The sequence below is a fragment of the Trichosurus vulpecula genome, chromosome 2 (assembly GCF_011100635.1).
Source record: "Trichosurus vulpecula isolate mTriVul1 chromosome 2, mTriVul1.pri, whole genome shotgun sequence".
Lineage (NCBI taxonomy): Eukaryota > Metazoa > Chordata > Mammalia > Diprotodontia > Phalangeridae > Trichosurus > Trichosurus vulpecula.
Window position 1 is genome coordinate 26,890,297 of NC_050574.1, and position 72,089 is coordinate 26,962,385.

Genomic DNA, 72,089 nt, shown 5'->3' on the forward strand with positions numbered 1-72,089 from the left:
TTCCTTTAGAAAAGCAGATCAAAGAACCTGTTCTAGCAGCCCTCCTGTGTACTGGTACTATTGGCCTTACACCTCCACAGTAGCTGCAAGAAACATTGTTGTTACATCATTGTACAATTTTTTTAAGCCTGAAATGAACATCACATCTACTGACTGAAAACTGCATTATAGGAAACTGAGCCAGGATTTTTGTCTACTGCTTTGGATGTAAACATACTGCATGATGGACTGATCTTGTTGGTGCTTGTGTGGTTTCTTTAAAAAATTAAATAAAAAATAAACTTTGATAGGGTGTAGAGAAAAGGGAAGGGGACCAATGTCAAGGTCCTGAGGAAAATTCCCATGATAACAAGAATAAAAACAGTGTGGGTGGAGCCAAGATGGTGACTGGAAAGCAGGGTCTTGCTTAAGCTCTCCCCCAGATCCCTCCAAACACCTGTAAAAAATGACTCTGAACAAATTCTAGAGCTACAGAACCCACAAAATAGCAGAGGGAAGCAGGGCTCCAGCCCAGGAGAGCCTGGATGATCACTGGGAAGGGTCTATTGCACAGAGCTGGGAGGGGAGTGGAGCACAGCCCAGCATGGGCCGTACCAGGACCAACCAGATCAGGAGCCAGAGAGCCAGGCAGAACAGGCAGTAGGGCCCTGAATCATTGAGCTGTGGCAGTTAAGAGACTTCTCAGCCCACAAATGCCAAAGACAACACAGCAGGTTAGTGGTGAAAATTGCTGGCTCTGCTGGATTGAAAGCAGTGTGTGGTGTATTGGCAATCAAGATGGGCTCTTAGCACTTGTTCAACCAAGTGCTCTTGAAGAGTTTGGCTTTTGTTTACTTGAATAAATTAGGAGTCCTTGATGACCTCCTTGCCTCAAGGGAAAGCCTAGCTTACATGGGTTTGAGCAACATGTTTGTGACATCAGAGGTTTTTAGACCACGTGGGTTTAAGTCGCATTTTTGTGACGATTTTAGGTCATGTGGGTGAGTTGCATGTGTGACTCACCTTTGATCCTGAACAAGATATATAAACCCAGAGACTCGCTTTCTCTTTTGGAGCTCTGAGCCACAGCATGAGTGGTGTGTGACTCTAGGCCAGCTGTTGTTATGAGCTCCCAGGCTTTGATGTTGATGCTTCTCTGGTAACTATATATTGTGATTTTGTCAGACAGAAATCTGTCTGTTGATTCATGTTTATTTGCTCTGTCTGTATTTGCTCTGAAGCTCAGGGTGCTGGCTTTCTCCCTGAGCTGAGTGAATGATATGTGTATGTTGGACTACAGTAAGATTGTTAACCCCTTAACATTGCTTTCCTTAGTAAAGCAGATCAAAAGAACCTGGGCTTGCAGCATTCTTCTTGTTGGGCTTGTGTTGGTTTTTCACCCCCACAACAGCTGCTGGCTGAATTGTTGCAACACATGGTCTGCCACAGCCCCAGAGGCACAGAAGTGGTGCAGCTCTGGAGCTGCTTCCAGAGTTCCAGCTGCAGTTGCATCTGGCTCCAGGACCATCCAGTGGGAGAAATTAAGCAGCAGATCAGAGCAGGAGTGCAGAGCCTGCTTGGAGCTGGGTTGCTGTGCAGATTGGCACTTCTTGGGGGAGGAAGAGTGCTGGTGTGGCAGAGCTTGCTGTGTAGAAGTAGCCCTGAAAACAGCAACAAAAGGCCCCTAAAGCTTGGGGAAAAGCACTCTCTACTCTACAAGCAGTCATACCCTGACAAAAAGGTCAAGAGTCAAAGAGCTGACTGGGAACATGAACAGGAAGTGAAAAGGGACTCAGATTCAGACTCAGACCTTGGAATCTTTTTTTGGTGACAAAGAAGATCAAAACATACAGACAGAAGAAGTCAACAAAGTCAAAGAGCCTACACCAAAAGCCTCCAAGAAAAATATGAATTGGTCTCAGGCCATGGAAGAGCTCAAAAAGGATTTGGAAAAGCAAGTAAGAGAAGTAGAGGAAAAATTAGGAAGAGAAATGAGAGTGATGCTAGAAAATCATGAAAAACAAGTCAATGACTTGCTAAAGGAGACTCCAAAAAAATACTGAAGAAAATAACACCTTAAAAAATAGACTAACTCAAATGGCAAAAGAGCTCCAAAAAGCCAAGGAGGAGAAGAATGCCTTCAAAGGCAGAATTAGCCAAATGGAAAAGAAGGTCCAAAAGACCACTGAAGAAAATACCACCTTAAACATTAGAATGGAGCATGTGGAAGCTAGTGACTTTATGAGAAATCAAGATATTATAAAACAGAACCAAAGGAATGAAAAAATGGAAGACAATGTGAAATATCCCGTTGGAAAAAAAAAACACTGACCTGGAAAATAGATCCAGGAGAGATAATTTAAAAATTATTGGACTACCTGAAAGCCATGATCAAAAACAGAGCCTAGATATCATCTTTCAAGAAATTACCAAGGAAAATTTCCCTGATATTCTAGAGCCAAAGGGCAAAACAGAAATTGAAAGAATCTACTGATTGCCTCTTGAAAAAGATCCCAAAAAGAAAACTCCTAGGAATATTGTCACCAAATTCCATAGTTGCCAGGTCAAGGAGAAAATAATGCAAGCAGCCAGAAACAATTTGAGTATTGTGGAAACACAATTAAGATGATACAAGATCTAGCAGCTTTCACCATAAGGGATCAAAGGGCTTGGAATATGATATTCCAGAGGTCCAAGAAGCTAGGATTAAAACCAAGAATCACCTACCCAGCAAAACTGAGTATAATGCTCCAAGGCAAAATATGGATTTTCAATAAAATAGAGGACTTTCAAGCTTTCTCAGTGAAAAGTCTAGAGCTGAATAGAAAATTAGATTTTCAAACACAAGAATCAAGACAAGCATGAAAAGGTAAACAAGAAAGAGAAATCATAAGGCACTTACTAAAGTTGAACTGTTTTGTTTACATTCCTGCATAGAAAGATATGTGTAATTCATGAGACCTTTCTCAGTATTAAGGTAGCTGAAGGGAATATAGGTATATATAGGCAGAGGGCACAGGGTGAATTGAATATGAAGGGATGATATCTTAAAAAATTAAATTAAATTAAAGGATGAGAGAGGAATATATTGAGAGATGGAGAAAGGGAGAGATAGAATGGGGTAAATTTTCTCGCATAAAAGTGGCAAGTAAAAGCAGTTCTTTTGGAAGGGAAGAGAGGGCATGTGAGGGGGAATGAGTGAATCTTGCTGTCATTGGATTTGACTTGAGGAGGGAATAACATACATACTCAATTGGGTATCTTACCCCACATGAAAGCAAGGGGAAGGGGATAAAAAAGGGGTACGATAGAAGGGAGGGCAGATAGGGGGAAGAAGTAATCAAAAGCAAACCCTTTTGAAAAGGGACAGGATCAAGGGAGAAAACTGAATAAAGGGGGACAGGATAGGATAGAGGGAAATATAGTTAGTCTTTCACAACATGACTATTGATGGGAGTGCTTTGCATAATGATACATGTGTGGTCTATGTTGAATTGTTTGCCTTCTCAGAGAGAGTGGGTGGGGAGGGAAGGGGGGAGAAAATTTAGAACTCAAAGTTTTAAAATCAGATGCTCAAAAAAAGTTGTTTTTTCATGCAACTGGGAAATAAGATATACAGGCAATGGGGCATAGAAATCTATCTTGCCCTACAAGAAAGTAAGGGGGAAAGGGATGGGGGAGAGGGGAAGTGGGTGACAGAATGGAGGGCTGACTGGGGAATGGGGCAATCAGAATTTATGCTATCTTGGAGTGGGGGGAGGGTAGGAATGGGAGAAAAACTGTAACTCAAAATCTTGTGGAAATCAATGCTGAAAACTAAAAGTTATTAAATAATAAAGTATGGAATTCAAAAAAAATTTTAAAAAGAATGAAAACAGTGAAAAACCCCAGTGAAGAAAGGCAGTGGTCAGAGAGGAAGAAAACAAAGGGAGTGATGGGTTTCTGTAACCAAAGCAAGAGGGTATTTTGTAGCCAGAAGTGGTAAATTGTGTCCAAAACTACAAAGACATCAAGAAAGATTAGGTTGGAAAAGACTTCGTGGATTTGCTGATTAAGAAGTCGTTAATTATTGGTCATTAGCATGGTTAGAGTGTGAGCCAGTTTGCAAGGAGCTGAGCAGACAATGGATAGCAAAAAAGTAGATTTTGCTTCAAAAATTTTTTTCAAGAAGTTTAGCAGTAAGAGGAGGTAAGATGGAATAAAGTATAAGGATTAAGAGAAGGCTCTTTCAGTATTAGGGAAACATGAGCAGGCTTGTGTCACCTGAGTGATAACTAGAATTACTTCTTAATGGGTTTGGATTCATAATGGGGAAGGGGTGATATCTCTGCATGACTTGAGCCTCTCATTTCCTTGTAAAGTAGAAAACTTCTAAAGTCAATTTGGGTCTAGATGCTCAGGTTTTATCAAACTAACAGGAACTCGGGGGGAAATAGCATAGAATGAAGGCAAACATTTAATTGAAAAAGAAAAGGGAACAAAGAAAACATTAGCAACACTCAGAATCAGTTTCTCCCATGAGTTCATCTATGCTCTCCTCTTCCTCATTATGGATGAGGAAGGGAAAAGCTTCCACCACCCTCCCCTTCCCCCACCATTCCCACCCATTAATAAAAACAGAACAAAGTGTTGGCAGCAATAAAATTAAAGGAAACACCAGTGACTTCTTCTATTCTTCTGGGATAATTGTGTTTGGGTGACCTTACGAAAATATCTGATAGTCTCTGGCATGACTAGACCATAATCATATACCTTCAATCAAATACTTCTACAGGAATGATCTTTGGTCTTACCATATCTGCATAGAACTGGAATCACCATTATGGAAATCTAAAAACATTATTTACTCTTGGGCTCCTGGATAGTGCCATCATAGTCTCCTTCAAATGGCTCCCATAATTCTGAAGTCCATAAGTTTCTGTTGTCTCCCCAAAGGAATCATCTCTACATGTCCCCCTCCCCCATTCTTGTTTCTTCTCATGCCATAAGTACCCAGTACCACAATCACATGTCTGAAAAATGGAGTGTGGACACTTTGCACAGGACGTTGGAATGAGGCCTTGCTCTCTTCCAACCACTTGTTACAAACATAGGAAGAAGGGTAGGACCAAATGGAGAGGAGAATATTAAAGATACATGAGGGGCAGGATATAAATGTAAGCTACTACTTTATCACATAGTTTAAGGTTTGCCATGTGCTCCAATTCTTCTGATCTCTTAAAAACCAGCTCTTAGTACTATGTTAAAACAGCCAGGCTCTAGCATTTCTTACCTGGCTCATGACTACCACAACACTGCAGTATTTGGTTCGACAGGAACACAGACAATACCTACTACCATCTTAAAATGCTCAAGAGATCAAGGACAGATTGCCTTTGATAAAACATTTTCAGTTCAAAATCCAAACTTGATCCTAACCTACTTCACAGGCTCCTTTTAAATTTAGTCTGTCAGGACATACAAGAAAGGGAAAGGTGCTGAAACATGCAATCTGTTAGAAGAGGAAGCAAGGAATGCAACAGGTTGAAAGTCAGATGGTTTCATTTACATCCCCTCCTCTCCCCACATGAATTGTTAGCTATTATGTTTTGTGTTTTGTGTATTCTTTAAACTGATAAGTCAAGGGGAGTGGTAGGGCTTCTGGGGGATAACAATTTTATTTTTTACCCACCAAACAAACCCATTTTTAAAATAATAAAAGAATCAAACATCTACAGGAAGCTGATGAAGAGTTCAGTCTGAGCACCTATTTTCCTACTCAAGTCACTAAAATAAACTCACTGTTCTAAATTCAAGTGTAGAGAAGATTGCCTAATTAATGGGATGCTAAACTGATTAAGCATGCTTTGTAAATGTCTCTCCCATTGTTTCTACTGATTCGTAGTGCAGACAGACTAGGAAGAACTACTCAAAAGGGCTAGAGGACTACGGAGGATATTCTGCCCTGCACTGGGTAGGACCCTCTTGGCCTTGTCTCATTCGCCCTTGAAAGTAGATTCCCAAGGCCTCTAAGAGCATGGTATAGTAACCAGAGCACTGTGCCTGGAGTCAGGAAGTCCTGGGTTTAAATCTTGCCCCTCACACAGAATGGCTTTCTGACAATGGAAAAGTCATTTAATTACTCTGGGCCTCAGTTTCTTCATCAGTAAAATATGCATAATGGTACAATGCATCCCAATATTGAGGTATAATTTTATGAACTGGATTTAGACTTTTGGGATAGCCTCTATTTGTAGTACCTACCTTATATGGATATTGTGAGACTCACATAAAGTAATGTACACAAAAATGCTTTTCAAACTTTAAATCACCATATAATTATCATTATCATTACTATTATATCACATTATTACTGTTTCTTAGTTAGCCCAAGCCTAAAACTCAATGGTTATTTAGCCTGAAGAAGAAAAGACTGGGGTCTGGGGGTAGAGGAGAGGTTGCAATAAAAGCATTGCTATGGCAGAAAGAGCATTAGATTTGGAGTCTGAGGATCTGGGATCAAACTGAGGCTCTTATATTTGCTATCTGTGCAGTCATGGGCAATCACTTCATCTCTCTAATCAGTAGTTTCTTCATCTATAAAATAAATACGTCAGACCAGGTAAACCTTAATGGTACCCTTAGCTCTAAATCTTTGACCCTACCATCCTGACACTTAAAGGAGAATCCAAATGACACTTAGCTTGGCATTTCAGTAATGTCCTGCATGACTGAGATTCAGTCTACCCAAGCTCTGTTGCCCAATCGTGCCCTGTGATTTCTTAGCTAGAACCTTTCCAGCCTAGCAGTGAAGGTCAAGTTATATGACTAGCTTTTCCCTGAAATCCCTGTTCCATCTTCTGTTTGAGCATCTTTGGATTGGTCCCTTCTCTCCCGTACCTCTTGGAATCTCTAAGCTTCCTGCCAAGATCAACTACTGTACTACCTCTAATGAGAAACTATTTCTGATCCTCCAAGTTGTTAGCATTCTTTTGGTTCTCAAAATTCATTGCAGTTATTCCATGTGTACACAACCTCCCCCACTGTTATGCACAGTAAAATATAAATTTCACTGAATATTTTGTACATGATATGTGTTTTATTGATTTAAATTGAATTGAAAGTAGGCTGACCTCCCAAACTAGAGTGGCCAGTTGGGCAACACTGTGCTAAATTCTGGGGAAAAGAAAGAAGGCAAAATATAGTCCTGCACTCAAAGAGTTCATATCTAATGAGGGAAGACAACACATAAAAAAGAATCTGAAAAGGAGGAGGAGAGAAAGAAGAGTATCTGGTAGGGGCATGATGAATTCTTGTAGACAAGTGGGAGACAATGAGATGGCTGCCCTGAGTAACCCCCTTATATGGATTACCTGGAAGGAGCTATCCATTGTCACCCTTCATCCTCTCCGAGGGAGAGAGTAACCCCAGGTGTAGATGGTATTGAGGAGGTGTGAGTTTCGGAAGAGGTGTGTTCTTGTAGGATGTTGATTTTTCTGGAAATCATGAAGTCCAGGAGATCCATAATGAAGTCTGAGGTGGGAAATGAGATTCAAAATTATTGGTCCATGCCTTTGAAGTAGTCTGGTCTAACTTGTGGGAAGATTTAGACATATAACTAGATAGTGCAGTAGATAGAGCACCAAGCCTGGAGTCAGAAAGAACTGAGTTCAAATCCAGCCTCAGGTAATTCCTAGCTGCATGACCCCTGGGTAAGTCACTTAACCCTTTTTGCTTCAGTTTCCTCATCTGCAAACTGAGCTGGAGAAGGAAATGTCAAAGTACTCCAGTATCTTTGCCCAGAAAACCCCAAATGGTGTAGTAAAGTGTTGGACATGACTGAAAATGACTGAATAACTAGAAATAGTAAAGTAGAAAGTATTTCAATATAATAATTAATATCAGAATTTCAGATTTAGAAAAAGGCCTCAAGGGTCATCTGGTCCAGTTCCACTTTATAGCCCCATCTTTATAATGGGGATTTTGACACACTCAAGAAGTCATTCAACCTTTTTGTCTGATACAATACATCCCTGTACCTTACAGGCTGGCCCATTCCAGTTAGGGATGGATCCTGAGGCCTACATTGGTCTCTTTCAACTTTGGCCCATTGCTCCTGGTTTTGTTCTTCCAAGCAAGAAAAGACAAGTCTAAGAACCATTCCTGACAGAAATTCTTTCAAATTCTTGCAAGTGGTTATACCTTCTCTCTATGTCTTCACTGAAGTAACCTAAATATCTCCACTTCCTTCAACCAATGTACACATGACACAGACTTAAGGCTTTTCGCCATCTTGGGTGTCCTCCAATGGATACTATCCAGTTGAAGGCAGAAATACTCTCTGCTTCTTGAGGGCAGAGGCTGTCTCACTTTATTGTTGTATTCTCAGTCCCTAGTTTAGTGTAGCTGCTGTAGAAAATGCTCCAGATGTGTTCTGACCCAGAAAAGATGTTCCAGATGTCTTATGACCTGGAAAAAATGCTCCAAATGTGTTCTGTCTAGGGCAGGGTACCTCCTTGTTTCTCGAAGCTATGTCTCCCAAATCATCCCAAGAATCTTATTTTTTTTTTAATTTTTGAAAGAGATGAGTGAGCATCAAATAGATAAAATAGATACAATAGATAAGATAGATGTATATGATGGATAGATAGATATAGGTAGATAGATAAATAGACAGATAGATAGATAGATAGAAGATGGATGGATGAATGGATGGATAGACAGAGAGAGAGAGAGAGAGAGAGAGAGAGAGAGAGAGAGAGAGAGAGAGAGATAGATAGATAGATATAGATAGATTTAGGGATAAGTTTATGAATAAACTTATAAATAAATAAATAATTAAACAAATGGATAAATTAATGGATGAACAAGGTTTTATTATCTTTTATCTATCCTGTATGTATCTTTAAGTATCTATTTATTTGCACCCCCCATTAAAATATAAGCTTATTGAAAATGGGCATTGTTCGAGTTTTACATCCTCCACACTTGGCATAGAGCATGGAACCTAGTAAGCACTTAATCAATATTTGTCGATTTATTAATTAATTACATGCTTACTATAGGGTAGGCACTATGGATATAAACAATATGCCCTAGCAAAACAAAACAAAAACAACAATAATGATTGCAAAGACAATTCCAACTTCCTGTCAGATTCAGCCAAACAAGGAGTTTCATGGAAGAGGTGAGTATTTATGAAAAAAACATAGGATTGAATTAGCTTTATCTGATCTGACCCTTGTGGCAGAAATTATAGACATTAACTTGATGGTGAATAAAGAAAAGGTCATGGAGTAACAGTGTAAAGAAAAGGAATAAGTATAAACGAAGTGGAAATGTGCTGGCAACCCAAAAGGGAATAAAGGAAGGCTAATTATTCAGGAAAGAGGGTAGACATCACAATGAACAATTTTTGCTTTTAACAAAAACAATTATTGTTATTATTATTATTTACTTATATATGCACTAATTAGTTAGTAATATTTATATATTAGTATATTTATGGAGAGCTTTAAGTTTTGCAAAGCATTTTACTTGTCCACCCACTTTGTTCTCACAACAATACTGCCAGGTACGGATGAGAACAGTGAGGCACAGAAACTTTAAGTGATTTGCCCAACGTTACACAACTAGTAAGTGTGTGATTTGAACTCAGATCTTTCTGATTTCAAGTCCAGTACTACCATCTACTTGCTTTTTGAGGGCAAGTAGTAGAATGAATGAATCCATGAATGAATGCACGAATGAATGAATGAATGAAAATGTATTAAGTGCTTACTATATAGCAAATGCTTTGTTTAGCACTCAAGATACAAACAGAAAGATAGTCCCTATCCTTAAGGAACTTAATGAGGTGGTACAGTGGATAGAACACTAGGCCTGGAGTCACTAAGACCTGAGTTCAAATGCTGCCTCAGATACTTACTGTGTGACCTGGGGTAGGTCACTTGATTGCTGTCTAACTCCGTTTCCTTATCTGTGAAATGGGGATGATAATTGCATGTTATTTCCCAGGGTCGTTGTGAGGATCACACAGGGTAGTGAAGTACTGGACATGACTAACCAATGTAGGTCTCAGGATGAACTTGTTACCTATTAGACCCATCCCAAAACTGGAATGGATCAGCTTAAAAAGTACAGGGTTTCATCGTATCAAACATTTTAAGAAAAGGTTGAATGACTTCTTGAGTATGTCAAAAATCCCCATTATGAAGATTTTTTCGGGGTGGAGGCCTTGAGGCCTTTTCTCAAATCTTAAATTCTGATATTCAGATAATGAAATAATATTCGTAAAGTGCCTTGAAAACCTTAAAATGCTGTGTAGACACTAGTTATTATTGTTATATTCTTAGGTTACATGGACAGCAAAGGGTGACAAAGTAAGAAATGGCTGGAGTGTAATGTGAGGCAGGACTGGATACTCACTCATCAGGACAGCAGGGCCCCAGTGGAGGAGTTCCAGAGCTGAAAGAGTTAAGCCCTCTAGGATATGGTCTCTGGACCAAAGGTGCAGTTGGAGGGCAGCTGGTGAAAAGGTGATCAGGACGCACAAAATACACAGGTACAAGTGTCAAAGAATTGGATTTCAATTTAACTTTTGGAAATCAATTCCATCTAGGGGATAGGCCCCAGGATGCTCCCTACAATGAAAGCAGACACCCCAGGATACTTTGAGGCCAAAGTGGAGGAAGGAAGGAGTCCATCTGGTAGTTTATTTTTAACGTATTGCCATTGTTAATTCGGTGCTAAGATCAGCTGTTGTCGGGCTGAAAAACAGCAAGTGATACCAATGCCCTCTAAATGGTGTTACCCTGGGAGAAAGCATCAGTTGCCCTTCTTAGTTATGGTTTTCAGAGGCAGCTTCATAGAATGGTTAGAGCTTTGTGACTTCAATAGGAGGTCAAAGGGAAGTGTGGTAGACTGGAAAGAGCATTGCATTGGGAGTTGGGGAAGAGCTCAGAATTCCTGAGTAACTGAGTAACCTTGGAAAGGTTTCCTTCCCCACTCCATCCAGCTTCAATTTCTGAATCCACAGAAAAAGGAACGGGACGAGGTGATCATGGAGGTCCCTTCCGTCTTTAATCCTATGATCCTATAAATAATAATAATTCATTTGTATCGGCTTTTCTCTGGGTTTACTAAAGAGTAAAGGAAGAAGGATTTCTCAACGAATGTGGCTAGAGCACAAATCTGCCTTCTAACAGATGCAGACTGGGGGAGAAAATCACAGCTGTCAGGTGCTTTTCCGGGGCATGGGATGAGAAGAGGAGGGGGGATTAATGGCAGCATCTACTGAAGTAACAACTGCCTGGTGACTTTTTTTTCACTTCAATCCACCACATCCTGCCTTGGTATGTTAAAGCACCATTCACCTAATTGTGTAATCTTTGTAAGACAGGACTTTTGCTACTTTAAAAAGAAAAAGATGCATTTGGATGGAAAAAAGCCAACTTTTGCCCCCATTCCTTCAACAATACGTTGTTGCATGTTTGATTCTATAGAGTAAGAAGGAATTACAAGGACTGTGTTCTTAGCGGAGTCGAATACATTCTGGGGGGATGTTTGATACCATTGAAGTTCTGTTTGGCTGCTGCATTTTCTTTCTAAATCACCAAAATATTTCAACGAAATAAAACACTTTACTGACGCACCTGAGCTCAAATCACCGTGAGGAATGATCACCAAATGATTTTTACACAGGCTTTTTGTTTTTCCTCCAGAAATTACCTTGACGTTTGGGTCAGAGATGATTTTGACTATGTACACAGCATGGAGTGGGAGAAAAAGCTCTGAATTTGCAGTCAGAGGACCTGGGTCCAAAATAGAACTCTCCTACTTGCTCCATAGATGACAAATCACAAAAGCAAACTTATACTTGATGTAAAAAGTGAGAGTACCCTTCGTAATTACATAGGCATAGGAACTGGACCTGTGATTTCATTGACATCGAGAATGCCCCAATGAGGAAACTCCTACCAGGGCAGGCCAGCTCCTTCTCTGACACTTAAAGAGTTGTCTAGAAAACTAAGACTTTAAATAACTAACATGAAATCACATAGACAGTATATATGAGGCAGGATTTGAGCCCAGGACTTCTAGGCTTGGTGATGAGATCTGTGGCACAGTAGATAGAACTCTGGACTTGGAGTCAGAAGATCTAAGTTCTCATCTTGCCTCAGATACAAACTTGATAACCAGGCAAGTCACTTAACTTCTGTTTGCCTTGCTTCCTCATGTATAAAACAGGAATGATAATATTTAGTTCATAGGATTCTTACAAGCATTAAATTGGACAATATTTGCAAAGTCTTTGTAAAGCCGCAAGTATTATGTGAATACTGTTGTTGTCATTATTAATTTTCTCCCCTCTCTACTATGCCAAGATGCTTCCCAACTAGAGATTTCCAAAATGAGAATGGAGTGCCACGAAAGCTAGTAGGTTCTCCCTCCTTGGTAGTCTTCATATAAAGGCTGGATGGTCAATTGTCATAAGTTAAAGGGAATTCTGGTTCAGGTACAGGTTCACTGAGGTGGTCTTCTCCGTGGTGCCTTCCAATCATTTGTGTTGTTTTTGATTGTAGTATGTCATCTTCCCCCTTCTAACTTCTAGTTTCCCTGACTTTCTTCAAGTTTCAACAAAACATTCAATTTCTTCCTTCCCTGATCCCCTTTAATGCTAGTGATTTGGATGATTATCTCCAATTTATCCTGTCTATATCTTGTTTGCACAGAGTTGTTTGCCTCCCTTAAGTCTGTGGGCTCCTTGAGAGAACTGTCTTTGGCCTTTCTTTATATGCCCAGTGCTTAAGACAAAACTCATAGTAGGCATTTAATAAAAGCTATTTGGCAGACTGTCATTTATACTTTGGAGGCCTTTATTCCCATGCTTTCAAAACCGGGGGAAGGGGAGGGTAAAATGACCTCTCAGGTTCAGGGAAGCGCTAAACATGCTAAGTAACTGAGGTGAAGGGACAATTGTCAATAAACTCTTTCCTTTAATATTTATTTATGATAGTCTAGACTTTGAGTGCTTGGCACATAGAGATTAACAAATGTTTTTTTTTAATTCATTCATTCTTTTATTAATTTGATGATTCCTTTTTTAACAGTTAAACATAATCCTTTCAAAAATACTATCTCGTCTTTGTTACCTTTTGTCCATGTCGTTCTGGAAATATATAGGGGCAGCTAGGTGGCTCAGTGAATAGAGCACTGGCCCTAGAGTCAGGAGGACCTGAGTTCAAATCCAGCCTCAGACACTTGACACTAGCTGTGTGACCTTGGGCAAGTCACTTAACCCCAATTGCCTTGCCTTGCCTTCCACTTCCAAAGAAAAAGATAGATAGTAGATATTTCTGTTCAAATTGCATGTCACGGACCTTGAAAGATATCACGATTTAGAGCAGATTGGGAATCTTCGAACTCACTTAGTACAACTTCCTCATGTCATTTTTAAGTAAACTGAGATTCAGAGATGTTAAGTGACTTGTCTAAGTCACAGAGTAAGGAATAGAGTGGGACTCCTAATTTAAGTCTCTAAATTCAGTACTGTCTGTACAGTTCTATGAAGCTGAAGATAGGAAGACATAAGCTATGAAACTCAGCATGAACCTAATTGATCTGCAGTTTCATGTGCAATTATCTTGTTTTATTATATTATATTATGTAAATGCTCATTTTATTCCATAAATTAAAAATAAATAAGTAAAATTTTTTAAAGATAGAACAAAATGAACTGTTTCAAAACAGAATCCTATTTCTCTCAAACAGACATAAATGATCTTCGTGTACCTATCTCAAGCTTTCAATCATTTGATATTTCACTCCATCCCTGATACAAATTTCAACCAGTCCCTTTATGGCTTAGCAGCAAGCATTCAGTAGTTATCTTTGGTCAGGTAGTTCATTATTTTAAGATGATCCTTTTAAAACTGATCTAGGCTGGTCCTGGGACCATAGATATACACAATTTCAGAGTTGGAAAGGACCTCAGTGACCATCTCATACAGCTCATACCCGAATAGGAATTCCCTCCCCAACATACCCAACAAGTAGTCATCCAATATTTGCATAAAGGCCACCAGGAAAAGAATCTGCTACCTTCCAGGTCAGCCCACACTATATATGGACATTTCTAATTGTCAGGAAATCATTTACTTAAAGCAAGCCAAAATCTGCCTCTCTTCACCTTCCACCTGTCAATCCTACTTCTCCTTTCTAGAGCCAAGAAGAACCAATCTCGTCCTTCTCCCAGTCAGGTAAAAAAATTGATAGCAATACTCACCCTACTGTTGGAATCAGCTCCACGCCATCCACACATAAGCCTATACATGTATACAAAACACATGTATGTATATACACATGTATATATGTATGCATAAATATACATGTACAGGGTGTCCCTAAATCTGGACACATAGGCAAAAATGCATATTTTGAAATATTTGGAATATTAACAGACCTTAGTCCCCTTGACTTCTTTTTCTGGGGTATGCTAAAGGAGAAGGTGTACTCAAAGAAAGTCATAGATGCACCACACTTGATTGAATGCATAAAGAGTAAATTGCTAAAATTGACAGCAATGTGGAGTTATTGCATCGAGTTCATGTGAATCTTGCAAAGCGCATCAACCTTTGCGTCATAAATGATGGAAATCATATTGAAGATGTCATTTGTTAATATTCCAATTAAATAAAATGTTGTTGAAAATTTCATTCATTTCATTTCTTGAAAATATGCATTTTTGCCTATGTGTCCAGACTTTAGGAAAGCCTTATAGAACTCTGTATACATATGTATGTTTTGGATGAATGAATATAAATTTAGATATACATACTCACACACACACTAACCCAATCATCATATCACTAAACTCTACATTCAAATCCTTTATAGAGGCAGTTAAGTAGCACCAGGGATAGAGTGCTGGCCCTGAAGTCCGGAAGACCTGAATTCAAATCCAGTCTCAGAGATTTACTAGCTGTGTGACTCTAGACAAGTCACTTAACCTCTCTATGTTTCAATTTCCTCAACTATAAAATGTGGAAATAATAGCACCTACCCCCTAAGGTGGAGGTGGGGAACAAATGAGAAAATATTTGGAAAAACTTTAGCAAAGTACCTGGCACATGGTAGGCTCCATGTAAGTGCTTATTTCCTCCTTCCCTCCCCTTAGTAGAAACACAGAATTTTAGAGTTACAAGAGATCTCCAAGGCCATGAAGCCCAACCCATAGCTAAAAAAAGATTGCTATCCCTCCTCAGTAATATAAATGGTAATCTAACCTTTGTTCACATATTTCCAATGAGTGGGAAGTATCACTCTCCCAGAAAGCCCATTGCCCTCATAAACAACTCTGATTGGGTGTTCAAGAAAGAGTAGAAGCTCTGATGGGAGGGCTCACCAAGCCCTTTCAGGGCTGCTCATCCACCATTGACGTAGACCTCCACCCAACTCTCACCTGTGGCTCCAAGAAGCTGTAGCACACATGGCAGCCACACCCCAGTAAACCATCACAGCAACTCAGCTAAACCAGGGTGAGGGTAACTGACAAGCTTCAACCTGTTGGTGAAGATTTCCGCTGAGAGAATCGACAAGACGAAAAAAAATTCCCAACAGACATGAAGGTGGCTCAAGGAGGTGCTGTGGAGCACTTGGAGCTTGGTCAGACATTGAAGATGCCAAGGTCCCCCACTGCATCGTGGGCCATCACCAGTCATCTTGACTTTTATCTTGCCGCTGGACTTCGATGGCTCTGGAAGAGAGAGTGAGGCTGACGACTTTGTGCAGCTCTGCCTCACTTAGATCCAATTCACATGCAAGTCAAGACATCATTCGAAATGTCATGGGCCTCTTCAAAAACAAAGAATAAACAACAATTATTAGAAAGAATTTGCGTGTGTTTTCTTGAGGTCAAGTCTAAACTTGCCTCTACAGCATCTACCCATTGTTCCTAGTTTGTCCTCTTTGAGGACAAACAAAAGAAATTTAATCCATCTTCCACATGACAGCCTTTCAAATATGGGACAACATCTATCACCTAGCACCCTTTCGATTGTCCCCAAGTCTTCTTTCTCCAGCCTAAACACTCCTAATGCCTTCAACGTAGAACCAGGCCATGTCTTACTCATTGATCAACTCAGTTGATTCATTCATTCAACAAACATGAATTAAGCATCTACTGCATGCAGAGCCCTGGGCTAGGCATTAATAGAGATCTCAAGTTTAGACAAGACTGGCTTCTGGTCCACATGAGACCTAAGCTTGGGTATAGGGAATAAGACATATCCACAAAGAGCTGTAATAAGCAATATCAAGAGCTGAGTCCACACAGAGTGATGGGGAGCTTAATTATTATAGAGCAGGAGATTAATATACAGAATTGGAAATGGGAATTTGTATGCTGCCTTTTGCCCAAACAGCAGCCAGTCTATGCCTGGAACAAGTTCATTTAACATCTCATTACAGAAGGCCGAATCACCATCCCCATCTCTAAAAACAATTTCATTATCACTCTCTACTATATTTTCCCCAGTTACACCCCTCTTTGCTTCAGGATTTGATTCTCATCAGGTCTTTTTCTCAGCTGTTTTCTCTCCCATTTTCTGTTGCTTTGGGTGGGAAGGGGGACTTTAAACTGTGCATGGTCAGCTGCTGATGTCAGCCTTAATTAACAGAAATTAGCAATTCCCCTCTTTCCTTGCAATACTAGGAACCTCCAGCTCTGTCACTTTCCTGCGAGCTAATGAAAAGTAGAGGATATATTTCTTTGGAAGTGTACTAGACTCAAAGAACTCTGAAGAAGACAAGAAGGCAGAAAATGTGGGGGGAAACTACTGAGTCCAAAATTAGGGGCTCTGTGCTTAATGATGTATCTAGATTATTGTCGATATTGTAAAGCCTTAAAATAACCATTTTAAGCTTCTGAAGAGTGTGTTGCTATTGTTCAGTCATTATCAGCAATATCTGATTCTTCATGACCCCCTTTGGGGTTTTCTTGGCAGAGATACTACAGTGGTTTGCCATTTCCTTCTTCAGCACATTTTACAGATGAGGAAACTGAAGCAAACAGGTTAAGTGACAGAGTCACACAGCTAGGAAAGGTCAGAGGCCAGATTTGAACTCAGCAAGCTGAGTCTTCCTGATTTCACTGAGATGAGACTTCCTGACTGGCACTATATCTACTGTACCACCCAGCTGCCCTGCAAGAGTATGTTGCACATCTCTAATCTTTACTACTGGAGGAAGCTAAGGCTGGTACATCACCTAGTTTGAAGGAGCTAGATAACTCTTGCAATCATGCCTGGTAAGACGATTCAATACTTGGGAGTAGAGCATTGGAGTTTCTTTCCCCACCTTATACTCCTGCATCCATTTGGCCTCTAAGAAATGAGCCTTGTTCTTTTCCATCCTAGGTATATGGAGCAGAGTCCCTGATCTCAACTCAAGAGGAAATTCTCCAAAGTATCTGGAAATATGGACAAGCCTGAGGCACTGCTTCCTCTATTTATTGGTGTCTTTCCAATTTTTTTTTTCTCATTCCAAGGGCTTTTTTCTGAATAGTACCTGGAACCACATGTGTCCTTTCTCCAAACAGGAAGCCAGAGGAAGAATCTCTCCTCTACCAATTTCTCGCCTACTCTCATGCAGGCACAGAATGGTGAGTAATCATCCTGTCAATCAATGAGGATAGACTTGTGTAAATGTTCAGGCATGAATCTTATATTATATCTTAGAGAGATGGATAGATAGATAGATAGATAGATAGATAGATAGATAGATAGATAGATAGATAGATAGATGGATGGATGAATGGACTGATAGACAGACGGACAGATGGATGGATGGACAGACAGATAGAGAGACAGACAGATAGATAGATAGATAGATAGATAGATAGATAGATAGATAGATAATACATAGATGGATAGATGGATGGATGGATGGATGGATGGATAGATGGATGGATGAAGAGGTGGATGGATGGATGGAGAGATGGAAAGATAGGTATATAGATAGATAATAGATAGAAATAGATGATAGAGATGGTAGATAGAGACAGAGATGATAGAGATAGCTAGATAGATGATATAGATAGATGATAGGTATAGAGAGGTGATAGAGAGATAGATAGATGGATAGATACATAGATAATATATAGATAGATATTTAGCAAGATAGAAAGATAGATAGATAGATGGATAGATGGATGGACAGACAGGCATATAAATGGATAGATCAATGGATGAAGAGATAGAAAGACAAATAGAACATCTATTTGTGGATAGAATGCTGGATCCAAAGTCATGAAGATTTGAGCTCATGTGGAAATATGTTTAATATGATTGTACATGTATAACTTATATCAGATTGTTGGCCATCTTGGAGAGGGGGAAGAGGAAGGAGAGAAAATAAGTTTGGAACTCAAAATCTTATAAAAGTAAATGTGGAAAACTTTCTTTACATGCAAAAAATTGGAAAAAAATACTATTAAAAATGATTTGAGTTGAAAGCCAACCTCAGACACTTACTAGTTGTATGACCTTGGAAAAGTAACTTAACTTCTCTTTGCTTCAGTTTCCTCATCTGTAAAATGTTGATAATAGCACCTACATCCCAGGATTGTTGTGAGGATTAGATAAGATAATATTTGTAAAGCACTTAGCACAGTGCTTAGCATACATTAAATTATATATAAATGCTACTGATGATGGTGATGATGTTGATCCAAATCTGTGCAAGACAATCTCTGCCCTTAAGGAGCATACATTCTAATAAGAAAAAATAAGAGAAGGGGAGCTGGAAATTGAAAGGTGAAGCTGGTGGCTGGAAAAAAGGAGATGCATGCCTGGTTCTGCGCACGGTAAGGTGAAAGTTCACCTATCAGAAGCTAAGGTCACCCCAGAGGTAGAGTTCAAGTGTTTTGTGGGGAGGAGGTGGGGATGATGGCTGAAACAAAAGTGTAATTTTCTTTTTAGTTTTAAACATGAGGAGAGCTGGATTTCTTTTGAAAATTGTGAAATCCCTCCTAAAAACCAACTTTCCCCCTTAATTTAGAGCTCAACAAGGTGTCACAGAGCATTTAGTCCCACCACCAAATTTTACTGATAAGGAAACTGAGATCTTTTTCAACATCTATATTCTACTGTTGTTGCATGAATACGGGATGTGGAACATGCCATTCTCTGAAGAAACTAATGGAAGTTTCTCCCAACAGGTGATGGAGAGACTCATGGGCTAGGACAAGGGGTGGGGAGGTGATCAAGCTGCCAAACTAATCAAACAAAAAAAATTGTACAGAAGACTTAGAACAAAGAATGTCACCAAAGAAATGCAAAAGCCCAAAAGATGAGAGTGGTCAGGAGTGAAGGATGATCAACCAAGCAGCATATGATGCTCTCCGCTTGTAACCCTGCAGTGTCAAAAGAGAGTACAAAAGTCCAGCTCACTGAGTAGTGCCTCCCTCTCCCAACATTGAAATTCTAGAAGGAAATAGATGGGAGCCAAACAGGATGGGCAGCAGACAAGGAGGGCTCATGATCGGCAGCATTCTGAGGGATGCCCACAGATGAGATCTAGATCTGTTGGAGTGCTTGAGCATCAGGAGAACATAATTATAAGAATCCTTGTATTTCTGTCATCTCAAGAGTCCTTCTCCACCCACTTCTTACTCCAATTCATCATCAGGACTTGAGAGTGACCATGGATTTCCACAGGCTAGGTCAGCTAAACATACTATCTGGCTGAACTTAACAAGGGGGGAAGAAAAGAAACAAGCATTAATTAACCACCTACTATGTGCCAGGTATTGTGCTAAGTGTTTTTACAAATATTATCTCATCTAATCCTCCCAGCAACCCAAGGAGGTAGGTGCGATTATCATCCCCATTTTACAGGTGAGGAAAAAAAGAAGAAAGAGGTAAAATGACTTGCCCAGAGTTACACAGCTAGTGTCTAAGCCAGATTTCAACTTAAGTCTGACTCAAGGTCCAGCACTCTATCCATTGGACTGCCTAATTAAATAAGCTCCATATACTTCCAAATTCAAAGACAAAATTTTCTGTTTGGTGTTCAGAGCCTTTCATAACCTAATTTCCTCCTACCCTGCCAATTTATTGTGCCAATATACTTTTTGACCCAGTGACACTGGCCTCCTTCCTTGCTATTCTATTATCAAGAAACTCCATCTGGGGAGTTAATGACCAGGTGATGAATTCTGTTCTTAGTTATTTTTGTGGTCATAGTAACACTTACAAACTGTCTACTAAGGCATCAAGGGATTGTGTCCACATCAGTGGAGGGAGAGCCTGCCAAGATTAAGTCACTAGTCATTAACATAGCATATGATCTTGTGAAGTCATCAGGGATTAGTTAATTTAGAACTCAATGAAATGATACATATAAAAAATATTTTGCAAAACTATTATCATCCACATTTTGCTGGTTCAGAAATAGAAGCGGAGATTGTCTTCATCTTACTTGACATTCAAGATTTTTTAAAATACCTTCTTAAATGATAAATTTGTTTAAAAAGAAAAAGAAAAAACTGTAAATATATTTAATCAATTTCACTATGATAATTCCTACAAATATTTGTACCTCAGAGTGTTTACCACGTATTTCCTCACCATCTCAGGGAGGGGGAAGGGTAGGGAGGAAAAAAGAGATAGAATTTAAAACGCAAAACTTTAAAACATATTTTAAAAATGTTTTAACATGTAATTGGGGGGAAATAAAATATATATTAAAATATAAAAAATGTAGATACTCAGGTAGAATAATGCAAATATCTCTATTTGCATTAATGACTTCCCCAAAAATTAGATCACAAATAATCTGGCTTTCTATTACTAATTATGTTCCTTGCTTCCATTCTTTTCCGTCTTGAACATATTTTCCACACTTGTGGCAAAATAACCTATCTAAAGCAGACATTTGACCATATAACCACCCTGCTCAGGAAATCTCATGGGCTACTTATTGCCTCTAAAATGTAAAGTCCTCATAAAGTCATTCATCATCTGGCTGCAATCTATTCGTAACCTTATTATTCCTCTTCAAAAGCTTTCAGTTCAATCCTGGTTGTCCTAGTTACTATTCTGAAAAATAGACATTACAATCCCTACCTCCATCCTTTTGTGTGAACTCTCCTCCATACCTGGAATGCGCTCTCTCCTCACCTCCATTCCTTTAAATCAAGAACTTTCTTGCAGATTCAGCTCATTTGCCAACTTCTACAGGAAACCTTTTCTCATTCTCTTAGGTGTTCATTCCTTATTCCTCAAGTTATTTTTGTTTTGTTCAGTTATTTTCAGTCAAATCTGACTCTCCATGATCCCATTTGGGGTTTTCTTTCAAAGATAGTGGAGTGGTTTGCCATTTCCTTCCCCAGATCATTTTACAGATGAGGAAACTGAGGCAAACAAGGTTAAGTGATTTGCACATCTAGTAAGTGTCTGAGGCCAGATCTGAACTCAGGAAGATGACTCTTCCTGACTCCAGCCCCAGAACTCTGTTCACTGCACCCTCCTAGCTCCCCCACTTTCAGATTATTACATATACACTTACTTGTTTACACTCCCTGTCAGGGACTGTCTAGAGAGATGCTCCCACTGTAAAGAAAAGGTGCTGAGATACCAAAGAAAGAGGGGATCCACGTCAGCATGTTAGTAAATAGGTTTTAGTCAGAGGAACTTATTTACAAGTCCTGAACTGGGCGGTGGTAGGGTAGTGGCAGATCTTTGCATCGAGCCCTAGTGAGATGTTATATAGGGAGAGAACAAAGAAGGCATAGTGCCAAAAGCTATTTACAACAACCATAAGGTCCAAGGTCAAGTTCCCACACCCTTGTGCCCACCACACAATATTGCCAATGTGGAATGAAAGCTCTTTGAGAGTAAGAAATATCTTTTGTGTTTGTCATTTTATCTTTGTATCCTAGGACTTAGTGTAATCCCTTGCATACAGCAGTCACTTAATAAATGCCTTTTGGATTGCATTATTGGAATTTGATTTTCTATACTTCCTCCACTTAGATTTATAACTTGTGGGACGTTGGCCAAATCTTTTGACCTCCCTCAGTCTTTGTTTCCTCGTCTGTAAAATAAAGAGTTTGGAATAGATGGGATTTTGTGATCCCTTGGTCCCTGAAATCCTTGTTGCCTCCAGACCTATTCTAGCTTCGGTATTTTATGATTGAAGAGAATAAGGCCTAGAGGTACAGTGAGTTACCCAAGGTCTCACAGTAAGCGAGTTTAGCTACAAGCCCATGTTCTCTGACTCCACACATAGATAGGCAAATTGAACCTGTCTTCATGTTCCTTGACATTCAAGATTCTTTGAGACACTTTTTAAAACGATAATTTCCTTGAAAAAGAAAAAAAAACCTGTAAAAATATTTAGTCAGTTTCACTGTGATAATTCCTACAAATGTTTGTACCTCACACTGTTTACTGTGTAAAAATTTTGGTACTATTGCTTACTGTCTCAGGAAGGGGGAAGGGTAGGGAGGAAAGGAGGATAGAATTGGGAACTCAAAACTTTTAAAAATGTTTTAAAATGATTTTAACATGTAACTGGGGAGATAAAATATATATTAAGATACAAAATGTGGATAGTCAGGTGCAACAACAAAAATATAATTAAGAGGGTTAACTGTGCTGTAGTATATTTCACTAGCAAACACTTAACTTGCTCTTTGCCCATTCGTTAGGCTACAGAAAGCTTCACTCCAGATTTGCCACACAAAGGAGGACTCTGGGATTATGATGCAGAGCTGAAATGAATGAAACAAACAGTTATGTATTTACTATATGAAAAAGCAATATACTAAGCTCTGGAGAAACAGAAAAAACAAGGCAATCCTTGTTCCATTCTAAGAACTCACATTCTAATAATGAGAATATAGGTGGGAAGGGGGCTTGGAGAGCCTCTATTTGCAGAATTACAGAATTTCAGTTTTAGAAAAGATTTCAGTTGTTCAACCCATATCTGAAAAATAAATCCCTCTACAGCATATCTCCTGACTCAGGGGCTTTGTTCTGATTGACTCCCATCCCTACGAAGCTTTTTCTTCTATGTCCTGGAATCTCTTCCTTCTTTCAAGACTCAGTTTCAGTACTACCTTTCCCACAAAGCATTTCTGACCTCCTCCAGCCAACTGCCCATGTTTCTACCCTCCAAAATATCTTTTTTTTTTCATTTTGTATTTTTCCCACATACACTTACCTATGTACATATTGCCTCCCTTGAGAAAACATGATATTGAGGTCTGTTTCATTTTTATTTTTATTTTTAGGGCCTACATAGTACCTAGCATATAGCAAATGCTTAATAAATGCTCACTCATAGATTGTTTAATCAATATCTAGATGGAAGTTCAAAGCCAGAGGGTATGTTTATGGACACATCCACATAAAAAAAACTGGCATATGAACTAGCTGGATGGGATATGACAACATTGCTATTCATTTAGCTTTGTTCTTGCTTGGTTTCATTGGTAAGCCAATCTAATGATCTATGGATCTAATCAAGATCATGGGAGGAAAGTGCGTTTTAAAATCCAGCTTCCACACAGGTAATAAGTGACAAAGCTAAGATTTGGACTCAGGTCTGCTTTCTCCAGTTCCAACACTCTATCCACTATACCAGCATTGGGCCCAACCTATAACGGGCAAGCGAGAAGGAATCAAAAAGAGTCTCATCATTTTATAGAATGAAAGCTGAGGTCCATAAGATGAAAGAGTCTACTGAAGGTCAGACGGGTAGGAAGTAGGAGAGACAGGCCTTGAAGCCAAATACCAGGTCAATATCTCTATGACTGGGTAATAGACTTCTAATGACAGCTCAGAGATAACTACCCATGCCAATCAGAAGGTGTCACCTATCCCACAGTTGAAACATCAGTAGGAATTGATGACAAATCTGGCCAACTCTGTGTGGTCACCAACTAAAGTAAGACATTCTCTTAGCCTCTGAGGAGCTAAAACAGGGCAGGAGAAAGGAAGGATTCAAAGATACCTGAGATATTGCTAGATGTATCTTCTAAACTGGGGTCAGGGCTTCATTCCACCTGAGCAAGGCTCTTGCTCTGAGGAAACATTTGAGCTCGTGTAGAGATGGAACATGGGCAGGCAAGGCGCCAGGGACATTTTTCTCTGAAGAGACCTATAAATCAGAAACTCCATGGGTCTCAGTGACGGCAGCTCCCTTGATGCCAATATATCAATTCAGTTCATCAGGCTCAATTAGGGCCACCAGCCCCTTTTCCAAAGAGGGCACATCCATGCCATTAGAGTGGGATGCCCCCAATCACACAGCTCACTGGCTGACTATCATCCAGAGCTAAACTCAGCCTCAGCTATTCCCTGACCTCTGGTTCATCACCATCCTACAGGCATGGGGACAGCAAGTTCCATTAATAACAGGGAGATTGCCCCCTGTCTACTGGGAATGGAAACCAGAGCATGTAATTCAACACAACTCGAAGCAGGCAGTATGCGCCACTCTGGAGTCGATGGGCACTGATCCATAATGAAGACCTAATTACTACTGTTCCTTGAGTGTAGAGAAGCTTCTCCTAAAGCAGAGCTGAGGTCAGCCCCCTCAAAGGAGGTAAGGTAGCCAGCCTAGCCCAATCTGAGCCATGCTAGGGATAGGAGTTCTTAGAGAACAATTTGGCTATTGTTTGCAGATGTACTCAGCTCCTAGTGACTGACTAATAGAAAAGAGAAAAAACACAGAATGAGAAAGTAACAGCAACCTCAAGAACATAGCAACAGCAATAATAATACAAAATAATGAATCTACATTTTATTGGCTTCATCATTTCAGAACAAGTGAATATCCTTAGCAGTGTATGAGGAATAAGTGAATACCAAAAAGATCCATGATGTGATCAGCTTAGGAAATTCCTATTAGGAGAATGCCTTCTACCTACAGAAATTGCATCTGATCTAGAATCTAGTGGCTAAGTCTTAGGAAACAGTTATCTGAGGTCATAGAAGGTAAATGACTTACCTGAGGTCACACAAGCTGTAAATGTCAGAAGTGAGTTGTTTAATTTTTTGACTTTGTTTTCTTTTTGCAAGACAATCAGGGTTAAGTTACTTGCTCAGGGTCACACAGTTAGTAAGTGTTAAGTATCTGAGGCTGGGTTTGAACTCAGGACCTCCCAACTCCTGAGCTGATGCTCTATCCACTGTGCCATCTAGCTGCTGCAGAAGCTAGATTTTGATTCCAACTTCAGCATTCTATCTATTGTGCCAATTCTACATGATGGAATTTTTTTAACTGGGCCTAGGATTGCTTTGATATGTCTTTGATATTAAGACCTTCTACTGAGGAAATTCTTACAACCAGTACAGATTGGTTACTGCATCATAAGAACATAGATTTAGAATTGGAAATGGCCTACAAACAATGTAGTCCAGTGTTCTCACTTTATAGATAAAGAGACTATGAATCCAAGAGGTAAGGCTATTTCTCCCAGATCACATGGGTAATGCATGGCAGAAGAAGGATTTGGATCCAGATCCTTTGGCTGCAAATGCAGAACACTTTCTATGTTATCATACTGCTTAGAGAATTACTGGGGATGTTGTTTGTCCTTTATTTTCGAAGAGGACCAATGACATCACAGGGTGATGTATTGACTTACATGTGTGAGACAGTTGCACAAAGTCCTCAGACTTACTCTCTCTTCCAGAACCATCAAAGTCCAGTGGCAAACAAGAGTCAGGATGACTGAGGATGGCACAGGATACAGAGGAAGACCTTGGTATCTTCAATGTCTGATTAAGCTCTAAGAGCTCCATAGCCACCTGCTTCAGCTGAATTCGTGAACACTGAAACAAATTGTTCTCATCTGCTCATTCCGCCATATGTTGGGGGTAGACACCCCTCCTATCTGAGCAGCAGGTTGGAGGCCTGTCAGTTACCCTCAACCTGAGTTAGCCCATATACCAAGATGATTTACCCAAGTGTGTCTTCTGGGCATGCTAGAGCTTCTTGGAGCCACAGGTGAGAACTGGGCAAAAGGTGTGCACCAAAGCTGCTTAAGCAGTCCTGAAAATGACCCACCAATCTAATCTTTCTTGAACACCCAAACACCCCTGCTACAGATATAAGACATTAAATGACATGACGCTCAAACAGCCGGTGTGTTTCAGCAGTAGTAGCCATGCCCTTCTGACTCGGAAGCCAGCTTTCTATTCACTGTGCCACTGACCTCTGGAAGCTTTGGATCACACATCCTTAGCGGCTAGAAAAGCTAGAGTGGACTTGACAATAGCGTGTGTATTTAATTGTTTATAAATTACAGACACACAAGTTTGAACTAACAATTGTATACATTACAAAACTGAAAAAGAAACACTTTTCTAAAGTTGAAAATAGTCCCTAGAATCAGCCCTGTGCTTTAGGAAAATCACTTGGGCATCAGTGTAAAGGATATATTAAAGAGGGGAGAGACCTGAGGCAGGAGGTCTGCTTTCACTGTTATTGCTGAGATCATAATAGCATTGAGGGGCAAATGCCCTGATTCAGAAAGGGAGAGCTGGAGAGCTTTCACTGGCGCATTGTGGAGCAGGAGGAGGAGGAGGGAGACAGAGGAGGGGTGCTGAAGGGTAAAGGTAGGTATGATTGTTTTGCAGTGAATTCCTAGGGTTGGCTAACTCCAAATGGTCGATCAAACACCACCACCACCACCACCTCCCCTTGAAGTTAGAGCATCCATCGCCTTTGGGATCGAACCCTGGCTGTCTTTCATAAAAGTGACATCCGTGGGAAACATATGTTTGGAAAAAGTGGTCAGGTCCTGAATCAAGAGAGAAATGAAGTGATAGATAGGCAGACTCCTTGTGTAACTATATTAGGAAGGCGGAATTTATGATTTCAAAGAGAATCTCATATGTACCTAAAAGGTCCGGAACCGCAGGATATAAGGAATTCTCTAGGCAGAAGGCAGGAGAACTAAAGCGTGTATTTACACTCCACAATAACAAGCCCACAAACCAGCGTCCCCATTTTGATATTTTCATCAAAAGCTTCCAGGCCCAATAAGTCCGCCTTACAAGGGTAATCAGAAGGCCACAGAGAAGCGAGATGGTATAAGGCAAAATCGTATACATGCTTCCCCTCTATGGTAAGAAGATTACCCACTAGCCTCTAGTCAGCTCTGCTACCGGCAGCTCAGCTTCGGCTGTAGGTGTCTCTGGCTCCAACCGGAAAAGGAAAGGAGGATCTTCAAGCTGTCCTCTCCCCTCTTATAGAGTTTTTGACATCATCAAGCGCCGCCTGAACGACCAGGGCCGATTGGTTCTTGACTTGGCCCCTCCCCCAGCGTAGACCACGTTAACACACCTCCCCTCAGCCAGCGCCGCGACTCATCACACAGGAAGCTCTGGTCCTGCCCCGGAAGAGCAAGCCCCAGCGTCCAGGGAAGCTCAACGAGGCAAACTGAGTCATTCAAAGAAAACAAAGTCCATTCTGGCTACAGTCACTAGTACTCATGGAATCATAAAACACAGAGAAAGATCTTGAGTGCGATGGGTAGAACCTCTGAGAAGGGGGGTGGCTTATTCAGTCAACCAACAAGTAGTTCTTAAGTACCTATTATGTTCCAGGAATTCAGCTGGAATCTGAAGATACAGGCATGGGGCAGAAGGAGAGGAAGACGGAGGAAAGGAGAGGGGAAAGGAGGGAGGAAGGAAAGGAGGGAGGAAGGAAAGAAGGAAGGAAGGAAGGAAGGAAGGAAGGAAGGAAGGAAGGAAGGAAGGAAGGAAGGAAGGAAGGAAGGAAGGGAGGGAGGGAGGAAGGAAGGAAGGAAGGAAGGAAGGAAGGAAGGAAGGAAGGAAGGGAGGAAGAAAGGAAGGAAAGAAAAAAAGAAGGAAGGAAAGAAGGAAAGAAGGAAGGGAGGGAGGGAGGGAGGGAGGAAGAAAGGATAAAAAGGAAGTAAAAAAGAAGCCCTAATCACAGGGAGTTTACATTCTAAAGGGAGGGGGAGGAGACAAAAAAGACATATAAAATATATAGCATAAATACCAAGTGCATAAATCTAAATATGTAAAAAGTTGTTAAATCCAAGGTAGTTAGGGAATAAGGGCATTGAGGGGTATGGGGTTAAGACTGTGACCATTAGCTCTCAGTACAGGAGATTGTAGATATAGACACAGATGTTGTTAGAGATTGGGCTAATCCCCAAGACACACCTTGGAATTTGTTTGGTTTGGATGGGCTTTATTAAACCCCTGACTTTGGTTTGGTTTGGATGGGCTTTATTAAACCCCTGACTTTGGTTTCTTGTCTTGCATGCACTTTGAGCCACATGATCCTTTCCTTACATTCTCCTCATGTCTCTCCTCCAGGCTGGAGCTCAGGCTGAAGTAAGTGATGATTTGGCTAATCCACTAGAAGATGGACTTGTCAAGCCTCTAGTGTCGGATTGATGATGAGCCTCTGTAAATGGTGTAAATGGCAGAGTGCACAATGATCGATGGGAGCAGACGAGGTCACTCCTGATAGCCAAAATGAAACAGTAACAGGCTCAGGGACAATGCACCTTAGCCAGATGAGAGTTGCTAAACAGAGTTCCCTGTGATTCACAGCTCCCTTCCTTAGACACTTCATTTACTTGGGACTGGAGGAAGCAATCTGTGGTTGAAGTAGCATCCTGGATCACTCTTTCCTTCCCTGAACCCCATCCAATGATGCCCACCTTCCCCAGAAGGTCCATGCTGCTACATGAGAAGAGGACTGATGAACCTAAGATATCAAAGTAAGTATTTAAAAAGTAAATTTATCACTTTGAGTTTCCTCTCTTGCTCCAGAATTGAATTCTAAAAAAGTTTTTTTTGGTGGTTTTGTAATTGATTAATGATCCAACCTAACCTTCCACAGCTTTCCAGCATAAATCCTTTATTCCAATCAACCTGGTTACCTCTCCATCTCTCACAAGTTAGAGACATTCATGGCCCATGCTTGTTCTTATGTTGTTTTCTCAACAAAGAATGTCTGTCACTTTCTCTTTTGCCACTGATCCTTTCAAGAAACTCCAATTTCAATTCTACATAGTTTGACTTTGTCCATGTAGCCTCCCTTGATTACTCCAGCCCTCCTTTATCAGTCCCTTCTGGAAGAGTAGAGGAGGAGGAAGAGGAGGAGGAGGGAGAGGAGGAGCAGCAGCAGCAGCAGTAGCAAAAGAGAAAGTTCTCAATAGTTTTCTTTTAAAGAGTAACAAATCTTCAGTTGAATTCAGAAAGCATCTGTTAATCTCCTATTATGCAAAACACTGGGCTAAGTGCTGGGGACACACAATGAAAAACAAACACTAAGTCCCTGCCCTCAAGGAGGCAGCTGTGTGAGCAGAGCACTGGACTTTTAGTCAGGAAAAACCTGCCTCAGACACCAAATCGAGTTGTGGTCTTGTACAAATCATATAACCTCTGTGAGGCTAGTTTTCCTTATCTATAAAATGAGAGGACTCTATGTCTTTTAAGGTGCCCTCCAACTCTAAATCTATGTATGACCTCATGAGTTTGAATTTTACTGCAGAGATAAAACATATGCACAGATGAGTAAATACAAAGCATCTTGACCTCTGGGAAAGGCTCTGACACTGACCACCATCTCAAGTCCACCTTTTCTCTAGGTTTTCAGTACACCAGTCTCCCTGGTTCACCTGGCAGACCTCTCTGCCTCGGTCTCCTTTTCTGGATCTCCATGCAGGCCACACACTCCAAGCATAGAACCACAGGGTTCTGTTCTGGGACCTCTCCTCTCTTTTCCCTCTATACTACTTCACTTGATGATCTCATCAGTTCCCATGGATTTAATTTCTATGCAGATGATAACCATCTATCCTGGCCTAACCTTTCTGATGACCTCCAGTCTCACATCTCCGACTACCTTTCATACGTTTCTAACTGGATATACAGCAGATATCTTAAACTCAACATCTCCAAAACTGAAGTTATCTTTCCCCCTGAAACCTGCCCTTCCTCCTAACTTCCCTATTACTCTCTAGGGTAACACTATTAACCCAGTCCCTCAGGCACACAACCTAGGAGTCATCCTCCGTTCTTAACTACCTCACACCTTCCACATCCAATCTGTCACCAAAACCTGTAGATTTCCCCTTTGCAAAATCTCTGAAACTCACCTTCTTCTCTCTTCTGATACTGGATCAACCTGGTACAGGCAATCATCACTTCACACCTTAACTAATACAATAGCCTACCTCTAGCTAGTTTCTCCCCACTCTAAGCCATCATTCATTCAGCTACCAAAACAATTTTCCTAAAGTTCAAGTCTGAACATCACACACACACACACACACACACACACACACACACACACACTCAGTACATTCCAATGACTCCGTATAATCTCCAGCACCAAACATAAAATCCTCTGTCTGATAGTGAAGGAGGAAAAGAAGGAGGGATGGAGAGAAAAGAAAAGAAAAATAATACCAGGTAATTTCAAAAAGGAGAGAATATCAATAACTGGAGGTGCCAGGGAAGGCTTCCTATACAAAGTAGCACAGGCTATACTTTGAAAGATGATAGGGATTTTAATGCGGAGGTGGAGAAGTGATGAGGAAGTACCTTCTAAGCACAGGGGACAATCTACAAAAAGCCAGAGATGTACTATCATATAAAGGATATGGAAATGGGTGACACACTATTATATATGATGAACCGCTAGCCAGTCAAATGGATTAAGGAAGGAGGAAAGAAGGAAGGAAGGAAGGAAGGTAGGAAGGAAGGAAGGAAGGAAGAGAGGGAGGGAGGGAGGGAAGGAGGAAGGGAGGGAAGAAGGGAGAGAGAGAGAGAGAGAGAGAGAGAGAGGAAGGAAGGAAGGAAGGAAGAGAGGGAGGGAGGGAGGGAGGGAGGGAAGGAGGAAGGGAGGGAAGAAGGGAGAGAGAGAGAGAGAGAGAGAAAGGAAGGAAGGAAGGAAGGAAGGAAGGAAGGAAGGAAGAGAGAGAAAGGAAGGGAAAGAAGGATAAAAAGAAAGAAAGAGAAAGAGAGAGAGAGAGAGAAAGAAAGAAAGGAAGGAAGGAAGGAAGGAAGGAAAGAAGAAAGGAAGGAAGGAAGGGTTCACAAAGAGGAACAATATAAAATGATTGGAAAGATGAGTGGATGTGAGATTGGGAGGACTCTATATGCCAGGCTGAGTGGCTTGAATTTTATCCTAGAAGCAAGAGAGAGCCACTGAAAAAAATTAAATAGCAAACTGTTATAGTAGGATCTATCCTGTGGGAATAACCATTTGGGAATTGTGTAGAGGATTAATTAGAGAAGGAGACTAGGAGCAGGAAAACTAACAAAGAGCTATTATATCGTGTCTCTTCTCCAGGACCATGAGATCTCTGAAGATGAAGACTGTTTTGTGTGTTTTTGTCTGTAATTTTTTTAACTTCATCAACTTCACCCACAGTATGTACCTCAGTCGGAGCACATGGTATCTCAAAAATCAATAAAATTGAAATGTTATTGTTAGTGCAATCCCAATCTCTCCCCTTGCCCCAGAGCTCCATAGAACCATCAGGTAACTGAGAGAAGAAGGAGATGAGTTTGCAGACTTGAATGCATCAGGAATTTCTAACCTAAAAATAAATGAATGAATAAAAAAGAAATAAAAGTGAGGAAAATACCCCAGCGGGGAGATTCAGGAAAGCTTTCAGAGAAAAGCATAGAAATGCTTCTCCAGTCCCTTCACCTCCTTTTCCCAGACTAAGCAAATAGAGTAATATTTTCATAAAAGACAAAAAGAAAGACGCAGAGAAACATAGAGGCAGAGTAATAATAAGACGGCAGACAGAGATAGTGACAGAGGCAGAAATAAAGAGACATAATTAGATAGAAAGAAACAAGTCACTGACAGCAAGATGCAGAGAGGAGAAAAAGTGACAAAGGTGAGGACCCCAAAGGGAAAAGAGACAAAGATACTGACGTAGAGGGACCCAGTGACAGAAATAGTTATAGAGTGATACAGAGGAAGGAAAGATCAAAACAGAGGCATAGATAGCAAGAGGGGAAGAAAAGGCAGAAAGACACATCGGCAGAGAGAAGAAAGAAACATACAAAGACAGAGACAGAGGCAATCTGAGAAAGAACATAAGGAGAGAGGGAGAGAGAAGCAAGAGAATGAAGTCAGATAGAGAAACCAAGGCACAGAGAGATACAGTGTAAGAGAGAGGGATTGGAGGCAAACAGAATGAGGAAAGGCAGAGAGTGACACAGAGGTAGATTTCAGAAGGAACAGAGAAATGAATATCTAATGGAGAAATATGCTGAATTTGGACTCAGAGTTCTAGGATCTCAGGCAAATTGTTTCTTCCCTAACAATATTACTTCCTTTATCAAATGAAGGAGCTGAACCAAATCTAAAAATCCCTCTGATATTTGAGTCACTCTCTGAGGCTAATGAACATTTAGATAGAAATAATTCCCAAGAGTTTACATTCTCAGTGCCACCAACCATGACAATGCTCTTGTTCTGAAAATAATGAACCTCTAGCAAGAATTCGGTCTTTCTGCTCCCAACCCCACCAACCAGAGCTGTGCTCTCCTCTGCAGGCCCCCACCAAATGAAAATCCAAAGAACAGCCCTCATCATTTTTTACTGTGGAAACCAAGTTGCCAGGTTTCTCTATGTTTTCACTTTCACTGTCACCCAAAGTGAAACTTCCTATTCTTCCCTAAATAAATTCATAGAAATCCAGTCCATTTCTCTGCAGGGAAGTCAGAAACTGTTCCATGAAAACTCCTTGCTGATGGACACTGACTGGCCCTTCAACAAGAAGCCCCTCCTTTTTCCCATCTGAATACTCTTCTTTGTTAATGAGGGTTATTTGTTTAAAGATGAAAATCTCATTTGATGAACACATGCAACCATATCTCTGGCCTTTGTGGCTCTTTGGGGACACAATTGGTGTGTCATTTCCCATTTTATTGGCTTTTATTGGCAGTGGGACTGTTGGGAGGAAAATGAAGCCTATTTATCATGCACAGAGGAAATCTGCCATGAAATCAGTGAATGACTGCAGAGAGCTAGAGGGAAAGTTTCTGGGGAAGAGTCATTTACCTGAAATAAGTCACCTAGGAGAAAGCGGGGAAGGGCAAGGCTCTTGAAGACAGATCTGTGTATGCCCTGCTCCACAATCACTTCGCCAAACACACATGATTAATCTACCCATAACCATTCCATCTATTGGAAAAACATTCACGGAGGAATCATAAACAATTTTAAAAGACCACAGATAAATCCTCCTAAATTGTGTTCAAAGAGAATCTATTCTATTAACTAGAGGTAGTCTCTCATTTATCCCCTAGAACTGACCTGGGGGGACTCAAATGGGACTGCTTCTGAGATCTTTCTTAATAATCAACATCAGTATGGTTCGATAGGAATGATTGCTAGTTTTGATTTGGAATGAACTGAGTTCAAACCCTGACTCAAATACTTACATGATGTGTAAACACGGAGGAATCGGTTTACATCTCAGATCCTCAGTTTCCTTGTCTTGAAAACAAAGATCAGAGATGATAATACCGCATTGCCTGTCTGATAGACGTGTTTGTGAGGCTCAAAAGCAGTAGCATATACATAGTAATTTGCAAAATGTTAAAGGACTATGTTTTCAATTCTTATTTTTATTTAACCTCCCAGAGTTTCAGATTTCTTATGTGCAAAGGGGAGATAGGAACATCTATCGTGCCTTACTCATGGAGTTGTTGTGAGGCTCAGAGGAGAAAATGACTATAAAATATCTTATAAAAATTAAAATATTCTGGTAATTCCAATTATTACCATGGGTAATAGATCATGGGTTGCTGGATGTGTAGATGCATCTCAACATGCTGAGTAATGGTCAATATAGACCTATGATTGTTACTACTTGAACTATTTGATTTGAACTATTGGTATTTATTCATATTAGTGTAGGTATTAATGCTGTTAGTCTCCAAGTTGAGCTCAGAACAGATGGTAGAAATGGAAAAAAAAAACTTTTTAGGTATATAATCAAATAGGGGAAAACAGACAAACAGAGACTAGCCTGTGAATAACTGTACTTATAGAGCTAGGTAGTACACTGCATAGACCACTGGGCATGGAGTTGGGAAGATCCAAGTTCAAATCCTGGTTTGGATACTTACCAGCTGTGTAACCCTGGGCAAGTCACTGGAACTCAGCTTCATTTTCCTTATCTCGGTTTTTGAAATCTTTAGTTCCAAAATGTCTTGAAATGGTAGAGGGAAATGATAATAATAGAAATGACAGCTGACATTTGTATAATATAGACCAAAATCACTCAAATTAAGGAAGACTAGGGGGAAGGTTTCTTGTAGAAATTGGGACTTGAGCTGAGATTTGTAGGAAGCCAGGGAAACTAGGTGGCATAGTGGATAGAGTGTTGGGTATGGGGACAGGAAGACTTATTTTCCTGAGATGAAATCCAGAATGAGACACTTACTAGCTGTATGATGCTGGGCAAGTCGCTGAACACTATTTGCCCTCAGTTTCCTCATCTACAAAATGAGCTGGAGAAGGAAGTGGCAAACCACTCGGGTAACTTCGTCAAGAAAGCCCTAAATGCGATCCCAAAGATTTGGATATAACTAAAAAAACTGAACAACAACCACAGAAACTAAGAGGTGGACATGAGGATGAAGAGTATTCCAGGCATGGGGGTAGACAAGGAAAATATTAGACTAGATGAGTTCTAAGGCCCTGTTCTAAGTCAAAATCAAACCTTTGAAGTATTTTGTAGGGCTGTTGTCATACAGAGGCTAAAACACACTAAAGTTGTAGGATTTAGGTCAAGAAGGGACTTGAGAAGTCACCTTGGACAATGTCCTCATGATACAGGCAAGGAAACTGAGACCAGCAAGGCTTGCTACTCAGCCACTGCAGCATTTCTGAGGAAGTATCACCTCCTACTCTTCTTTCCAGTGCTTGTATGGGAATTATAATTACCCATACTTCTCTAGGGCTTTAAGTTTACAAAACATTTGCTTTATGACAACCCTGAGTCAGTTAGTTAGCCGATCAAATAGCATTGATGTTACTCTTGCTAGCACTGGAAGCCATGTGTATAATTCTCTTTGCTTCCTAAGAATCAAGCACAAAGTATATTCTCTTTTAGTGGATAGAAATCTAGCTCTTTGAACTTTTGACTTGGAGTTACTTGATAGACACCCTCAAGACTGATAATGCCCAAGAAAATTTTCTTCCTCTTGTTAGAAGGCTGGATTCTGGGTTTTCAATTCCTAGAAAATCATTCCTCCTATAACTTGGAGAGAAGAGTTCAGAAATGACATAGCTCAGGATTTCCTTTCGCAGGACAGATTATAGCAGTAAGGCAAGATTCATGACCTTGAGGATGACTATAAACATGCCTGAATGGTTCAGAATTGCAAAGTATAAGGAATTCCCTAAGTAGAAGGCAGAGGTATTATAACATTCATTTAGACATGAGAGAATCCAATCCCAGGACCAGTAATTCCAATTCCATATAACAGCAATAATATTCCAAAGCCAGTAAGCCCACCTCAATGTAGCAACAATGAAATTGTAACAAAGTATCATAGCAAGGAGACAAGCCATCCTTCAACCTCCTCCTACCCCCAGGGCCTTCCTGTAAACAATCACTCATGAATCCTAACTCTCCACTTAGCACTCTCTCCTGCAGCTCTGCCAACTCTGAGTTCCTTGATCTCCACAACTCTCTCTTGTTCTGCACTCTCTGGTCCACAGTCTCTCTTGATGCTGGCTCTCCCTCAGTGTCTGCTGCCTTAATGTCCTCTCAGTGTCTACCTCTGAATCCTGCTGCCCTCAGTTCCCCTGCTCCCAGTTCTGCTGCTTTCAGCTCTGGGCTTTCTTTTTATACAATCCTAGCAGGCTTGTGATTGACTAAAACTCAGTGCACATACCATTGGCTCTGGTCTTAGCAATTCCCTTTAGGACCCTGAGGGCTTCACGCCCACATTGGCTTAACTAGCAAAAGAGTGTGGGCCTGAAGCCTCACATCTAGTTAGTGAAAGGGTGTGGGCCTGCCTCTAATCAGGCCTCCCTTTGTTGGCCCCACCTAAGGCCTATTCAATGGGCTGGAAAGATCTTTCACTTACTGATTAGCCTTACACAGATACATGTCTGTCTCTGCTATGGATTGTCTCAGTATTCCAACACTGCACCAATTACTGCCCCTTCTGAGGCTGAAAAGGTCTGCTCTCAGTTCTCAGTTCTCTGTTCTCTGTTCTCAGAAAAGGGAAAAGATGACAAGGAGTATGGGTCTAAGGCTTCTCCTTTCAGGCCATGTAGACTCAAATATTTAAAGCCTGCGTTTGCTGCTTCCAGAAAGTAGCCATTAGTGGCTTTCATATATGTCTCTGCTGGGAAAGGGAAATCCCATCATCACCATGTACTTCACTTTCAAGATTTCTGTGTGAAAAAGGTAAAAAAAAGGGAAAAGAATCAAAGATGGCCCATCAACTACCATTAATAGGCCATCACAAAAGAATGACTGTCCCTTAGAATTCAAGCCAGCCGTTTCATCTTGAGGGTATTCCCGGACCAAGGAAACACCTTCAAGATGACGTCGAGGAACAGCTCCAAACCAACCAATTCATTTTTGAGGCAGTCCCAGTCATTAAGACTTAATCACAAAACAATTTCTTTAGTCATGTCAACAACGTGCAAACGGGAATGTTTACATCTCTCATGGGGACATGCTTTCAAAAGCCTAAAATAACATTTAACTGGCCAAAAAGCACACAAAGCTCATCCATGAACCCCGTTGTTCAATTACGTAACCCCTGAACGATTTTTAAAAATAATAATGGCTAACACTTATAGAGCATTTTGAAATTCACAAAGCACTTACATACATTATCTTGCTCTATTCTTACAACTATCCTGGGAGGTAGGGGATATTATTATTCCAATTGTACAGATGAGGAAACTGAAGCAGGAAACAGATGGGAGAAATAGGAAAAAAAAATTATTTACGTGAGTTCACACAGTTAATAAGTGTTTGAGGCAGGATTTGAACTCATGTCTTCCTAACTTTGGGACTGATAGTTTCTATTGAAACAGGTGGCAAAAATGACATTGCTATTACACTTCACCTGTCATAACACTTCATGTAGGTAAATATTATTCAATACAGTTTATCTGAGCCAGGGAAGAACTTGGTGTTTTACTTCCAGACAGCACCAGGAGTCCCTTTGTTTGATCAATTATGCTTTTTATCTTGTGGTAATTAGTTAGCCTGAGCTGCTGCAAAAGGAAGATGATCTCCCTGAGAGGGAAAAGACAGCTAACACCTTGCCACACCCCTCTCTTCCAGGAAAGACTACTAGAGAAGGCTTTCAATTTTCTGAAGAGTTGACTACATGAACAGAGGTCTTTTCATCAATATCTTTTTATTCTCCCACCCACCCATCCCGTGCCCTCACTGGGCAGCGTGCAGAAAAGTGCTCAATAAACAAGTCGGAAGATATGGTACCTGACCTCATGGAGATTACAGTCTTATAGGAGGAGTAGATAAAAAAGAAAAGTATTAATAAGTGAACATAATACAAAGCAGAGTGTGAGCGTGCTTGGGGTGGGAGTGGGGAAAGCAGCCGGGGAGAGTGTGATCGAGACCCCATGACTCCATTCAGAATTGGCTCCTTAGCCAGAAGCTCCCATCTCTGATCACCATTTTTTTCTGTTCTCTTATGCCTATCTATCTATCCATCCATCCAATTGGATCATTTATTGTGTCTGCTGCATGCCAAACATTAAGCTATAGCATAGATTCTACAGATACATACAAAGGCAAAAATGAAATGCCCTCTGGGTACATCCAATCTCTTTGGAGAGACATGTGTGAGTTAAGGTATAAGCAAGGCATACACTGAAGAAATAAAAGGGTTTTTTTTGGTGGAGAGAAGGGGTGGGAGGGAGACATTAGCAGCTGAAGGAGATAATATGGAAAGGGAACCTTCAGTGGGCTACAGACCAAGAGCCCTTCCCCCTTCATCCTTATGCTTTAATTATACTATCTGGAACCTACGTTCTATTATTAGCAAAGTATGTCCCAAAAGTCTTAGTGCAGTTTAGGTTTTAGTAGACTAAAATTATTACTCCAATATTTATAGAAGGAAAAAGACCAAGTCTCTGTTCTCAAAGGGCTTATATTCAAATGAAAAGGGGCTGCTTCAGGAGGAAATTAGGTACCCTCTTACTGGAGGTCTTCACACTTAGGTTGAATCACCACTTTCCATTTTAAAGGATTTTCTACCCCATCCCTGCAGTTACAATTTGGATGAACTAAAGGATCATTGAGGCTACTTCTAAGCCTGAGATTCTGTGATTTCTAAAGGGTGATGGGAATTCACAGAAGGGAAGAGATAAAAAGCCAGTTCATGCTAAGTTTACTCAAAAGTGAACTGGGGTCCCTGCCATGTATATTCCAAGATTCTCAAGACTTCTACCCCAAAAAGTCTGTAAAGAGAAGTTCTCACATTCTCCTCTTCAACAAAGGAAAGAGAAAGAATGTCTTATACAGTCTCTCAATCTCACCTTGCAAATGATTCTTAACTCCGGAAACCTCTAAAGACATTCATATACCCATTACCCAAGGGCCAAGACTCATCCATCCTTTCCTTTTGGAACGCATGTTCCCAGCTCTAAACTCAGGAAATGTTCGATCAGGGTGACATACTGACAGCCTCTTCCTCATGGAATTAATGTTTTCCAAATAAGTGTCACTAAGCCTTGAATGAATACTATTTCTATTAATTCATACTGATAGGCCTGGGTTCAAATCCCACCTCTGACATTTATAACATGGGTACCTGTGGCGAAATTGCTTAATCTCTTTGTGCCTCAGTTTCCTCATCTGAAAAGGAGGGAATGAGTATTTAGGGATCCTCCAGGTTTAGAGCTAAATACTGTCCCTGGCTCATGCTGCTGATTTATATTCTTAGTCTTTTAGGCTTTATTTTTTCAGTGTCAGAGGAGAAAATTGAAGGCTTTAGATGAGAAACATTTTCCCAAAGGGAAGATGTTTTGATAAATTCAAAATTCTGTGACCTAACCGAGCTTCCGGGTGCCTTAGAGCAACACCTATCATATTCATCTATCAATTTACTGGATAGTCTTCAAAAAACAGAGGTTGGGGGTGGAAATCCAGAGCGTTTCCTAACATTAGCACAACCTCAGGGAAGGTCTGCACAGAAGTCAATTCTATAAATTTCTAGTCTGCTCATTTCTTAAGTTGAACAAACACTTATTAAACAAGTCAACGAGCATTTATTAAGCACCTGCTATGTGTCAGATACTATGCTAAGCCCTCATTGTATACCTGGGATTGGATCTGCAAGGACAAAAACAAAAATGTTCCAGCCTTCGAGGAATTGATGTTCGATCAATATCGATGTAAACTGCAAAGAGTTTTCGCAGCCCTAAGAGAACTGTCTTCAATTCAGTTCAACAAGAACTTGATAAGTTTACAGCCACTGCACTGGGTGTTGGAAATACAAATACAAAAATTAAATCTGTCCATACCTTCTTCGTCCTTACATTCTATCTAGTCCATTCCCCTCTCTTAGGTCCAGTTTCTTCCTTTGTAAAAGCAAACATGTTGGAATAGAGGATCTCTTAAGTTTCTCTCTAACTATAAATCCCATAATCCTGGTCCTAAAACTGAACCCCTGTAACCTTGAATACATAAATCAATGATTAATAAGCATTTGCTAAGCATCTACAATGTAGTTATTATGCTATGGAGCAACTAGGTGGTACAGTAGATAGAATCCCAGGCCTAGAGTCAGAAAGACTCATCTTCCTGAGTCCAAATCTGACCTCAGACACTTACTAGCTGTGTGACCCTGGGGTAAGTCACATCACCCTATTTGACTCAGTTTCCTCATGTGTAAAATGAGCTGGAGAAGGAAATGGCAAACCATTCCAGACTCTTTACCAAGAAAATTCCCAAATGGGGTCACAGAGAGTCAGCCCTATCAAAATGAATGAACAACAAGAAGTCATTATGCTAGTCTTTGAGGATACAAAGACAAAAGGGAAACTCTACTAGCCCTCAAAGAGATGGCACAGTGGGGGGGAAGAAAGGAAAGAAAGTGGAATGGCAGATCCACAAATAATGCAAAATATACAAAGTAGTATTTTTTGTGCTGCCAATCAGTAGGAGTAGGAAGTTACGTTGTAGGAAAGTCTTGCAAAAAGCCAGGGATTTCTATAGGTGGAGGTAAGAAAGATCACGCCAAGAGTGGATAGCATGTACAAATGCACAAAGGTGGAACTTGAAGTATATTGTCTCTGTCTTTCTCCCCTCCACCAGGAAAAGCCTCTGAAGCTTAAATCATCCTTTGTTTCCCCAGGTTCTGAAAGATCCTTAGATGTGGATGAGCTGTGGGAGTCACTGAAGCTTCATTGGATTTAAGGTTTGTGACAGAAGCTATTAAAAGCAGATTTGAAATTTAATGTCCCTAACTAAAGGCCAGATTAAAAAAAATGCCACTGCACATTTTGATTATGATTACTGCAATTCACAAATGCCCATGAAAAGGATTTTCTATCATGGAGCTATAAAATGGATGAAAGAACTCTATCCAAAGCCCTTCTCTTGGTCTGTTGGAGAACAGGGCTCATTCTTTCTTCCAACAATATCACTATAGGGTTGGACAAAGGACATGTTCTCCTCAGGGGGAAGGGTGGAACACCAGCTCTGTGGAAAAATGGTAATTCAAAGGTCTCTATTTAAAATCCCTCCAAAAGAAAGCTTGGATCATGTCGCTATTTTGTCATCGTTTCAATAGTTGCCAATAACAACCTAGTTTTTAAAAAATAAATAAATAAATAGAAGCTTGCTGAGACTTTCAGATTTTCTTTCCAAAGCTCCCCCCTGTACCTTACATACAAATTTGGTTAGCAACTTACATGGCAGAGTATCTGAGATTATAGGAAATTTGAATAGGTTCACAGATCTAGAGGCTGACCTTATAGGCCCTCTATCCTAATCCCTTCACGATTTATAGATAAGTAAAGTAAGGTTCATGGTGATGACCTGATACACAGAATGTCATACATGCCTTAAACCCAATTCACTCTGGCTCTCATTGATTGGCCAACAATAGGTCCCTACCCAAACACTTCTTAATGTTTATTTTTTTGGGCCCCAATGGCTCAGGGTAAATGTAAACAGGAATTGTTTCTCTTTTGGCCAGAAACCCTAAGGGTCTTCCCCTCCCAGTTTGATTGGATTTTGGTTTGTTTGTTTGCTTTGGTTTGGTTTGGTTTGGTTTGGTTTTAAAAGGGCCATTTATTAAAGGGGCCTTGTATTAAAGGTGTCACTTCTGAAACAGCCCTAACCACTGAATGCATATTGCCTCAGTCAAAGTGAGAACTTGGAAAGGCCTTATTTTGAAAAGGCCAAGGTCTTCACTACATCCTGGACCATCTCCAGTCATCCTGATCTACATCTGGCCACTGGACCCAGATGGCTGTGGAGGAGAAAGTGAAGTTGGTGACTTTGTACAGCCCTCCCTCACAGTAATCCGATTCACTTGCAAGTCATAGCAATATCTTCCTGATGTCATGGTCCTCTTTGAGAACAAAGGACAAAAAACTACACAAAATATTCATGCCCAGAAATTGAATTTTGGTCTCACATCTCTGAGTTCATTACTTTTTGTTTTGTTTTTGTTTCATTTTGTTTGTTTGTTTCTGTTTTCCTACTGCATGACACACAGAACTTAGTTGGGGCTAGTTGCTCCCTGTCTTGCCTTCTGATCTCATACTTTTTAGAGAGACTGTGGAGAGGAATAAGCAAGACTTAAAACATTCCTGAGGATGCTGGCACAATGTGGGATGCTGCTCAAGAGAAGGAAACAGGAAAGGATAATGAATGTTATCTCCAATTAGTATTTCATAGAAGCACATATTTACACATGGAGAGGACTATGAAAACTATCTGATCCAAAGTCCTCACTTTATAATCGAGGAAACTAAAGTTCAGAAGCGGCAAGGTGATACGGTGGATAGCGTCAGTCCTGGAGCGAGGAGAACGTTAGTTTGAAGTTAGCCTCAGATACTTACTATCTGTGTGACCCTAGACAAGTCATTTAACCCTGTTTGCCTCAATTTCCTCATCTGTAAAATGAGCTGGAAAAGGAAATGGCAAACCTCTCCACTATCTCTTCCAAGAAAATCCACATTGGGGTCACAAAGAATCAGACACAATTGAAAAATGACTGAACAGCAACAAAGAGGTTCAGAGAGGTTGAGTGATTTATCAAAAGTCAACTAAGAGCCTCTGGCTCCAAATAGAGAGCCTATTTCCTCTGCCCTAACTCTGAGCCCAAGGGTTAATAATAAGAGACATGGTTAGACTACTAGAAGGCTTACAAAGCACTCTGTGTACAATATCTCTTGAACCTTGTGATGTAGGGGCAGAAGACTTAATTATCCCCATTTTACAGATAAGGAAATAGGTTCATTGTACCTTTAAACAATCTGGTTAGGTACCTATTATTTATTTACTATAATTTACTATAATATTTATTTGCCATAATTTCCCCCATCTTACCATTAAGAAACAAGCATGGTCATGACAACATGGTCATACAGGTAGTAAGTACTTGAGGCAGGATAAATATACAGGTACACAGATAGAGAGATAGATAGATAGATAGATATACATATATATATATATATGCATATATATATATATATATATATATATATATATATATATATATATATATATATTCCCTACTCCAAACATAGCATTCTATCCACCATACACAGCTACTTGTCTGTTATGTACATTAACTGCACAACAATTTGAAAATCAGGCTTAGGTTTAAGGCAATGAGGGCAAAAGAGACTCTAAAACGTAGGAGAACCCTGGGTCCAATGCTCTAGATTTTTAATCAAAGATCCCTTATATTTATTTGAATTGTGATTTATTTGTATTATGAAGGTATTAATCTGAATCGTAAATGGATGTGAAATTGTTGACTCAAATTCTTCTTATCCCTTGTTGATTGAGGTACTGGGACCCCATAATATTTCAGTCTGGCCCTGCTCTATCCTGAATCTGGGAGCTGATGCTGTCTTGTTCTGCAACATTTTATAAACTTAATAAATGTTGTGATTGATTTTACTATTCAATCAATGTCACTCACAGAATGAGGATTTGTAGCATCCACAAACATGTGGCACATTAGGTGAACAGTTGTGTTTTGTGGAGTGTTTTAAGGAAGTGGGAATTTTTTAAAAAATTGAAATTCTTAGGATGTGAGCCAGGACCCCTCCTTATAACCTGTCCACACATGGTTTGGGAGGTATTCAAGACTGTCCTTTGCAGTCCTCAGCCTTTTGTGTTTTTCCTGTCTGCCAGTATAATTATGTTAGTTTGGGGCAGGGGGAGTAGAAGGAAGGTGGAGGAAAATGGGGAAAAGAAAGGACAAGAAGGGAAGGGAAAGAGGAAGGGAGGGAGGGGGGAAGAAAGGGAGGAAAGGAAAGGTAAAGGAAGAGAAGGAAGGAAGGAAGGAAGGAAGGAAGGAAGGAAGGAAGGAGGAAGGGAGGAGGGAGGGAGGAGGGAGGGAGGAAGGAAGGAAGTTTGGAAGGAAGGAAGAACACATTTAGAAGCAGAACAAATTTCTGACCACACCAAAAATATCTATATTTAATCATTATTCATGACTCAGTTGGTGTGAATAGAATAAACTCGCCTTGTTATTCACAGCTCTGTCATATGAGCTCAGTAACCAAAATAGGATTATTTGGCAACTGGTCAAGTGCAATCAGTAGATGCAAAGAAATCGAAGGCATGGGCAGCTAGCCACTTTTCCCCAGGGAGTATGAGAGCTGAGTGTAGCCAGGAGGATAGAGTTGGTGAACTGATTTTCAAAGCTGACTTCATCATGATCTACAGTCTATAGACCCTTGGAAATGCCCTGGTGAAAGAATTGGGAACTTAACAGGCAACAGGAAATGAGTGGCCTGCTTAACATTCTAAGATCCCTCCCACCCTACAGCCTCTCCAGAGTGAAACTCGTATCCTAAGCATCAAATACCTAGCTTTGGGTGGAGATCTGAGATCTGAGAAGCAGTTCCCATGAATTTCCCCACTACTTAAGCAATTTTTGGTTCCTAAGGTCAAAATGGAACGCAGTGTAATGGAAAAAGTTCTGACTCCAGAGTTGTAGGATTTGGAGTCAAATGTCATCTCTGTCACTTTTTGTCTACGTGGTTTGGGCAAGTCAGTTCACTATCCTGGCTTTAGTTTATTCATATGCAAAATGAGGTATTGGATTTATATCTTCTGGTTCCAAAACTAGATTTTGGATTCAAAAGAAGTGCTAGGCTCAGAATTAGGAAGAGATTGGTTCAAATCTTGACATTGAATTGCTGTGTGACTTTATACAAGTCATTTAAAGTCTCTGAGCATAAGACTCTAAATTATGAACAGATTAGACCTCTAAAGAGTTCTCCTGAAATGATTAAATCAGATCCTTTGGGAATTCCCAGGAGAAACAGAAACTTGTGTCCATTGGGCCAGTGAACTGAGGACAAGATAGTGAACATGAGAATTGAATACCAGAACCCTAGAATATCAGAGTTGGAAAAGACAGTAAAGGTTAAACAAAATGTAAATAATAATATGTGATACTGTGGCAAGTATTCAGATGACCTAGGTTCAAATCCTGCCTCTGATAATTACTACCTGTGTGCCTTGCAGTAGCTCCAAAGAAATACAAGATGCACAAATTTAGAGACATCTCCACTCCAAATGTTCATATGTACTATTTGCACCCAACCTGTGGTAGAGCCTTCCAAGTTTGTATTGGTCTGATCAGCCACAGTCAAACACACTGTACCTTGACCCCAATGTAGTGATGCCATTTTGGTCCTCTTTGAGCACAACAATCAACTAACCAGTCTTGGGGAAATTATTTACGCTACCCAGGCCTCTGTTTCCTTATCTGTAAAATGAAGAGATTAGACTAGATGGCCTCCGAGGTCCATTTCATCTCTAGACCTATGATCTTAAGACCTTAAATTATGGGATCTTTGTCAGGAAAGCACCTTGCAACCCTTAAATATGAGTTATAATCATAATTGTAATACAATTCAATCCCTTTGTTTTACAGAAGAGGAAACAATCCTAGAATTGGAAAATAATATGCTCCTCACAGTCAGAATTTGAACCCAGCTCTTCTGACTCTCAACAGCAGCCTCAGATGTCTTTCTGCTATGCCATACATTGAAGTCGGATCAGAACCCAGGAATACCAATCCTACTTTACTGTTCAGTCTTTAAGCCTGACTTCTGTCATCTCCAAAGGGTCTATATTCAATTGTGGTTAAAGTAAATCCCTTACTACAATTAGCCAAGAAAATGGGTGACTCCAAAGAGAAAGGACGCAGTCTTCCTCCCCCCAACCCAACTTCATTGATTCAGCATTTACCAAGGCATCCCTCAAACTAGGATTGCCCCCTTTCAATGATGACTCCGGCCAAAGTTAGGCTCCTGCCTGCTCTGTTTTCCTCTCAGCCACTGCCCTCTCAGAGCTGTGAAAAGAGAAAAGAAGCCATCAGATTCTGTCAAGTGTCAGGGAGTTGGGAGTTCTTGAGCTATCTTTACCTCTCCTCCCCTTCTGACAGACTGAGCTAGAAATATTTCCCAGTGCTCTGGCTAAGCAGCCTCACAGGAGAGGAGTCCAGGGTCACTTGGCCAGCACCTATTCAGCTCTGTGTGGAGCATGGAAACTGCCTCTTTCATATGGACAGTGAGCCAGGAAGGGTGATTTAGAGGTGCCAGAGACATTTATAAATCACAACTGTATGAAATCTAAACAATAACAAGAAATCTTTTTTTTTTTCTTAAACTTTGAGGAAGCAGAGCAGAGAATGCTGGCTGTGACATCCAGGAGACCTGGGTTCAAATCTCATTGCTGATACTTACTAGCTGTGTGACTTTAGACAAGTCACTTACGATCTCAGAGCCCCAGTTTTCTCACCTATCAAATGGTGATATGTCTCTATCATCTATGTTACCTACCATCTATTGATTTATCTATTTATCTATCTACTTATATCTATCATCTTTTTCTTCCTTCCTTCCTCCTTTCCTTCTTTCCTTCCTTCCTTCCTTCCTTCCTTCCTTCCTTCCTTCCTTCCTTCCTTTCTTTCTTCCTTCTTTCCTTCCTTCCTTCATTCCTTCCTTCCTTCCTTCCTTCCTTCCTTTCTTTCTTCCTTCCTTCCTTCCTTGCTTCATTCCCTCCTTCTTTCCTTCTCCCTTTCCTTCCTTCCTTCTTTCTGTACTTCCTTCCTTCCATCAAACCTATAGTTTTATTATTACAAGCAAGGTTTAATGAAAGAATCCCTGGTGCCAATCTATGGCATCTGCTCTGCCATTTCCAGTCTTTCAGAGAATTTCCTAGGGGCACTGGGAAGAGGTTAAATGACTTGCCCAGGCCCACACAACCAGAGGTCATTCTTGAGCCAAGGTTATTGTGTGATCAAATAAGAAAATGCATGTAAAGTGCTTTATTAAATGCACAGCATTGTGTAAATGTTTGCTATTATTATCACCATCAGAATTGCCATGGTGGTTACTTATCCAACTCCAGGCCTGACTGGAATTCCTTGCCCCCTGTGCTCAGCCTTCTGGTTTATTTGCCTTCCTTTCAGACTCATCTCTAATCCCATCATTCCACAAAAAGCCTTTTCACCTGAATTCCAGTCTCTTCTCTAGGAGGTCAATTTCCATTTACACTGTCTATCACTGCAGATAGCCAGACACTGCTTGACTGAAGCCACGGAGGATGTGGATGTTAACCAATCCCTGCCCTTTTCTGTCCTCACTGTTTTGTTTTTGTTTTTTTCTGGATTCATTGTTCTAGAAGGTGCCTTTCTCTACAATATAGGAACAAGGTTCCTGGTGTTTACATTTTAGCCTCAAATCAGGTTCTTGAAGAACAATTTTACTTTTAACTCTAATAATCTAAATGGTTCTGGGGGAGGTCAGGGTGTGTCCCTTTAAGATTCAACTCAAATCCTTTCATATGCAACAGATCTTTCCCAGCATTCCACCATCATCACCACCAATTTCTAGTGTCTTCCTTGGAGATAAACTGCCATTTATACTTTATATATCTAGAATGTACATAGTTCTGCATGATGTCTCCCTGCCTCCTGAATTTGAGCTCCTTGAATGCAGGAGGGATCTTTTTGCTGTTCTCTATATAGCATGAGCTCTGAGAGAACTATCCCAACTTCCACTTTCATTGTCAGGTCCCCAAAGTTAAACCTCTATATCTCCTTTCAGAGCTCTAGGTCCTCTTAAACTTTTTCCACTCCACCAACCCCTTTTGCCTTTTTGGTAGCATTCCTTGGAATTGTATGGCCTGAGGGCATACACAGTGCAAAGTGTGTATGCTTTGTGTTCAGAACTAAGCCTGCAATGAAGTTGCATGATGTAATACAGGCAAGCACTGCCAGAAACAACTCAGATTCATTACAAGTTTGATTTTTAATTAATTTTTGGTTGTTGCCCATTCATTTTACTGTTGCCAAATTTTTCATGACCCTTTATAGGGTCACAACCCAAGGTTTAATAAGTGCTTTGAGGTAGCACTAAGGGGTTGGGAGGGAAGCCATTATAATGCTACATAGTTCATGAGCCCCCATTGGTGTGCTTCCCCTAAGATTATCTGTTAATGTAATTCAGTCAGCCAAATATAACTAGCTTGAAAAAGGGTTATTTATTAAGTTGGTACATTTGGTACAATACATCTCACAAAGAGTCTGACATACTCTCCCACAAATACATACAGAGTCCAAGGGAAAGTGGGCCCAGGATGAGAAAACATATGTGGTGAAAGGGCAACATCCAGCTTCTGATCACTGAGTATCCTTTTCTTTCCTTTGTTATTACTCAAGGAGTTTCATTTGGGCATGGTGTTGCTCTCTTTTCCTGAGATTTTTGCAGACATAGAAGTTGTCCCTGGAATGATGCTAGGAGGATGGGAAGTCCAAAGTTCTCCTGACCTTTCAAAATTGTCAAGGAGAAGGAAGGGGGTTTGAAGGGAGGAGACCAAGGCCAAAGCCGGAATGTTTCCCTTCCTGTAACAAGTGACTCCTTCTCATGAACTTTTATCTGAAATATTCTCACCTCATTCCAGGTCTCTGGAATCTGAATGGCCAAGAAGTGAACAAACAATCTAGGTTCTGAGCTGGGTTCTCCTATTTTAAAAATGACAATGACTAAGTTGTCTTAACCAACATAAAGATTCTTTCTGTCAACTTCATTCCAATTCATTCAAGAATATTTCCGACTTTTTCTTACGTGTTTGATTGATCAAGACTTGTTACCTTGTTAAGGTAACAAGGCATCTTATGGTTTCATTTATTCACCCAATGAATCCCACCCTTACATCTGTGCCCCCAACATTTTGCATAATTCTTGGTACATACTGACTGCTTAATAAATGTTTGTTACCTTGTAAAGCCAATCAATAAGTGAAAAGACCTTTCCTGCCCATTGAATAGGCTTCAGGAGGGGCTTTAGGTGGGGCCAACTAAGGGAGTTCTGATTAGATCTTTGTTCCCAAGTAGGCCCCAAACCCCAAGTTACTAGGTGCTAAACCAATGTGGGCATGAAGCCCTCAGGGCCCTAAAGAGAGTTGCTAAGACCAGAGCCAATGGTATATGCCCAAGTTCTGGTCAACCAGATGACCTTCTAATCAATCGGATGATGGTTCAGGACTGTATAAAAAGAGAGAACAGAGCTTGGAAAGGTGAAATCAGGAGAAGGAGAAGCAGGAGAAGAAGGAGCAGGGGAAGCAGAACCAACAGAAGCCAGAGCAGTAGAAGCTGGAGGAGCGAAAGCTGAGGAGCTGGAGAAGGTGAAGGAGCAGATGCTGAAGAAGCCAAGAAGCTGAAGGAGCAGCAGAGGCTGGAGAAACTGATGACAAGGAGGAGCAGAAACTGAGGACTGAGGACTGAGAGCAGATCAGAGAGCCAAGAGCCAGCTTCCAGAGAGTACAAACAGGAGAGTGCTGAGCAGGGGCTTGGGACCTGTGAGTGATCTTCTTACAGGAAAGCCCTAGCATTGGGGGGAAGCACAAGTATGGTTTGGCTTGCTGCCATAATATTTTTTTCTATAACCTTCTGGTTACTCATTGTGAGGTGAGCTTGTTGGTCCTGGAAGTTTCTTGCCATAATATCAAATTGTGGGCATTGGTCCTTGGCTCTGGTCCTTTGGAGCTTGAATAAATGCTTTAATTCTTCTGCCTTCTACTTAGAGAATTCCTTATATCCTGCTATTCCAAACAATTCAGGAATGCTCATGGTCCTCTTCAAAGTCATGAATTTTGCCTTAATGAAATATACCTGACTAAACTCAGACCACTGTACCCTTTTTATCTTTTACACCAGAATTGGCATTTCATCAATTTGGGGAATTCATGATGAATAAACTTTGTCAACCAATGCAAGTGGCTTCTGTAGTATCACTTCTACTGTTTATAGTTTTAGAGAGTTGTCATGGGTAATAAGAGGTTAAGTAATTTGTCCAAGTTCACACCAATGTGAACCAATCAATGTGTGACAGAAGTTGGAAGACTTGAGACCAGGTTTTTCCAACTCCAGTTGCCAATTCACTCTATTAGTCAAACAAAGATGTCTCTCATTGTTTTTCAAATACCATGCATAAATTCCACAAATATTTGCTGAATGACTACTGCCTGCTGAACATTGCACCAAGTGCTGATGGAGCTACAAAGTTCAAACTAAGAATGCACAGTCTCTGACATTACAAAGCTCTTATGTGGTAATAGAGAGATAGAACATGAAGACAGATAATTATATTCTGTCATATTACACGAAAAGTCTATTAGAAAAGGAACAGACAATGTGTTTTGTGAGTTCCTTGGGACAAGCAAACCCTAACATGTAGCACTATATAACAGGGTAGGTTTAGAAAGTCTTCACAGAGAAGTTAGTAGTTGCTGCTGCTGCTGCTGCTGCTGCTGTTTGGTCATTTCAGTCATGTCTGACTCTTCATGACTCTGGAGTAGTTTGCCATTTCCTTCTCCAGCTGATTTTTCAAATGAGGAAACTAAGACAGAGTGCAGTGTCTTGCCCAGGGTCACACAGCCAGTGTCTAAGGCCAGGTTTGAACTCAGATCTTCCTGACTCCAGGCCCTACTACTCTATCTACTGTGCCACTTGGCTGTCCCTTCAGTATTTGAGTTGGACTTTAAAGAATGGATAAGAATTCAATAAATGAATGTGCAAAAGGAAGACATTCTATGCATAGGGAAATGCAAGCAAAGGCATAGAGGAGGGAAATACAATGCATGCTCAGGGGGCGGAAAACAGAATCAGTTGGATTGTAAAATAGAGAAGAGGGAATAACAACACATTGTGGAAAGGTAGCAGATTGTGTAGGGACTGAAATGTCAGTGAAACAAGATTGAAGTTTACTTCTCTCTTTGGTACTTTTTTGTACCTTTAATGTTTTCCCTTCCCCTTAAGGTCTTTGGGAGCATGGGCTCTTTTTTTCTTTATATTTGCATTCCCAATGTTTAAGACAGTTCCTGGAACATAGTAGGTGATTTATAAATGCATGCAGTTCTATTTATCTATCATCTACTTATCTAACTACCTGAATCCGTTTACTTATTTATATACTTATTAATATCTATCTACTTATTTACTTATCTATCCATCTATCCATCCATAACTATCTATCTGTCCAATATCTATCTCTATATCTACCTACCTACATACCTACTTACCTGCTTACCTTCCTACAAATCTTTCTCTCTAGGCAGTCAGGCAGAGCACTGCAAAGAACACTTGGTTTGAGTCAGAAAGAACTAAGTTCAAATGCAGGCTTCAATATATACTACTTGTGTGACTCTGGGTAAATCATTTTATTTTCCTTGGCCTCAGTTTCCTTACCTATAAATGGAGATAATAATTGCATCTACTTCCCATGATTCTTATAAAAATATAAAAGTTAAATGAGATATATTTGTATATAAATGTAAATTAAATTCCAATATTATAATGTCTAAATATGTAATATAAATATATAATATATAAATATTTGTAAAACAATATATAAATGCTAGCTAGGTAACCATCAATATCTATATTTATTCAAGAAGTATCCAATAGCAAATGACGATTTTTGAGCAGAGATGATCAGATCTATCCTGAAAGCAGGTATAGTAGCAGTTGACATTGCTTTTTATTTTTACTTTTACTTTGACCTTATTTTTCTCAATTACATGTAAACAATCTTTTTAACATTTTTTTTTAAAACTTTATGTTCCAAATTCTTCCTCTCCCTCTCTTCCTTCTCATTAAGAAGGTAGTCGGCAGGGCATAGACAAGCTTAAGTTCTCCCCCAAATCCCTCCAAACACCTATAAAAATGGTTCTGAACAAATTCTAGAGCTACAAAACCCATGAAATAGCAGAGAGAAGAAGGTCTTCAGCCTAGGACAGCCAGGATGGTCGCTGGGAAGGGTCTATTGCATGGTGCTGGAAGTGGAGCATAGCCCAGCTTGGGTGGCACCAGGAAAAACCATATGGGAGACAGGTGGAGCAAGCCATAGGGCCATGAATCACTGAGCTGTGGCAGTTACCAGACTTTTCAACCTACAAACACCGAAGAAAAAAGAGCAGGTTAGTGGGAAAGCTGCTGGATCAGGGTGGGCAGTCCAGCCCCAGCTTTGCCCTGCTTGGATCTGGGTCATGGTCCTCATGGGTGGTTCTTGGGGGAGGAGGAGTGCTGCTGTGGCAGAGCTTGGAGTGGAGTAGAAGTAGCTCTGAAAACAGCAGCACAGCCCCTAAAAGCTTGGGATAAAGAACTCTACTCTACAAGCAGTCATACCCTGACAAAAAGCTCAAGAGTCAAGTAGTTGTCTGGGAACATGAACAGGCAGTGAAAAAAAAAACTCAGACTACAGAATCTTTTTTTTTGTGACAAAGAAGATCAAAACAAACATCCAAAAGAATTAAACAAAGTCAAAAAGCCTACATCAAAAGACTCCAAGAAAAATATGAATTGGTCTCAGGCCATGGAAGAGCTCAAAAAGAATTTGGAAAAGCAAGTGAGAGAAGTAAAGGAAAAATTGGGGAGACAAATGAGAGTGATGCAAGAAAATCATGAAAAATAAGTCAATGACTTGCTAAAGGAGACCCAAAAAAATACTGAAGAAAATAAAACCTTGAAAAATAGACTAACCCAAATGGCAAAAGAGCTCCAAAAAACCAATGAGGAGAAGAATGCCTTCAAAGGCAGAATTAGCCAAATGGAAAAGGAGGTCCAAAAGACCGCTGAAGAAAACACCACCTTAAAAATTAGATTGGAGCAAGTGGAAGCTTGTGACTCTATGAGAAATCAAGAAATTATAAAACAGAACCAAACGAATAAAAAATGGAAGACAATGTGAAATATCTCATTGGAAAAACCACTGACCTGGAGGATAGATCTAGGAGAGATAATTTAAAAATTATTGGACTACCTGAAAGCCATGATCAAAAAAAGAGCCTAGACATCATCTTTCAAGAAATTATCAAGGAGAACTGCCCTGATATTCTATAGCCAGAGGGTGAAATAGAAATTGAAAGAATCTACCCATCACCTCTTGAAAAAGATCCCAAAAAGAAAACTCCTAGGATTTTTGCCGCCAAATTCCAGAGTTCCCAGGTCAAGAAGAGAATATTGCAAGCAGCCAGAAAGAAACAATTTGAATGTTGTGGAAACATAATCAGGATAACACAAGATCTAGCAGCTTCTACATTAAAGTATCAAAGGGCTTAGAATATGATATTCTGGAGGTTAAAGGAGCTACAATCACTTGTCCAGCAAAGCTTAGTATAAAGATCCAAGGCAAAATATGGATTTTCAATAAAATAGAGAGCTTTCAAGCTTTCTTGATGAAAAGAGCAGAGCTAAAAAGAAAATTTAACTTTCAAATACAAGAATCAAGAGAAACATGAAAAGGTAAATAAGAAAGAGAAATCATAAGGGATTTACTAAAGTTGAATTGTTTTGTTTACATTCCTACATGGAAAGATGATGTTTATAATTCATGAGACCTTTCTCAGTATTAGGGTAGTTGAAGTGAATATATATATATATATAGACATAGGGTACAGGATGAGTTGAATATGAAGGGATGATATCTAAAAAATAAAATTAAGGTGTGAGAGAGGAATGTATTGAGTGACAGAGAAAGGGGGAGATAGAATTTCTAAATTATCTCACATAGAAGTGGTAAGAAAAAGCAGTTCTGTTGGAAAGGAAGAGGGGGCAGGTGAGGGGGAATGAGTGAATCTTGCTCTCATTGGATCTGACTTGAGGAGGGAATAACGTGCACACTCAATTGGGTATCTTACCCGACAAGGAAGTAGGGGGAAGGGGATAAGAAAAGGGGGATGATAGAAGGGAGGGTAGATCAGGGGAGGAGGTAATCAAAACCAAACACTTTTGAAAAGGGACAGGATCAAGGGAGACAATTGAATAAAGGGGGACAGGATAGGATGGAGGACAATATAGTTAGTCTTTCACAACAAGATTATTGTGGAAGCATTTTGCATAATGATACATGTGTAGCCTACAGTGAATTGCATGCCTTCTTAGGGAGGGTGGGTTGAGAGGGAAGAGGGGAGAGAATTTGGAACTCAAAGTTCTAAAAGTGGGTGCTCAAAAAAAAGTTGTTTTGAATGCAACTGGGAAATAAGATATACAGGCAATGGTGTATAGAAATCTATCTTGCCCTACAAGAAAGCAAGGGGAAAGGGGATGTGGGTGAGTGGGGTGACAGAAGGGAGGGCTGACTGGGGAATGGGGCAATCAGAATATATGCCATCTTGGAGTGGGGAGGAGGGTAGAAATCAGGATAATATTTGTAACTCAAAATCTTGTGGAAATCAATGTTGAAAACTAAAAATATTAAATAATAAAATATGAAAAAAAACTTTAAAAAGGCAATCTGTTTGATATAGATTATACATGTACAGTCATGCAAAACATTTCCATGTTAGCCATGTTGCAAAAGAAAACCAGAGCAAAAAAAAGAATAATTAAAAAGTTTAAAAAGAAACTATGCTTCAATATGTATCCATATGCCATCAGTTCTTTCTCTAGGGGTGTATAACATTTTTCAGAATTGTCTTTCAGGATTGTCTTGGACCATTGGATTGCTAAAAATACCTAAGTCATCCGAAGTTGATTATCATACAATATTGCTTTTATTGTATACAATATTCTCCTGGTTCTGCTCACTTCACTTTGCATCCATCCATGTAAGTCCAATTTTTTTCTGAAAGCATCCTGCTTGTCATTTCTTATAGCACAATAGTACTCCATCACAATCATACCACAATTTGTTCAGCCATTACACAATTGATGGACATTCTCTCATTTTCCAATTCTTTGCCACCACAAAAAAAGTTGCTATATTTTTTTTGCATATGGGCCCTTTTCTTTTCTCTTTGATCTCTTCTTTGGGGTACAGACCAAGTAGCAATATTGCTAGGTGAAAGGGTACGCAGAGTTTTATAGCCCTTTGGGCATAGTTCCAAATTGCTTCCCCAAATGGTTGGATCAGTTCACAACTCCACCACCACCCTGAATTAATGTCACAATTTTCCCACATCCCCTCCAACATTTGTCATTTTCCTTTTCTGTCCTATTAGCCAATCTGAAAGGTGTGAGGCTATACCTCAGAGTTGTTTTAATTTACATTTCTCTAATAAATAGATAGTGATTTAGAGAATTTTTTCATATGACAATAGTTTGTTTTGATTTCTTCTTCTGAAAATTACCTTCTCATATCCTTGGAGCATTGGGGAATCATTTGTATTCTTACAAATTTGACCCTGTTCTTTATGTATTTGAGAAATGAGGCTTTTATCAGAGAAACTTGCTTGTCTGTTTTCTCCAGTTTCTTGCTTTTCTTTCAATTTGACTGTATTGGTTTTCTTTGTACAAAAACTTGTTTTAATTTGATATAGTCAAAATTATCCATTTTGCATACGTTAATGTTCTCTATCCCTTGTTTTGTCATAAATTCTTCTTTTATCCATGTATCTGACAGATAAACTCTTCCATGCTCCCCAAATTAGCTTATAATATAACCTTTTATCTCAAATAATGTATCTATTTTGACCTTATCTTGGAATATGGTTTGAGATGTTAGTATACCAAGTTTCTGACATACTACTTTGCACTTTTTCCAGCAGTTTTTATCAAATAGTGATTTCTTATCCCTGAATCTTGGATCTTTGGGTTTGTCAAAGGTAACTGACATTTCTATAGCTCTTTAAGACATGTAAATCATTTAAAATATTTTATCTTTTTGTGAACCTCACAGCAACCCTGGGAGTTAAACCTTATGAGTATTTTTATCTCCATTTTGATGATTAAGCGTGCTATAGCCAAGAGAGATCTAGTCTCAAAGATAAGGAACTTGGGATAAGCACATACCTCTGATGTGTCCTTGTTGTGTGGCCCTCACTTAACCTCTCATTGCTAAAGGAAATTCTCTATACATTTCAAAAAAGTCACAGAGGACCATTGTTTGAAGGGGTGTTCTCATCTGGAAATTCTGTAAATCAATGGAAGACAGCTCTAATCCCTAACAGATGAGGAAACTGAGGCATCAAAAGGTAAAAAGACTTGGCCATAGTCACCAGTATTTGATATGGGAAGTAAAGCCAAATCTCCTAACTCCAAGCCCATCACTCTATTTACCCCCAAAACACCCTGAAATCAGAATTTAGTTGACATCTTTTCTGGAATGTGGTCTGTTGGGGGCAGATGCTACATTTTTGCACTCTCTCCCACCAGTAGGGAAATGAACTTTAACCATCTGGGATTTTTCCAGTTCTAATTTGTCAAATGCTCTGAAACAGAAACTATTTCTAAATCAAGTGCTGTAACACAGTTGAATGATGGTATTAAGTTGGTCTGTTCCAAAAACCAAGCAGATCCACAGCTATAAGGTGGTATGAATGGATTCTGGCTTTTTTTAAATCAGACTGAGTTAGGGTAAATCACTCTAGAATCAGAATTTCTCTCACTAATCAAAGTCTTCTATTTCTTCTTTTTCTTGTGGAAAAGATCTGGGAATTTCAGTGGACTGCATGCTGAATAAATCCACAGAGGGATGATGGTCAAAAAAGTAAATATTGCCTTTGGCCTTAATAAAAGAGTCACTGTGCACTAAGGGAAGGAGGTAGATAGCAGTCCTTGCTACACTCTGCCCTGGCCAGATTACATTTAGGGAACTATGTTCAATTATGGGACAATTTTAGGAAGGAAACAAGTGAACTAGAGAGTGGTCAGATGACGACAACCAGGAAAATGAAGGCATTTGCTATCTAATGGAAGTAGCTGTGGATGTTCAATCTAAGGAAAAGAAGACTGATTTCATTTTTTGTTTGTTTGTCCATTTATTTTTGGTGGGAGGAGGGGAGCATGACAACTGTCTTCAAGAATTTAAGAGCTTTCAACCAAAAGAGAAATTGAGGGCAATTTAGGATTGATGTCAAGAAAAAACTTGCACATCATTAGAGCTGTCCATGAGAGCAATCAACTGCTTGGAATTCCTCCTTCTAGATGCCTTTGATCAATGTCCTCATAGCTATAAGAACATGGATCTAGGCCTGGAAGGAAATCCCAGTGGTCATATAATCCAACCCCTTCATTATACAGGGGAGAAAACTGAGACCTATGGAGGCTAAGTGACTTGCCCAGGGTAGTAAGCATAAGAGTTAGGATTTCAGTCCAGGTTTTCTGACTCCAGAGCCAAGGGCTCATGCCATTGGACCTACCACATCAGGGTAGAGAAATGTGATATAAAAGATTTTCAGTCAGATCTGGGTTACACCAGATGGACTCCGAGGTCTCTCACAAATCTAAGGATCCAGGCCAGATGGGGAATATCAATTTTTCTCCTTGGATGATGTCAGACATCAACATAGCACAAAAGGGCAGGGAAGTGAGGGAGATAATAAATCATCCTATTTGTGTTATCATGGTCAGCTGACAGGGGTAAGGAGGTATGGAGACTCTGGATTTAGAGGAAGAAAGCTTTCCAATATCTGTTCACAGAGGTGCTAAGTAGGAGAGAGCAAAACTTTTGAAAAGTGGTGCTTTGATGTAGTGCTGGTCCAGGGTAGCTCGGCAAAGTGAACATGAAGTCAGCAAGATTTGGGTTTGAGGGCCATGTCCAGCACTTCCATTGGTGTAACCACAGGCAAGGCACTCACTCTCTCTGTTCATGAGTTTCCTTATCTGTAAAATAAGAACCTTTTTGGTACTTCTAGAGGGTTGTTGTGAGGCTCAAATTACATGACAAATACTACAAGTTCCCCACAATTTATAACATTATTAGACACCAGTCATTATCATTATCATTCCTGCATTCAACTGAAGTCAATTTAACAACTTTCATTCAGTTCCTATTATGGGTAAAACACTTTGCTGGGGTTACAAAAATAAAAATGATACAGCCCCTTCCTCTCAAGGCACTTGCCTTCTAATCCCTGAAAGAGTACAGATAAACATAATGGGAACAAAGGAATAAATGAATCTCATAAAACACAATTAATTCAGCAAGTCAGAGAAATGAATGAGTGCTGGCCTTAGAGTCAGGACAAGTTGAGTTCAAATCCTGCTTGAAACACTTAATAGCTGTGTAACCCTGGCCAAGTCACTTAACCTCTGTCAACCTCAGTTCTCTCATCTTTAAAACCAGGAGGTTGGACTGAATGGCTTCTAATTTCCTATCCAGTTCCAACCTCTGCTGCTAAGAAGTATTTATGAATTTCCTATTATGAGGGAGTATAGCATAGAGGACAGAGTAACTAGGGAGAGAGTATCTAGATTCCGAAGCAGAAAGGTCCGGGTTCAAGTATGATTTCTGACATATACTTGCTTTGACCCTGGGTAAGTGGCTTCACCTCTCAGCTCTCCAGGCGCTAATTAGATTTTTCAGAGAAGGAGCTCATTTGCATTGGGACAAAAAGTTCCAACAACCAATGAAGCCACAGGTCTGTTAAGGAAGAAACTGGAAAGGGAAAAGAGAAAAAGGAAAGCGCCAGAAGGGAAAGGGAGGGGAGTGGAAGAGAGGAAAAGAAAGGAAAAGACCAGGAAAAGAGGGGAAGGGGAAAAGAGGAATTAAGGGAAATAAAGGGAAGGGGAGTGAAGGAGAAGGGAGGGAAGGGAAGGATGAAAAGAAGAAAGAAAAGCAGAAGGCCCACTTCAGAGCTTTAGGAGACATCAAGTGCTGGAGTCCTGATATGAAATGTGAACCAACCAAAGAGACAGAGAATGAGCTGTCAGAAGGGTCTCTACTAGGAGAGTAATGTCACAAAAGCCCAGAGAAGAGTATCCAGGATGAGAGTGCTTGACAATGTCAAATACTGCAGAGAACTGAGGAAGAATGAACACTGGTAAAATAAACACAAATAAACAAAAAATGATATTATCCACTTAAAGATCATGGGGGGAGCAGTTTCAGTTCAGTGACCCCATATGAAGCCAAATCAAAACAGAATTGAGTAGAGAATGAGAAAAGGCAACAAGTACATACAACCTTTTTTGTGCATTGAGCCAAGAAATGGAGGAGAGATATAGGATGGCAGCTTTAGGTTCATTCCCCTAAAATGAGAGAGACTTGTGCAGGTTTTAAAACTTCCTTAAATGAAGGGACAAGTATATAGGAAGAGATTGATGATTAAAATTGAGTGAATAAGGAGGAAATATTCTAGAGGAATATGGATGGGAGAATACTGGGGCCACGGGCACATAGGCCAGGGTTGACTTTGGTGAAGAGATGATTCACCCATTATCAGAGATTGGAGTTAAAGAGAAGAGTGCTGGATGGTGCCAATGGATCTTAATATCAAGAGAAAAAGAGCAGGGGGCTCATGACCCGATGATCTCCATTTTTTTCTACTTTCAGTCATCAGAACCTCAGGCCCAAGACACTAATATTTCTTGCCCATTATAGAGTCAGGCCAGGAAGGTGGCTGGTAAAGACAAGCAGGTTTGTAAAGGGTGTGGGTAAAGCAATTGAAACCAAGTCATATGAAGGTCTCTGAAGAATTTTGCCTTATCCCCAGAAAGAAGAGGATTCAGGGAAAAGATAGTGGAAAATGAAAATCTTAGAAGGAATAGCAAGGGCTTGGTTTGAGAGAAAAGCCAAGATGCCACAAATCCCAGGACAACGACCTTTCCTGTCACCCCACCCCATCACATTTCTAACAACACTCATGCAAGATTATTGTAGAAGCATTCAAAGAAGTCACATATAATAGGTCAGAGATTAGAATGTATAAGAACTATATCTTCAATATGTACACATCAGTGTAGGGGCCTGCATTAGTATTATAATTAGATGGATGGAAAACGGTCCCCCCAAAACACCTAAATGTCTCTTTCAATTTCTCCATGCAATTTCCCATGGTGCCCAAAATTCTTATCACCAGTTACTCCTTCGAATTAAGGCATTGTCTCCCGGAGGCATTGTCCCCATGAAAACATAATTATATTATTTGAGAGTGGAGTGTCATTTGATCAGATTAGCTAAACACCACTTTGGCAAAGTGGAAGTTAGGGTCAAACAGCTGAGAAAGGTCCAGATGACAGGAAATTATGCAAAGAAGGTAGGTCTGGAAGGGCACCAAAATGGAGGGTTCTACGAAACATGTGCCTGGGGAAGTAGGAGATGATTAGAGCACAGGGATCATGGAGGACTGATGGTGAGAGGAATAAAGCTGCTAAGACAAAAGGAATTTTTGCCTACCTGCATGCACCAAAGCCAGCAACTCCCACCAGGCCATTATTTCTATAAATCACCAGCCCACAGAACATGACACAGCCTCGACAGGCCAGCATTTAAACCAAACAGCTAAGATCCTTGGGGTTTTCATCCAAATTAATCTTTCTTTTTCCTTCACACTAGATTAGAAAATAATGCAACATTTCATACACAATACTACATTGGACTTGGGGTCAGGGAAAGATCTGGGTTTAAATCCTACCTCAGATATTTACTAGCTCTTTGACCCTAGGGAAGTCACTTAACTTCTTTGGGACTCCATTTTCTCATCTAAGAAATAAAGGGGTTGGATTTGGTGACCTCTAAGGTCTCTTCCAGGTCTCAAGTTATTATATGTAATCCTATTATGTATGGAAAAGTACACAGGGCAAGGGTAAAACTCTTCAGGGTCATACACATTGTGTGGGAAGGGTGCTAGATTTGGAACCAAAAGACCAGAGTTCTAATTCTTCTTCTGTCATTAACTTTGCTTTGTAATTCTTAAAGCGCCATAGAAATGGGGGTTGTTATTATCATTAATTATGAAAATTAGAATGATGATGATATTATTAATATTAATAATATGTCTTCATTTTTTCAATGGAATTCAGATACAGATAACCCTGCAACAAGTCACCATCCTGCTATCAGGCTTTTTTTTAAATATAAAAGCAGGTGCTTAATTTTATGATGTAGACCAGAAGCACAATTTCTCTCTACTCATACAACCATCCTCCCCAGCTTGGTCCAGTCCCTTCTATAGGCAATAGAAATTTTAAACCTATTGGGTGTCTAACTGATATAGATAGGAGGGTCAGTGGGTGGGGAGAATACAAAAGAGGTTGTGTCTGGGTTGGCTCTTACCACTACTTCCCTCTACTATCATTCAGCTCTCACCGCTGGCTCCAACAAGCTGTAGCCTGCACAGTAGCCACATCCAAATAGAACCCTTGGTGAACAGGCTAAACTAGATTGAGAATAACCAAAAGGCCTTGTGCCCCTCATTGAGTTAGAGGGATATCCTCTACAAGCATGTAAAGACTTCCCACGGCCATGAAGGTGGCTGAAGCAGGCTCTGTGGAGTGCTTAGAGGTCAGGCATGGAAGACAACAAGGTCATACACTGCATCCTGGGTCACCTATAGTCATCATCTTGACTTGTCTTGCCTTTGGATTGTGATGACTCTGGAAGAGAGCATGAGGCAGATGACTTTGTGTAATTCTGCCTCACTTAAATCCAGTACACAAAGATATCACCCCAGTATGTCATTGGTCCTTTATGAAAACAAAGGATGCACAACTGTTTCGATAGCATCCTAATTGATATTCCTGCCTCCAGTCTCACCCCTTCTAAATCCATCATTCTTTTTTAAATTTTTTTTAATTTTTATTTATTTGTTTTTGCTATTTAATTTATTTATTTAACATATTTAGTTTTCAGCATTGATTTTCACAAGAGTTTGAATTACAAATTTTCTCCGCATTTCTACCCTCCCCCCCACTCCAAGATGGCATATATTCTGGTTGCCCTGTTCCCCAGTGAGCCCTCCCTTCTGTCACCCCACTCCCCTACCATCCCCTTTTCCCTTCCTCTCTTGTAGGGCAAGATAAATTTCTATACCCCATTGCCTGTGTATCTTATTTTCTAGTTGCATGCAAAAATATTTTTTTTGTTTTTGAACATCTGTTTTTAAAACTTTGAGTTCCAAATTCTCTGCCCTCTTCCCTTCCCAACCACCCTTTCTAAGAAGTCAAGCAATTCAACATAGGCCACATGTGTATCACTATGTATAACCCTTCCACAATACTCATGTTGTGAAAGACTAACTATTTTGCTCCTTCCCAACCCATCCTCCTTTATTGAATTTTCTCCCTTGACCCTGTCCCCTTTTGAAAGTGTTAGTTTTTGATTACCTCCACCACCATCTGCCCTCCTCTCCATCATCCCCCCCCCCTTTTTTAATCTTCTTCCCTCTTCTTTCCTGTGGGGTAAGATACCCAATTGAGTATGTATGGTATTCCTTCCTCAGGCCAAATCTGATGGGAGCAAGATTCACTCATTCCCTCCTCACCTGCACTCTCCACTCCTCCCACAGAGCTGCTTCCTCTTGCCACCATTATGTGAGATAATCCACCCCATTCTATCTCTCCCTATCTCCCTCTCTCAATATATTCCTCTCTCATCCCTTAATTTGATTTTATTTCTTTTATATATCTTCCCTACATCTTCAACTCACCCTGTGTCTGCTCTCTCTCTCTCTCTCTCTCTCTCTCTCTCTCTCTCTCTCTCTATATATATATATATATATATATATATATATATATATACACACACACACACACACATACATATATACATACATACACATTCACATATATACATATATATCTACATATATATATATATATATATATATATACACATAAACATATATATATATATGTGCATGTTCCCTTCAGTTACGCTAATACTGAGGTCTCATGAATCATATGCGTCATCTTTCCATGTAGGAATGTAAACAAAACAGTTCAACTTTAGTAAGTCCCTTGCAATTTCTTTTTCTTGTTCTTTTTCTTGATTACCTTTTCATGTTTCTCTTGATTCTTGTGTTTGAAAATCAAATTTTCTATTGAGCTCTGGTCTTTTCACTGAGAAAGCTTGAAAGTACTCTATTTTATTGAAAATCCATATTTTTCCTTAGAGCATGATACTCAGTTTTGCTGGGTAGGTGATTCTAGGTTTTAATCCTAGCTCCATTGACCTCTGGAATATCGTATTCCAAACCCTTCGTTCTCTTAATGTAGAAGCTGCCAGATCTTGTATTATTCTGATTGTGTTTCCACAATACTCAAATTGTTTCTTTCTGGCTGCTTGCAGTATTTTCTCCTTGATCTGGGAGCTCTGGAATTTGGTGACAATATTCGTAGATTTCTTTTTGGGATCTATTTGAGGAGGCGATCGGTGGATTCTTTCAATTTCTATTTTGCCTTGTGGCTCTAGAATATAAGGGCAGTTCTCCTTGATAATTTCTTGAAAGATGATATCTAGGTTCTTTTTTTAATCACGCCTTTCAGGTAGTCCAATAATTTTCAAATTGTCTCTCCTGGATCTATTTTCCAGGTCAGTGATTTTTCCAATGAGATATTTCACATTGTCTTCCATTTTTTCATTCCTTTGGTTCTGTTTCATAATATCTTGATTTTTCATAGTCACTAGCTACCACTTGCTCCAATCTTATTTTTAAGGTAGTATTTTCTTCAGTGGTGCGTTGGACCTCCTTTTCCATTTGGGTACTTCTGCCTTTCAAGGTATTCTTCTCCTCATTGGCTTTTTGGAGCTCTTTTGCCATTTGAGTTAGTCTGTTTTTTAAGGTGTTTTCTTCAGTGTATTTTTCAGTATTTTTGGGGGTCTCCTTTAGCAAGTCATTGACTTGTTTTTCATGGTTTTCTCGCATCCTTCTCATTTCTCTTCCCAATTTTTCCTCTACTTCTCTAACTTGCTTTTCCAAATCCTTTTTGAGCTCTTCTATGGCCTGGAACCAGTGCATGTTTTTCTGGGAGGCTTTTGTTGTAGGCTCTTTGACTTTGTTAACTTCTTCTGTCTGTATGTTTTGGTCTTCATTGTGACCAAAGAAAGAATCCAAAGTCTGAGACTGAATCTGGGTACATTTTTGCTGCCTGGCCATATTCCCAACCAACTAACTTGATCCTTGTGTTTTTCAGCGGGGTATGACTGCTTGTAGACTAAAGAGTTCTGTGTTCCACGTTTGAGGAGGATGAGCCAGCTCTGTCACACCAGCACTCCTCCTTCCCCAAGAACTCCCAACCCCGACTGGGCTTAGATCTTCAGCAGGCTGTGTGCACTCCTGCTCTGATCCGCCACTTAATTCCTCCCACCAGGTGGGCCTGGGGCTGGAAGCAACTGCAGCTGTAGCTGCCCCACCTCCACTGCCCTGGGGCTAACCGCGAACTCCTTCCACTCCCACAGCTTTTCCCACTAACCTTCTCCACTGTCTTTGGTGTTTGTGGGTTGAGAAGTCTGGTAACTGCTGCAGCTCACTCATTCAGGGCCCTAGGGTACGCTCCACCCGGCTTCTGGTCTGGTTGGTTCGTGCCGCTCATGCTGGGCTTTGCTCCGCTCCCAGCTCCCAGCTCCATGTGGGATAGACCTCACCCAGAGACCATCCAGGCTGTCCTGGGCTGGAGCCCTGCTTCCCTCTGCTGTTTTGTGGGTTCTGCAGTTCTAGAATTGGTTCAGAGCCATTTTTATAGGTTTTTGGAGGGACTCGGCAGGGAGCGCATGCTAGTCCCTGCTTTCTAGCTGCCATCTTGGCTCCACCCCCCTAAATCCCTATCAGGCTTTTTAAAAAAAAAAAGATTCTTTGGATTATTGCACTGTGGAACAAAATAGCTCATTTTTTTTTATAGTTTGGTAACAGGATTAGTATGGTCCATAGGCTCAACAAAACTCTACTCAGTATAATTCAAAGAGCAGGCAGGACAATAGAGATGGCATGCACCTCATATTTCTCCCACATGATCTTGACTTCCTCTGCTAGGGAGGAATTGTGAAAAACAATTGTTTCCTGTAGTCTGAAGATTATAAGTACCATGCAGGGTGACATCTATGAAAAATGCTGTTATAATGTTTTTAAGGACCAGTGTAAGTTTCGTGTATTTGTCGGCAATGACTTGAGGAATAATTGTCTGGTTGCACTAATATTTATTGGGTAAGGTCTCCAGGATTTATTGAGGTCTGCAATAGTAATATAGGAATTTGTCTTCCAAAAGTCCAAAGGAGAGAATGAGTTTCTAATGCTTAATAACCAACAGGGCAAGTCTTGCTAGGTTTTCATTAAGTGATGAATTTTTAGAACATGGAATGTTGGAGTTGGGAAATGACTTTGAGTATTAAATGTTTGAATTCAAAGAGACCTAGAAAATGGCAAAGCTAAGAATGATCTTAGAATAGAGAAGGTCAGCTGGGAGGTATCTTAGATGATAGAATGTGAGAGGTAGAGGCAACTCTGGGACACAGAAGGTCAGAGCTGGAACGACAATTAGAATATAGAATGTCAGAGCTGCAAAATATCTTAGAGTACAAAATATCAGAGCTAGGTGGGCCTTAAAAAAGAATATTAGTGCTGGGAGGAACCATAGAACATAAAATCTTAGATCTGGTACAAGTCTTACAATACAGAATGTTAGGGTTGGGAAGGACAATGTTGTTGTATTCTTGTTGCTGCTGCTGTTGTTCAGTCATGTCCAACCGCTTGTGACCCCATAGACCATAGCACATGAGATCTTTCTATCCTCCACCATCTCTTGATGTCTGTCCAAGCTCATCTTCATTCTTTCCATGACACTATCTATCCGCCTCAATCCTCTGCCATCCCCTTTTCCTTTTGCCTCCAATCTTTCCCAAAATCAAGGTCTTTTCCAATGAGTCCCATTGGAGCTTGAAAAGGCTTTGGGTCATAGATTTCCAGAAGAGGATGGTGCCTTAGAACACTGAGCTGGAAGTGTCCTTAGAACTCTGCATGTCAGAGCTGGGAGAAGCTTTTTAGAATGCAGAATGTCAGGCAGGGGAGAGGGGGAGAACAGTAGAACCTGGGAGGTCAGAACTGAAAAGGAGTTAAAAGGGAATTCATTCACATCTGTCATTTTGTTAAGGAGTGAACACTTTCCCAAAGCCTGTTAGCAGCTCTTCATTTTCTAATTCTAAAGTCTAAAATTACCAACAAGCCTATCTCTCCATGTGTTTTCAGGGTGTAACAAGCAGGGCTACTACTAGACTTTCACTTGTATTTGGAGACTGTCGGCCAAGCAATTTGGTAGGGTTCAGAGATTTTACCTCCTATCCCAGCAGATGATGCTGTTATCATTCTCTCTCAGGGCGAAGAGATACATACAGCAGGGAAATCCATCATTGAATGAATACTGGCATCCTTCATGGAAACAGAGACAGGACATAGAAACAACGGGGCCATCTATTCTCAACAAGCTCTGGAATGATGAGAGTCACAGGCACTTTAGAAATGCTTCTTTCTCATTTTAAGTATCAGTGAACAATTACTTCCCTCTCTTGGCATATGGCTATGCATTCTCCAACAGTGGCCTGATATCTCTGCAATAAACCTGCTCCTCTCATCAAACTAGGTGGCACAGTGGATAGACTGCTAGGTCTGGAGTCAGGATAGTGTGACTTAAAGTCTGGTCTCAGACATTTACTTAGTTGTATGACCCTGGGCAAGTCACTTCCCTGTCAGCCTCAGTTTCCTCAACTGCAAAAAAGGAATAATAGTGTCTATTTCACAGGGCTATCATGAGGATCAACTAAAGTAATATTTGTAAAGTACTTAGAACAGTGCTTGATAAGTAAGAGGTATTATATAAATGTGTAATCTTTTCCCTTCTCCCTCATATGCTACAGGCTCAGCTATATGATAATAGTGGGAAGATCATTTCCAGTCAGAATAGCTAGGTTTGAGACTTGGCTCACCCTGTGTGATCTCAGACAAAACATTTAATGTCTCTGTTCCTCCTTTGGCCTATATAAAATGAGGAGGGCAGTCAGCTTAGAACATTTCATTTCTCATCTAACTATACTCCTTTCAGCTCTTTTCTATCCTTTCCCCTCAATAGGTACTTTCCCTGTCCCTTGCCCCTACCCCTGTAGCACCAATGTGATACAAGCAGCAGCTGCAGCTGCTATGAATATGCCAGCATAGTTCTGAATTGCAAAATATAAGACTCTATTCAAAAAAGACAGAACCAAAACATTTATTCCAAAACCAGAAAGCCAAATCCATCATAGCAACAAAGAAATCTATACACATTATCAATACAGGGGACACTGCCATACCCAAGACTTCCCTCAGACTCCCTTAAGCAAAATTTTTTTTCTTCTCTCTCTCTCTCTCTCTCTCCTTCTCTCTCCCCTCCTTTCTCTCTTCTCTTCATCTCCCTCTCATCTCTCTTCCCCTTTGTCTCTCTCCTTTTATTTTTCTCCCTCTCTCTCCACACCTTTTTTTCTCTTCCTTCTTTCTCTCCCTCTCCCTTACCCCCCCCTTCTTCTATCTCTCCCTCCCTCCCTCTACCTCATCCTATCCTTTTCTAGATATGATTAACACGGAAAAAGGAAAAGAAAGCAATAAAACCTTTTGGAAAGTAGGTACTATCCAGTAAAGACTCCTTCAACTCAGTTGAAAAAACATAAAAATATTAAAAGTCAGAATTTTTCCCCTTAGACTGCACACTTATGAACAGAGTACACACAATGAACAAATTAAATTCAACTAATATTTACAAAGTGCTTAATGCATGCAAAGCATTGCATTGTTTTTGGGAAAACAAAGACAAAAACAAAACTGTCCCTTTCCTTGAGGATCTGATGCTCCACTAGGCTAATAACATGAATGCAGATTACTGTAGTCAAATACAAATGACATACAAAATAATTTCAAAGGGAAAAGACCTACACGTGTTGAGAGATCAGAAATATTTTGGGGTCAGAAACACCCCCTCAGCTGTGGTTTGAAGACAAACATCAAATGGGTTTCAACAAATGAAATCAAATCAATGAAGCATGCATTTGCAATTCACAAGATGATTTTTCTTGTGCTAATTCATGAATGCATTCATCCATTCAGTGAGTAAGGTTCTGGGGCACAGTAATGAAAATAAGAACTAACATTTATGTTGCTCTTACTATATGGTAGGCGCTGGGCTAAGCAATTTTTATAAATATTATCTCATTTGATCCTCACAACAACCCTGGGAAATAAGTATCATCATTGTTCCCATTGTACATTTGAGGAAACTGAGGCAAGAAGTTGTTAAATGATTGCCCAGAGTCGCACAGATAATAAGGGAAAGTATTTGAACTCAGCTCTTCCTAACTCCAGACTGCTGCATCATCTAGCTGTTACTGTAAAAGATTACTCTTATAGATAACCAAAAAAATACACTGTCACATATTGAATAAAGATTCGGTATCAGAACAGAAAAGGAAAATGATAAATGCTGGAAGGGATGTGGAAAAATTGGTGCACTAATGCACTGTTGGTGGATCTGTAAACTAGTCTAGCCATTCTCGAGAGCAATTTGGAACTATGCCCGAAGCGTTATAAAACTGTGCATACCCTCTGGTCCCATAATACCACTTACTAGATCTGTTTCTTAAAGAAATCAAATAAAAAGGAGAAAAGGGTCCATATGTACAAAAATACTTATAGCAGCTCTTTTTGTGGTGCAAAATATTTCGAAATTAAGGGGATGCTCCTGAGTTGGAGAATGGATGAACAAGTTGTGGTAATTTGATTAGGATGGAATACTATTGCTATATAAGAAATGACAAGTAGGATGCTTTCAGAAAAACCTAGAAAGACTTACATGAACTGATGCAAAATGAAGTGAGCAGAGCCAGAACCAAAATAACATTGTACACAGTAATAGCAATATTGCATGACAATCAGCTGTGAATGACTTAGCTATTCTCAGCAATATGAAGATCTAAGACAATTCAGAAGGTCTCATGATGGCAAATGCTCTCCACCTCCAAACAGAGAACTGATGAGCTCTGAATATGGATTGGAGTATCTATTTTTCACTTTCTTTATTTTTCTGGCTTTTTCGGAAATATATTTTGCATGATTTCATATATATATATATATATATATATATATATATATATATATATATATATATATATATATATATAATTGATATCAAATTGCTTTTCTTCTCAAAGAGTGGGGGAAGGTGGGAGGGATGGATAAGAAAGAGGGGGAGAGAGAGAGAGAGAGAGAGAGAGAGAGAGAGAGAGAGAGAGAGGAGGGGTGAGAGTGAGAGAGAGAGAGAGAGAGACAGAGAGAGACAGAGATATTCAGTATCAGGAAGACCTTTTAGACCTGCCTCTGACACATGCTAACTAGGTGACCTAGGGCAAGTCAACCTCTCAGTGTCCCCCCAAAATTCATGAAGACTATAAATTGCCAAAGAGGCACCTCTCTGTGTTGGTGCTGGTGGAAGGAATTTCCTCAATGAGAGTTGTCTGTGCCAATGAAATCAAAGGGTTACAGGGCTTCCCGTATTCAACCTGGTATGTGCTAAGTGTTTTTTTTATGACAAATATGATCTCATTCAATCCTCACAACAACCTGCAAGGTAGGTACTGTTATTATCTTCATTTTACAGTTGAGGAAATTGAGGCTGACAGAGGTGAATTGACTTGCCAATAGTCACATGGCTAGTAATGGTCTGAGGACAGTTCCCAGTCCCAGTGCTCAATCTATGATTCCATCAGGTGTCTAGGTTAGATGGCCTCTGAAATTCCATTCAACTCTGAGATTCTATGATTCTTGGATTTATTTTTTTCTTTGAAACAGTATTTTATTTTTTCCAATTATACATAGAGACAATTTTTAAAGTTCATTTTTTAATAAAATTTTGAGTTTCAGATTTTCTCCCTCCCCTCCCTCCTCCCTGAGATGGTAAGCAAATTGCCGTATTAACTGCCATATCAAACATATTTCCACATTAGTCACATTGTGAAAGAAGAAACAGAACAAAAGGACAAAACTAAGAAAAAATAAAAAAAGTGAAAATAACCTGCTATGAGCTGCATTCAGAGTCCATTGGTTCTTTCTCTGGATGTGGATAACATTTTCCATAATGTCTTGGAATTGTCTTGGATCTTTGTACTGTGGAGAAGAGCTAAGTCATTCATAAATAATCATCACACAATGTTGTGGTTACTGTGTACAATGTTCTCCTATTTCTGCTCATGTCATTCAGCATCAGTTCATGTGAGTCTTTCTAGGTTTATCTGAAATCCACCTGCTCATCATTTCTTATAGCATAATAGTATTCCATTATACTCTGTATAGCACAACTTGTTCAGCCATTCCTCAATTAATGGGCATCCCCTCAGTTTCCAATTCTTGGCCACCACAAAAAGAGCCAATATGCATGTTGTTGTTCATGTAAATCTTTTTCCCTTTTTCATGATCACTTCAGGATATAGATCTAGTAGTGGCTTTGCTAGATCAAAGGGTATACATAGTTTGATTGACCTTTGGACATAGTCCCAAATTGTTCTCCAGAATGCTTGGATCAGCTCACAACTCCATCAACAATGCATTAGGGTCCTAACTTTCCCACATTCTCTCCTCATTTTCCATTTCTGACATATTGGGCAATTTGATAGGTGTGAGGTGGTACATCAGAGTGGTTTAAATTTGCATTTCTCTAATCATTAGTGACTTAGAAAATTTTTATATGACAACAAATAGCTTTGGTTTCTTCATTTGATAACTGCCTGTTCATATCCTTTGACCATTTATGTGATTTATTTCTAATAATAAAATATTTTCTCCTCCCTGCTCCCCAAGTGAGATTTGTGTAATACACTCAAAAAGTTGTTATTATTTTTTTGATTGATGACCTGCAGTGAGGCAGAATCTTTAAATAGCCCATTACATTTTATGACAATACCCTCAACCCCTACTAGAGTGCCTGGCATATAGTGGGACTCAATAAATGCTATCTTATTGGTTAATTAAGCCAAATAATTATGAACATTAAATGTATGAATGTGGTAATGGGATTCCTTTGTCTTACAATAGGGCCTTGCAAACAGAAGGATTTATCACAAGGCCCTAGACCAGTGGTTCTCGGAGTTTGTTCTCAGGACTCATTGGGGACCCCAAGGTTTCTTGTGGGGTTCACAAGCTCACTTCTATTTTATACCAAGAAGTTTTTATTTCTAATATAATAAATATTGATAGATAAAACCCAATGAGCAAAAGCCCTTTGGAAGGCCCTCAATAATTTTCAAAAGTGTAAAGATTCCTCAGTTTCCTCATCTGTTAAATGAGGATAATACCTGTATGTCACAGGGTTGTGTGGTTAAAATAAAATAATAAATAAATATTTATTTTTATTAAATAATATATTTATTATTAAATAATATTAATTAAATAATAAATTTAATAGTAATTGGATAATACTAGCATAAGTACAATATATACTGTGTAATACAAACATATAATTAATATAACATAGATATGATAATATAATTAGTTAAGTATAATAAATAAAATAATAAAATGAGATAATGTATATAATACATTTCAAAACTTAGCTAGATATATGAATGGCCGCCATTATTATTCTGCCTCACCCACCTCTGTTCCCATTTCCCCTTCACTCTAAACTCCCATAGGCTTGTCGCTCTTTTGTTACTTAATGCCTGTGTTAGATCTACTGTAAAAGATAAAGTACAGATAGCATTGGGGGGCAGAGCCAAGATGGCGATGGGAAAGCAGGGATGAGCTTAAACTCTCCCCCAAATCCCTCCAAACACCTGTAAAAAATGGCTTTGAACAAATTCTAGAGCTGTGGAACCCAAGAAATAGCAGAAGGAAACAGGTCTCCAGCCCAGGAGAGCCTGGATGGTCGCTGGGAAGGGTCTATGGCACGGTGCTGGGAGCAGAGAGCAGCCCCACGTGAGCCACACCAGGACAGACCGGACCTGGAGTCAGCCATCAGAATAGGCCCTAGGGCCATGGATCATTGCACTTTGGCAGTTACCACACTTCTCAACCCACAAATGCCAAAGACCAAGTTAGTGGGAAATTGCAGGATCGAGTTGAGACCAGTTGGGCCACCAGCCCTGGGGGTGGCAGAGGTGGTGCAGCATTGGTGGTGGCAGCAGCAGGTAGCTCCTGAGGCTGCTAACAGAGTTCCAGCATCAACTGCTTCCCAAGTTCCTGGATCACACAGTGGGAGGAATCTGGTGGCAGATCAGAGCGGGAGTGCAAGGAGGACTTTGTGGGCACAAAGGAAGGTTCTCTTGCTGTGCCCTGCCTCCATCTGGACTGCAGTCCTGGTTGGTAGTTCTTGGGGGAGAAGGAGCACTGCTATGACAGAGTTTGGTGTGACAGTGGACTAGAAGTAGCTCTGAAAACAGCAGCACAAGGTCCCTAAAATTGGGACAAAGTACTCTCTCCTCTACAAGTAGTCATACACTGACAAAAAGCTCAGGGGTCAAATAGTTGGCTGGGAACATGAACAGGCAGCAAAAACAAACTCAGACTCAACCTCAAACTCTAGATTATTTTTTTGGTGACAAAGAAGATTAAAACTTACAACCAGAAGAAGTCAATAAAGTCAAAGAGCCTGTATTGAAAGCCTCCAAGAAAAATATGAATTGGTCTCAGGCCATGGAAGAGCTCAAAAAGGATTTGGAAA